Raw genomic sequence first — 72,089 nt, 5'->3', positions numbered from 1 at the left:
CTGGTCCCTATCCATGAAACAATTTTTGCAGGACTATAAAGCAGTTTTTGACAAGTATTATTCATTATTGTCATAAACTCTTTTATATATATGGAAATAGGGTTTTTCAGCAGTACTTTGTCATTGTTGGCAAAGGGGGAGAAGTATATCCGGTTTTTGGTTTTTGGTTTTAAAATTTTGATCTTCTATCATATGGGGGAGAAGTATATCAGGGGGAGATGTATTTGCTTTGAAATTTTGATATATGCTATGATATATGTTAGATGCTCTGATGATTATGCTCTGTATGCAAAATTGCTATACACTGTGTTGATTAAGGGATATTGTATATGCTTAGGGGGAGCAATTTTGTTAATGGCAAAGTTTTTGTTGTAAAACACTTAGATGTCAAAATTTTATTTTCCTAAGTGTTGCCATCAATGCCAAAGGGGGAGATTGTTGGCATTTTTTATGTTTATGTTGTGATTGTCATTGATGGACACACACTTGTATTGAGATCCCCTTTATATGTATGAGATTGTGCTCAACCGGTATTTGTTGCAACCGGTATGTTGTATACTAGTCTCTAGACTAGTGATTTTGCAGAATGTGTTTCCTGGTCTGAAGCGGCATGTCGACCCCAAGTGGTTCATAGATCCCAAGCGGTATGAGGGAGCAAAGCGACACAACACATTCTTACCAATCTTTATTTTTGACAAACCGGCAACTGGTATTTTGTAGGAACCGGTAATACTCTGTGATGAGTTATCAACCGACATTTTGTGATGAGTTACCAATCCACCAATTGTTTGACGGTGATTCTTGTGTTGTGTTACTGAGTATGTCTAGATTCATTGAATCTAAGAAATTGTAATGTAATCCTATTGGACTGACATGAAATCAGATTCCTTTAAAAAGGACATCATGTCTAGGGTTTTAAGTTGTTGCTGAAAGGGTTAATGTTGAGCTAGGGTTTGAGGTGGAAGTTGAGTTGTTGTGAGAACGATCTTATTTGAGAAGATCAAGTTGTAACTATGAGAGAGAGAGAGAAGATTGAAGTAATGCTGGAATGCATTAGCTGTGAGCAATACTGGATCTAACCAAGCAGTTTGTGCTATTAGATAGATCAAACAATTGTTGATTACTCACATCTTTGACAAGTCTGTAACCCTTAACCGGGTAGGCCTCAAAGCCTTTGTAAAATCCTCTAACAAGGTGGTTCACACATGTGAATCAAAAATCCTCTAACAAGGTAGTGTTTAATCGGACTTATCTCCTAACAAAGATTGAGATTCCTAACAGGATCTGTTCTAGTGAAGAACATTGTAAGACCTTAACTGGTCTGACCTTAACCGGTCTGGTTTCTATTCTGCAGATAGTGACTTGTGAGTTCCATCTCACCGTGGTTTTTCCCAGTTGGGTTTCCACGTCAAATATCTTGTGTTATGGTTGTATTTCTTTTGTGGGTGAATGCTTTATTTACATTTTGGTTTGCATGTGTGGTAATCGGTTTGACTGTCAGACTGCTTTATTGGTTTATCTTTAGACTGTGTAAGTGTTTTAGTGCAGTAATTTTTGGCATACTAATTCACCCCCCCCTCTTAGTATTCATCATAGGTTACAACATGAATGAAGCTACGTGAATCAGATCAAAGATTTGATTTCTTGCTTGCTGGAACAGGTCCCCTCTGGTCAAGGACAACAAGAAGGCATTCTATAGTCGATACATGCAAGAGACATCAAAATTCAGGTAGCTCTATCATAAGGATGGTGTCTGATTGTGCTCTGTTAGGATAGGAATTTTTTTATGAGAAACAAATGGGCATGGGCAGCTTGGGCTTGGACAAAGTAATTGAAGTTGTCCTGTATCAATTGGAAGTGGCTGGAGCAAGATAAGATCAAATTTGGGTTGCTGATGAGCTCAAAATTAAATGTTGACCTTCTAGTCGGCAACAACCCTCAGGAATATGTTTGAATTCAAATGTTCAATTTAGGTTTGAATGTGAGCCATTGGATTTGGTCCTTGTGCCCAAATGAGCAGTTAAGATGCACTATGGAAATCTTCATAATGGATGATTAAAAAACCACAATTGATCTGCATCTACTTTACAAAGTGGCAACCAAGATCAAGTGAGGGGCCCACCATTTGCGTAAGCACCTGTCCGCAACTGTGCAAGTGGATTTTCCCTTTTTGTTTTATTACTTGCGAAACTGTGGAGTAACACATCACTTTGCTTTCCCCTTACTCCGCAACTCCTCAGGTTGTCTTTTATTCATTTGTTACCATTTGTAAACTTGCAAAATGCATTGTGTTAAACCTTTTCAATTGTCATTACCATTTGTCACCCACAGCTTCACAGGTTACAAAGTCAATGGTGCAGGAGCACCTAGTACTAGAGATACACCATGTGGTCAATGGGCAATTTCATGAGGTTATGAGTCTTTTTAATGAAATAAGTGTCATTTCAAAGTATTATGATTCATCTTGTAAGGAGATGTAAGCCAATGGTTCAAATAGTTCGTTAAGGTCTTGATTGAGTCAAGAAGGTCCAATTGTGCAAAATACCCAAAGAAGGGTAAAATTGATGTAAAATGTCTATTTGAGTCCATATTAGGATGTTTAGAGTATCCATACAAAGTTTTATTAAGTTTGGAGTTCAAACACAAAAGTTGTCAAATTGTCATCAAAGGTTCTTAAGCTAAAAAAGTGCTTAAAAATGTTATCAAAGTGTTGCAGTTCGGTCATGGAGCCAGTTAGAACAGTTATGAAACTGATGGGAGGCTATAAAATCCCTTTTCTGGTCGAATTCAAGATGGTGACAAAGTTTGGAGGAGAGTTTGTAAAGTTAGAACTTTTATATCCTCTAACTGTCACACAATTCTGCAGTATTGTTGACAGTTACAGAGTTTGTAAACCACTTCTTTTTTGGATGCAAATATCTCATGTAATAGTGGTAGAAGGAATGACGAAGTAAGTGAATTCTATGTCAATCATTTTTAATGCATTTTGAAGAACTAGTGGATAAATCGAAGTTCTTATTCAACATTTATGACAATCACGTTTTTACTGCTTCCAAGGGATATTTCTATTGCTATTTTGATTGAATTAGTCTAAAAACCAATTGGAAGTTGTATAAGGGAGAGTTAAATTTGTTTTGGAATTTATTTGATGCCTTTTCATTGAGTATTTTTAAAGTTATGACAAATTTTATGAAACTTACCAGAATTTGTTCCTAGGGTTACCTGTCATACAAAAAATGGCATAACTTTGTGTTTAACCATTGGATCTCCCTCTAAATCAGACTAAAGGTTCTTCATGAAGTTATCTAAAACTCCACTGAAGCGATTGATGAAATAATTTCATTTGAAAAAGTTATTAACGACTGATACAAAACTGTTGAAATCTTCTGACAGCCATAATGAAAAGGATAGTTTCGTTTGAACTTATCAGATCTTCCAGTTGGTTGATGATAGTTATTCTTTGGTAAGATGATTTTTTGTTTGTAACAAGAATGCCTCTATTTTATTGAGTTGTTTTATGAAAAAATTGTGGATTTTGGGATTTAATCTTGTTAGACACCTTAAACCTATCAAATTGAATGATGTTTGGGTCAATGAGTACCCTAAGAGTAGTGTTGTTTTAGATGCTCTGCATCAAATTGGTATCAGAGCTTAGCAAAAGGTCTGGGCTGAGCAAGTGATTGGTATTTTGGTTTGCTAATGGTTGTAGTTGTAGATGTATATCCACTAGCTGCAAGTAGACAGACATGAAGGTCTGACATGGGGCCATAGGATATGGTCCAAGGGGCCTGAGAAGGAGGTCCAATGGGTTGCCAAAAGACCTGGGGAGAGAGGAAAGGAAAGGACTCCTGGGTGAGGAAAATTAGTTGGTGAGTTTGGTGCAGCATTAAGGGTGGACTTATGTTTGGAACAACATCTTGAGGAGCAGCCAGTATGAACTCCATTAATGGGAGTTTTGATTGAAGTAGAAGACAAAAAAAGAAGCAAAGGAATCAAGAGAATCTAAAGAGACAAAGATTAATGAAGACAAAGGCATCAAGGCAAGAATGTTTTGCTATCCTATGTTTCCAAGAGACTTGGAAAGCTTTCAAGGTCAGCAGTATGGTGCAGGAGCACCTATTACTAGAGATACACCATGTGGTCAATGGGCAATTTCATGAGGTTATGAGTCTTTTTAATGAAATAAGTGTCATTTCAAAGTATTATGATTCATCTTGTAAGGAGATGTAAGCCAATGGTTCAAATAATCTGTTAAGCACCTGATTGAGTCAAGAAGGTCCAATTGTGCAAAATACCCAAAGAAGGGTAAAATTGATGTAAAATGTCTATTTGAGTCCATATTAGGATGTTTAGAGTATCCATACAAACTGTTATTAAGTTTGGAGTTCAAACACAAAAGTTGTCAAATTGTCATCAAAGGTTGTTAAGCTAAAAAAGTGCTTAAAATGTTATCAAAGTGTTGCAGTTCCGTCATGGAGCCAGTTAGAATAGTTATGAAACTGATGGGAGGCTATAAAATCCCTTTTCTGGTTGAATTCAAGATGGTGACAAAGTTTGGAGGAGAGTTTGTAAAGTTAGAACTTTTATATCCTTTAACTGTCACACAATTCCGCAGTATTGTTGACAGTTACAGAGTTTGTAAACCACTTCTTTTTTGGATGCAAATATCTCATGTAATAGTGGTAGAAGGAATGAAGAAGGAAGTCAATTCTATGTGAATCATTTGCAATGCATTTTGAAGAACTAGTGGATAAATCGAAGTTCTTTTTCAACATTTATGATAGTCACGTTTTTACTGCTTCCAAGGGATATTTCTATTGCTATTTTGATTGAATGAGTCTAAAAACCAATTTGAAGTTGTATAAGGGAGAGTTAAATTTGTTTTGGAATTTGTTTGATGCCTTTTCATTGAGTATTTTTAAAGTTATGACAAATTTTATGAAACTTACCAGAATCTGTTCCTATGGTTACCCGTCATACAAAAAATGGCATAACTTTGTGTTTAACCGTTGGATCTCCCTCTAAATCGGACTGAAGGTTCTTCATGAAGTTATCTAAAACTCCATTGAAGCGATTAATGAAGAAATATCATTTGAAAAAGTTATTAACGACTGATACAAAACTGTTGAAATCTTATCACAACCATAATGAAAAGAATAGTTTCCTTTGAACTTATCAGATCTTGCAGTTGGTTGATGGTAGTTATTATTTGGTAAGATGATTGTCTGTTTGTAACAAGAATGCCTCTATTTTATTGAGTTGTTTTATGAAAAAATTGTGGATTTTGGGATTTAATCCTTTTAGATGCCTTAAACCTATCAAATTGAATGATGTATGGGTCAATGAGTACTCTAAGAGTAGTGTTGTTTTAGATGCTCTGCATCAAATTGGTATCAGAGCTTAGCAAAAGGTCTGGGCTGAGCAAGTGATTTGTATTTTGGTTTGCTAATGGTTGTAGCTACAGATGTATATCCACTAGTTGCAAGTAGACAGACATGAAGGTCTGACATGGGGCCATAGGAGATGGTCCAAGGGGCCTGAGAAGGAGGTCCAATGGGTTGCCAAAAGACCTGGGGAGTGAGGAAAGGAAAGGACTCCTGGGTGAGGAAAATTAATTGGTGAGTTTGGTGCAGCATTGAGGGTGGACTTATGTTTGGAACAACATCTTGAGGAGCAGCTAGTATGAACTCCATTGATGGGAGTTTTGATTGAAGTAGAGGACAAAAAAAGAAGCAAAGGAATCAAGAGAATCTAAAGAGACAAAGATTAATGAAGACAAAGTCATCAAGGCAATAATGTTTTGCTATTCTATGTTTCCAAGAGACTTGGAAAGCTTTCAAGGTCAGCAGTATATGGTGCAAGAGCACCTATTACAATAGATCCACCATGTGGTCAATGGGCAATTTCATGAGGTTATGAGTCTTTTTAATGAAATAAGCGTCATTTCAAAGTATTATGATTCATCTTGTAAGGAGAAGTAAGCCAATGGTTCAAATAGTCCATTAAGGTCCTGATTGAGTCAAGAAGGTCCAATTGTGCAAAATACCCAAAGAAGGGTAAAATTGATGTAAAATGTCTATTTGAGTCCATATTAGGATGTTTAGAGTATCCATACAAAGTTTTATTAAGTTTGGAGTTCAAACACAAAAGTTGTCAAATTGTCATCAAAGGTTGTTAAGCTAAAAAAGTGCTTAAAATGTTATCAAAGTGTTGCAGTTCGGTCATGGAGCTAGTTAGAACAGTTATGAAATTGATAAGAGGCTATAAAATCCCTTTTCTGGTTGAATTCAAGTTGGTGACAAAGTTTGGAGGAGAGTTTGTAAAGTTAGAGCTTTTATATCCTCTAACTGTCACACAATTCTGCAGTATTGTTGACAGTTACAGAGTTTGTAAACCAATTCTTTTTTGGATGCAAATATCTCATGTAATAGTGGTAGAAGGAATGAAGAAGGAAGTCAATTCTATGTGAATCATTTGCAATGCATTTTGAAGAACTAGTGGATAAATCGAAGTTCTTGTTCAACATTTATGACAGTCACGTTTTTACTGCTTCCAAGGGATATTTCTATTGCTATTTGATTGAATGAGTCTAAAAACCAATTGGAAGTTGTATAAGGGAGAGTTAAATTTTTTTTGGAATTTGTTTGATGCCTTTTCATTGAGTATTTTTAAAGTTATGACAAATTTTATGAAACTTACCAGAATCTGTTCCTAGGGTTACCCGTCATACGAAAAATGGCATAACTTTGTGTTTAACCGTTGGATCTCCCTCTAAATCGGACTGAAGGTTCTTCATGAAGTTATCTAAAACTCCACTGAAGCGATTGATGAAGAAATATCATTTGAAAAAGTTATTAACGACTGATACAAAACTGTTGAAATCTTATGACAGCCATAATGAAAAGAATAGTTTCCTTTGAAGTTATCAGATCTTGCAGTTGGTTGATGATAGTTATTATTTGGTAAGATGATTGTCTATTTGTAACAAGAATGCCTCTATTTTATTGAGTTGTTTTATGAAAAAATTTTGGATTTTGGGATTTAATCTTGTTAGACGCCTTAAACCTATCAAATTGAATGATGTTTGGGTCAATGAGTATGCTAAGAGTAGTGTTGTTTTAGATGCTCTGCATCAAATTGGTATCAGAGCTTAGCAAAAGGTCTGGGCTGAGCAAGTGATTGGTATTTTGGTTTGCTAATGGTTGTAGTTGCAGATGTATATCCACTAGCTGCAAGTAGACAAACATGAAGGTCTGACATGTGGCCATAGGAGATGGTCCAAGGGGACTGAGAAGGAGGTCTAATGGGTTGCCAAAAGACCTACGGAGAGAGGCAAGGAAAGGACTCCTGGGTGAGGAAAATTAGTTGTTAAGTTTGGTGCAGCATTGAGGGTGGACTTATGTTTGGAACAACATCTTGAGGAGCAGCCAGTATGAACTCCATTGATGGGAGTTTTGATTGAAGTAGAAGACAAAAAAAGCAGCAAAGGAATCAAGAGAATCTAAAGAGACAAATATTAATGAAGACAAAGGCATCAAGGCAAGAATGTTTCACTATTCTATGTTTCCAAGAGACTTGGAAAGCTTTCAAGGTCAGCAGTATGGTGTAGGACCACCTATTACCAGAGATACACCATGTGGTCAATGGGCAATTTCATGAGGTTATGAGTCTTTTTAATGAAATAAGTGTCATTTCAAAGTATTATGATTCATCTTGTAAGGAGATGTAAGCCAATGGTTCAAATAGTCTGTTAAGGTCTTGATTGAGTCAAGAAGGTCCAATTGTGCAAAATACCCAAAGAAGGGTAAAATTGATGTAAAATGTCTATTTGAGTCCATATTAGGACGTTTAGAGTATCCATACAAAGTGTTATTAAGTTTGGAGTTCAAACACAAAAGTTGTCAAATTGTCATCAAAGGTTGTTAAGCTAAAAAAGTGCTAAAAATGTTATCAAAGTGTTGCAGTTCGGTCATGGAGCCGGTTAGAACAGCTATGAAACTGATGGGAGGCTATAAAATCCCTTTTTTGGTCGAATTCAAGATGGTGAGAAAGTTTGGAGGAGAGTTTGTAAAGTTAGAACTTTTATATCCTCTAACTGTCACACAATTCTGCAGTATTGTTGACAGTTACAGAGTTTGTAAACCACTTCTTTTTTGGATGCAAATATCTCATGTAATAGTGGTAGAAGGAATGATGAAGGAAGTGAATTCTATGTGAATCATTTTTAATGCATTTTGAAGAACTTGTGGATAAATCGAAGTTCTTATTCAACATTTATGACAGTCACATTTTTATTGCTTCCAAGGGATATTTCTATTGCTATTTTGATTGAATTAGTCTAAAAACCAATTGGAAGTTGTATAAGGGAGAGTTAAATTTGTTTTGGAATTTATGTCATGCCTTTTCATTGAGTATTTTTAAAGTTATGACAAATTTTATGAAACTTACCAGAATCTGTTCCTAGGGTTACTCGTCATACGAAAAATGGCATAACTTTGTGTTTAACCGTTGGATCTCCCTCTAAATCGGATTGAAGGTTCTTCATGAAGTTATCTAAAACTCCACTGAAACAATTGATGAAGAAATATCATTTGAAAAAGTTATTAACGACTGATACAAAACTGTTGAAATCTTATGACAGCCATAATGAAAAGAATAGTTTCCTTTGAAGTTATCAGATCTTGCAGTTGGTTGATTATAGTTATTCTTTGGTAAGATTATTTTTTGTTTGTAACAAGAATGCCTCTATTTTATTGAGTTGTTTAATGAAAAAATTATGGATTTTGGGATTTAATCTTGTTAGAAGCCTTAAACCTAACAAATTGAATGATGTTTGGGTCAATGAGTACTCTAAGAGTAGTGTTGTTTTAAATGCTCTACATCAAATTGGTATCAAAGCTTAGCAAAAGGTCTAGGCCAAGCAAGTGATTGGTATTTTGGTTTGCTAATGGTTGTAGTTGCAGATGTATATCCACTAGCTGGAAGTAGACAGACATGAAGGTCTGACATGGGGCCATAGGAGATGGTCCCCGAGGCCTGAGAAGGAGGTCCAATGGGTTGCCAAAAGACCTGGGGAGAGAGGAAAGGAAAGGACTCCTGGGTGAGGAAAATTAGTTGGTGAGTTTGGTGTACCAATTAGGGTGGACTTATGTTTGGAACAACATCTTGAGGAGCAGCCAGTCTGAACTCCATTGATGGGAGTTTTGATTGAAGTAGAAGACAAAAAAAGCATCAAAGGAATCAAGAGAATCTAAAGAGACAAATATTAATAAAGACAAAGGCATCAAGGGAAGAATGTTTCACTATTCTATGTTTCCACGGGACTTGGAAAGCTTTCAAGGTCAACAGTATGGTGCAGGAGCACCTATTACCAGAGATACACCATGTGGTCGATGGGCAATTTCATGAGGTTATGAGTCCTTTTAATGAAATAAATGTCATTTCAAAGTATTATGATTCATCTTGTAAGGAGAAGTAAGCCAATGGTTCAAATAGTCCGTTAAGGTCCTGATTGAGTCAAGAAGGTCCAATTGTGAAAAATACCCAAAGAAGGGTAAAATTGATGTAAAATGTCTATTTGAGTCCATATTAGGATGTTTAGAGTATCCATACAAAGTTTTATTAAGTTTGGAGTTCAAACACAAAAGTTGTCAAATTGTCATCAAAGGTTATTAAGCTAAAAAAGTGCTTAAAATGTTATCAAAGTGTTGTAGTTCGGTCATGGAGCTAGTTAGAATAGTTATGAAACTGATGGGAGGCTATAAAATCCCTTTTCTGGTCAAATTCAAGATGGTGACAAAGTTTGGAGGAGAGTTTGTAAAGTTAGAACTTTAAATCCTCTAACTGTCACATAATTCTGCAGTATTGTTGATAGTTACAGAGTTTGTAAACCACTTCTTTTTTGGATGCAAATATCTCATGTAATAGTTGTAGAAGGAATGATGAAGGAAGTGAATTCTATGTGAATCATTTGCAATGCATTTTGAAGATTTAGTGGATAAATCAAAGTTCTTGTTCAACATTTATGACAGTCATGTTTTTACTGCTTCCAAGGGATATTTCTATTTCTATTTTGATTGAATGAGTCTAAAAACTAATGGGAAGTTGTATAAGGGAGAGTTAAATTTGTTTTGGAATCTATTTGATGCCTTTTCATTGAGTATTTTTAAAGTTATGACAAATTTTATGAAACTTACCAGAATCTGTTCCTAAGGTTACCCGTCATACAAAAAATGGCATAACTTTGTGTTTAACCGTTGGATCTCCCTCTAAACTGGACTGAAGGTTCATCATGAAGTTATCTAAAACTCCACCGAAGTGATTGATGAAATAATATCATTTGAAAAAGTTATTAATGACTGATACAAAACTGTTGAAATCTTATCATAGCCATAATGAAAAGAATAGTTTCCTTTGAACTTATCAGATCTTGCAGTTGGTTGATGATAGTTATTCTTTGGTAAGATGATTTTTTTTTTGTAACAAGAATGCCTCTATTTTATTGAGTTGTTTTATGAAAAAATTGTGGATTTTGGGATTTAATCTTGTTAGAAGCCTTAAACCTATCAAATTGAATGATGTTTGGGTCAATGAGTACGCTAAGAGTAGTGTTGTTTTAGATGCTCTGCATCAAATTGGTATCAGAGCTCAGCAAAAGGTCTGGGCTGAGCAAGTGATTGGTATTTTGGTTTGCTAATGGTTGTAGTTACAGATGTATATCCACTAGCTACAAGTAGACAGACATGAAGGTCTGACATTGGGCCATAGGAGATGGTCCAAGGGACCTGAGAAGGAGGTCCAATGGATTGCCAAAAGACCTGGGGAGAGAGGCAAGGAAAGGACTCCTGGGTGAGGAAAATTAGTTGGTGAGTTTGGTGAAGCATTGAGGGTGGACCTATGTTTGGGACAACATCTTGAGGAGCAGCCAGTATGAACTCCATTGATGGGAGTTTTGATTGAAGTAGAAGACAAAAAAAGAAGCAAAGGAATCAAGAGAATCTAAAGAGACAAAGATTAATGAAGACAAAAGCATCAAGGCAAGAATGTTTCACTATTCTATGTTTCCAAGAGACTTGGAAAGCTTTCAAGGTCAGTAGTATGGTGCAGGAGCACCTATTACCAGAGATACACCATGTGGTCAATGAGAAATTTCATGAGGTTATGAGTCTTTTTAATGAAATAAGCGTCATTTCAAAGTATTATGATTCATCTTGTAAGGAGAAGTAAGCGAATGGTTCAAATAGTCCGTTAAGGTCCTGATTGAGTCAAGAAGGTCCAATTGTGCAAAATACCCAAAAAAGGGTAAAATTGATGTAAAATGTCTATTTAAGTCCATATTAGGATGTTTAGAGTATCCATACAAAGTTTTATTAAGTTTGGAGTTCAAACACAAAAGTTGTCAAATTGTCATCAAAGGTTATTAAGCTAAAAAATGTGCTTAAAATGTTATCAAAGTGCTGCAATTCGGTCATGGAGTTGGTTAGAACAGTTATGAAACTGATGGGAGGCTATAAAATCCCTTTTCTGGTCGAATTCAAGATGGTGACAAAGTTTGAAGGAGAGTTGTAAAGTTAGAACTTTAAATCCTCTAACTGTCACACAATTCTGCAATATTGTTGACAGTTACAGAGTTTGTAAACCACTTCTTTTTTGGATGCAAATATCTCATGTAATAGTGGTAGAAGGAATGATGAAGGAAGTGAATTCTATGTGGACCATTTGCAATGCATTTTGAAGAACTAGTGGATAAATCGAAGTTCTTGTTCAACATTTATGACAGTCATGTTTTTACTGCTTCCAAGGGATATTTCTATTGCTATTTTGATTAATGAGTCTAAAAACCAATTGGAAGTTGTATAAGGGAGAGTTAAATTTATTTTTGGAATTTATTTGATGCCTTTTCATTGAGTATTTTTAAAGTTATGACAAATTTTATGAAACTTACCAGAATCTGTTCCTAAGGTTACCCGTCATACAAAAAATGGCATAACTTTGTGTTTAACCATTGGATCTCCCTCTAAATCAGACTGAAGGTTCTTCATGAAGTTATCTAAAACTCCACTGAAGTGATTGACGAAATAATTTCATTTGAAAAAGTTATTAACGACTGATACAAAACTGTTGAAATCTTCTGACAGCCATAATGAAAAGGATAGTTTCATTTGAATTGATCAGATCTTGCAGTTGGTTGATGATAGTTATTCTTTGGTAAGATGATTGTTTGTTTGTAACAAGAATGCCTCTATTTTATTGAGTTGGTTGATGAAAAAATTGTGGATTTTGGGATTTAATCTTGTTAGACGCCTTAAACCTATCAAATTGAATGATGTTTGGGTCAATGAGTACTCTAAGAGTAGTGTTGTTTTAGATGCTCTGCATCAGTCAACCAGAAGTATTACTTTCCGAGTTGCGAAATGTATTAAAGCTTTACAAATCACCTCATTCATATCTTCACGGGTTCATTTTGAAGCTTATTTTTTACTTGCGGATCTGCGGAGTAATATTTGCATGATGAAAAAACAAGACAAGGCAGTCTATAATAGGGAACTAGGAGGCAGTTCTGAGAATGACTAAGTGACCCTCCAGTCAATTGACTTAAGTAATATAACTAGTTGAGTAGCTCAATAAGAAAAAATAACTAGGCTGAAGGTCAAGGCATGAAGCTTAGGGGATTTCGGGTTTTAGACCTTAGGTCAAATGCAAAAGGGTTTAAGCCATTTTTGACATCTCAGACCAGTTATGGACGATGGCTTAAGGGTTACAAAATATCGTTTTTGGTCTCCGAGGGGATGCATGCTTTGTTGCATATGACTAGAAGCCTGAAGAATCTATTGGGCAAAGAGTCATGAATGCAACAAACTAAAACAACTTTCCATTGTAAATTACAAAAAGTCAAAATCCTGCCATTCTAGGGAGGAATAGCTTGTGCTCATGAACTTCTTGGAAAGAAAAGAATATCTAATCTATTATGTACAATATCCTTGTTAGAATTACATTATGTGTTGTCATTGATGTCAAATGCTTTGGTTCAGATTAAGTCTGGATGTGGTATGATGAGCAAGAGTGTTTGACTTAGGTATATTGTGCGCTTGGAGGTTTCTCGGTTTCATCAAATGAGTTTGGTATCTCAAAAGTTGTTTCTCAGTATTATCTTTGGGTCCGGATTATTTCAGAGCTTGAGGCCTTGGAGTAGACATTAAGTTTGTATAACATGCAGATGCATTTTGGGTCCGGTTTTGGTAATGTATGTAGCGTGTTGATATGTTCGGTGAGGAACGATGTGATATGGTCCACTTCTCATTCATTACCACCACCAAAATGTTTAGTGGAGACCTATTTTAGATATTTGTCTTAGCCAACATTAAGAAGTATGATTTCTTGGAGACAATATATATAGGAGTTTGATTTGATGAATTGATATATGACTTTTTGTATTGAAGACACCCAGGATTAAAAGAATCCAATAGTTGTGTGAGTATAGTGTTGTGGATTATTACCAAAAGCAGTTCTGACAATGCAGATTGTATTTTGTGGTGGATTCTCTTTATCTTTCTTTCTGCATTGGCAGTGAGCCTTTCAAGGAAATGAGCCCACCTATAGTGAGAAAATTGACAGTGAGCCTTTCAGGGAAGTGATCCCACCAACAATAAGCACCTTGGCAGTGAGCCACCCTTTATAAAAATCACCTTAATTGGTGTTTATATATTGAGAATTAGCATTCTTCGTGGTTTTTCCCTTCTTGGGTTTTCCACGTAAAATTTGTTGTTTCTTGTGTCTGTTCTAATTATTGCATGCGCTTTCAAGTTCTGTTAATTCTAGTTATTATTCTGGATTTGTGCTTTAAGGTTAAAATATTTTTTTTATAGTCAATTGATTCACCCTCCCTCTTAGTTGCTCAGATATTCAACAATTGGTATCATAGTTGTGGTTCCTTGACATAAAGCTTAACCACTTGAGGTAGATCCTGATCCAATGGCACACAAGCTATCCATTCCTATCTTTGAAGGATCTGATTATAGCTTCTAGAAAGTGAAGATGAGAGGGGTTGAACTCACAATAATGGTTCCCACTTTTTTGCCACTTTTGACACTGAGATGAACATTTTTAAAATAATCTTCAACTTCCGAGAACTATAACTTTTAAACTATTAAAAATTTGAAGATGATGTAAATTAGTGATTTGTAGCATTTTGTCTGTAATTTCTATTTATTTTTTTTCAATTTTTTTGAAGGATTTTTATTTAATTTTTCCATCTCCCTCGAAAAGTAGTTTTTTACAACAAACTACATTTTTTAAGAGCGATGTGCCTCTCGAAACGCATAATTTTTTTTCTATAAATGATAAAAGCTCAATTATTTCAAATTTTGGTTTGTAACATCAATATTCAGGGCTTGCAGTTGGTTTGATAGTGGTATGTTGAATATTTTTCATTTTATTAAGTTTTGAAGTCCGACTAGTCATAATTCAGACATAGGTTTAAGTTTGAACACATAACTTGTTCTATATATATCAAAATTCAATTTTATTTATTTTTGTTAGAAAGAAGACACCAATACCTGGGGCTTAGATATTTTTCAGATTTTTTTGAATTAGTTTCCTATTTTTCCCAATGCGTTGAATAGAGAAGTTCATGTTCGGTGAAAAACCAATATTCCTTAAAATTAAAAAAACAAGAACATAATAAATTCGCAATGTAATAAAATTACACTCGTTGGAAAGCTTTCTCCAAGTAGTACCATCTAATATTTTTGGGTTATCAAGATTATTTCATTTGTGCCTTGAACCAGAAGTCTGAAAACAAAAATTCCTCAAAACTCTAATTTTTTTTGGGAGATACCTCTAACAAGAGGGTTCGCATGAACACTGGTTCAAGCGAATGGGGGTTCACTCGAACTCTAAGGGGTTCGATCGTACCCCCCTTCAATTGAACCCACATGCAAAATTATGATGAACACATTTATGTAACAGCCGGGTTCAAACAAACCTAACCTTTTCTAACTGTCGGCGTTCGTTCAAACCTTGACCGACTCAATTTTTTTTTTTAACATTTTAGTAGAGTCGTATAAATATACATAATTTTTTTCATTTTTTAACACACAAATGATTAAAACAATTCACATTTTTGGATGAAAGAAGACATTTGAAAATTATTTTGAGGGCAATAATTTGAAGATATTTGAAGGCTTTTTGAAAAGCATGGGGAACAAGAAGAGAAGGCAAAATAAGAGTTTAAGGAATTATTCTCCTGAAACAGAACAAAGATATCGAGAATAAAGAAGGAAAAGATATCATGATGCAAGTATGTATTTTTTTTTAATTTCTATTTAATTTTATATGTATTACGTACCAAAAATTGTGTTTATTTGTTAGTATTAGTTAAATATTTTTAATCTAATATTTTTAATGAAAATTAATTTAATTAATTTAATGTATATAATAATTCTATCTTAATTAATTCTAAATGATGTTATTTTTATTAAATTAATTGGAAATTTAGTAGGATTAAAAATAATCTCATTTTAATTAAAATTAATTATGCTTTAATTTTCAAAATAATATGTGTATTTGTAAATTTCAAATTCCATTAACTTGCTTGTTGTGTAATTGAATTTTTCTCCTATATAATTAAGTCCATTTATAATAGATCATGGCTTTAATTTAAAATTTAGATCTTTAGGACCCCTCTCTTTCCCATTTATTATAATTTATAATTTAATTTAGATAGTCCATAAATATATAATTTAAGCTAGATTTTGAAACCATGTGTCTTTATAGTTTAGCAAACACTTCAATTGGTGCTCTAAAATTAGCAAACTTGTCTTTTGTGTCTTCAACAATAGGCTCTTTTTGTTTTATCCTTAGAAAGGGGCCTACCTCTTGAGTAGCCCTTAAGGCTTGGTGAAAGGGAACGACCCAAAGTGGTAACAAGCTAAAGCCAAGCTCTTCCAAGCCACTATAAATAAATGTGTTTGTGACGAAAGTTGCAAGCAATGGGTGTTACATGCTGCTATAACGACGTTATGACTACCCATAAACCCTATAGAGTGCAACCTCTATAGGCTTGGAGGCCTTCCATTTAATAGAGCATAACACACTGTTGATTATAGCCACTTGAACAGATGCCCTTACTAGACACCTTTTGTGTTAAAATCCAAAAACCTTCTAGTTGTTGGCGTAGGAGGTTGGACCTCTAAAGCGACTCACATTCTTACGGTTCTTAGTAGAGATACAAAGTTCACCAAGGGGAGTTTTCGTGGGGACTGGTGCTTGGCTACCCCGAAGAAGTGAGTATCGTGGAGGGGAGCCAGTGGGGTCAAGCACCTAAGTATCCGCTCTAAATTGCATAGCTCAGGGTAACCCTCTAAGTGAGATTCAACAACTACTGTCTCATCTAGCCCTAGGATTTGTGTTTGAATGATCAAAACAATCAAACACTTTCAAACAAACAAACATTGTGTCTTCTTTGTTTTCAAGTGACATGCAAAAATATTTCACATTATACTTGAGTCCCCTTAAAACCTATATTATGTGATACTAGGACCTATTAAATGTGATATTAAGACCTATTATCTATGATAATACCTATCTTAAATATGACATAATAGAACCTATTATGACATAATAGGTCTTATTGTGTCTTAATAACATGATCACGTATGCAAAAACATTTCACATTAAATACTTGAGTCTGGGCCTTAAGAGGTCTATATTTATGATATATTAGGGCCTATTATGTACATGTGATAAATTAATGACCTATTATCACATAATTTACGTCCTAATATCACATACATAATAGGTCCTAATATTTGCATAATATAGGTCTTAAGGGGAGTCAAGTATTTAATGTAAAATGTTTTTGCATATGTGGTCTTGTATTAAGTCATAAAATTAATAAGACCTATTATGTCATAATTTAGGTTCTAACTTATATCATATTTAAGACAGGTACTTAATTTCATGTGATAGGTCCTTTAATATCACATAATATATCTTTCTTAAGGGGAGTCAAGTATATTAACGTGAAATGTTTTTGCATAGTGGTCATATTAATTAATAATAAGGTCTATTATGTGATATTAGGACTTATTATGTGATTATAGGTCTTAAATGTGACATAAATTTAGAACCTATTATTTTTATTTATATGACTTGACATACATGCAAAAACATTTCACATTATACTCAAGAGTCCCCTTAAGACTTATATTATGTAGATCATATTAGGAACTATTACATGTGATATTAGGAGGTCTATTATGCAATAATAGGTCTTAAATACATGACATTATAGTCCACCTGTTATGACATAATTTTTAAACGTCTTACTAAATGTCTTAAAAATTTGGTTTCAAATTAAACTTGGAATTTCGTTGCTTTAAAAATATTCTCTATCATCTTAAATTATGTGCAAAACAGGCTTGAGAAGAAGGGAGTTCTGAAGCGGGAGTCGAGGCAAATGAACCTGTTGAAGAACACAATATAATTGATGAACATAGGGAGGAGCTTGCCCAAGTTGAGCCAATGGAGGTCGAAGGAGAGGGGTCAGGCTCCTTACCTCCTACCACTGGTATGAATGAGCATATTGTGGATCTAGCTAATCAAGTGAAGAGAAATATTTCTTATAAAAATTTAGATCATTTACTTGAAATGGATGTGGTGAGTTGAAATGTCTCAGTGAAGAACCTAGACATACTAAAAGGAGGTCAATGAATAAAAGTGCAAAAGAAATAATGTCTCATTTCTACAATCTTGATACTACACTAGAGAAAACTCAATTGTTATCAATTATACTTACTCGTAAAGACTTAATAGATCCACTGAAATTGTTGGGTATAGATATAAAAAGTCAAAAGAGGAAAACTTCTCAGCTACAAAAATCTATTGTTGATAATGTTAATAAAGGTTTGGTGAACATTGGTAAATATCGAACAATAGATAAGACCATTTCAAGAAGAGTGATGTTGACATCTTTAGTAAATGAAAGATTGCCTCAAAAAAGACAAATCTCTTCACTGTCATCTGAGTTTGGTTTTAGTAGAAGGACAATATCAAAATATGTTAAAAGGAGAAAGAGTTTGGATGATAGTACCTCAGATGGGAATTGGGCAATTATGTGTAGAGCTCCTCGTTCTGATATAATTGAAGATGTTGTTAGGAACTTCGTGACACATTTTTGGAATGATAATACTCGTCCTTCATCAAATAGTAGAGATGTTATCAAGTAAAGGATTGGCCCTGATTGTCATGATCTCCATGTAAAACATTGGATAGACACAACAAAACATGAATTGTATGTGTTGTTTACTAAAAAAAACCCTCATATAAAGATTGGATAAACCATGTTTGAACGGTTAAGGCCATATTATGTGAAGGTAAACAAAGGTTTTGAAACTTGTTGTTGTCATTATCACATCGAATTTGATCTATACTATCTGGTGTTTTGAAATATTAGAGAAGATAGCGATGGTTATGAAAAAACTCCTCCTAAGCGAACAAGTCATTTCATAACATCCATCATATGTGATAAATCATATGATAATGCAACTGGTCAAATAAATTGCATAAAAGCAATTTGTGGAACATGCAGGGACTTGGCTAAATTGCCTTTGAGAGATGAAGATACTGACATGAGGAAGATGGTAAATTGCAAGAGTTACAAGTAACAAAAAATTGAAACAAAATTTGGAAAGGAATCTACAAGGTTAGATTATGTAGAAGAGGAAATACCTATTGGAACATTTATGGAAAATTTTCATAAGTTGATAAAACCATACATATGCTATGGTTTTTTTTCCAAGTGGCAAGAAGAACAATTTAAAAGATTAAGAGACACTTTCCCACTTGGAACTATTCTATCTGTAGTGGACTTCACAGAAAATTACTCTTCTGCACATCAAAAAGAGATTCAATCAAAGTATTACTTTTCAAAGCAAATCACTATTTTGGTGCATGCGCGTTATCGCATGCACAGATGGATTTGGACGATGTTGATAGTACATTTGAAAATCATGTCTTTAAGAAAGAGTACCACTTCTATATCAATGATGATAAGGAGCATGACACACTTTTTGTACAACATTGCTTTAAGAAGTTTTTTGAATATTTGAAAGAGAGAGGCATAACAATAGTTAAACATTTTGTTTGGTCTGATGGATGTGCAACACAATTCAAATCTTCAAGGCCATTTTATGCACTATGTAGATATCATCGAAATGACAAAATACCACATGTTTGGATTTTTTTTGAGATTGGTCATGGAATGGGTGAACATGATGGTGCAGGAGCTTGTATAAAACGTGCTCTAAGAAAGCATCAAATAAATTACACAGGAGATCTATAGACAGTGCACATGATGTTGTTGAATGGTGTAAGAAACACTTTGAGAAATCTAATTATCCTAGTGAATCATCATCGAGAACATACATGCCCATTCCATATAGAGTGTTTTGGGAGATAACCAATACATGCTCTCTTTTAGTGTTTTATTTAATTTTTTAATTTGTTTTTTTAAATGTTCCTAGTTCAAATGTTTTAATTTAACAACTTGATCTACATTTATGTTCATGTACACATTACATTAAATGCAGACGTGGATAGAAAATCAATGCATGGGTGCAAGAGTGTGGAGAGGACAAGATCTTTGCATTGTGTCATGAGTACAAATAATCGCCCATGGACATTATACACTAGGGATTATTCATGTTTTTGTTTTGATTGAATTTTGGAAAACTATGTTGATTGCAAGAACTAAGAGCTTGGATATGTTAGTGAATGGAAATTGGTGCCACTAGATGTTTCTGACACATACGAGGATTCAAATGAGGACAAAATCTTTGAAGACATTCCTTTGATTTCTGGTGATTATGATCATATTTCAGGATTGATTAAAAAAGGTATATGACGTACACATATATATTTAAATTATATTGTAGACATCTAAAAATGGTCAACGCTTGTGGAGTCATACTTTAACATTTGCGCATTGCCTTATTTTAGGGTTCTTGCGTCGCATTAACATTTCTTCTATGTTGCGCACTTGGTCTTTATCATCTGTGAGCATCGAGTCCTTCTTCTACATTCCTCATTTTTATCTCTTTCGAATTAGGTCTTGTCGATAACAATCTTCAGTCATGATTTTGGTTGATCTTATCCTGTTGCATCAACGTGTGTGCACATGTATCATTATTTTGGACATCGTCAATCCTAATCGATGGTAGAATTAGGGTTTTGTCCTCTTGTCAATCTTGTCATTTTGCGATCGATTCATCATCAATCCTTGTCCTTGTCAATCTTGTCATTTTGTGATCGATTCGTCATCGATCCTTGTCCTTGTCAATCTTGTCATTTTGCAATCTATTCGTCATCAATCCTTGTCCTTGTCAATCTTGTCATTTTGCGATCGATTTGTCATCGATCCTTGTCCTTGTCAATCTTGTCATTTTGCGATCGATTCATCATCGATCTTTGTCCTTTTCAATCATGTCAATTTGGATCAATTAGTCATTGTTCCTCATCGATTGGTGCTTATCAATTGGTCTGCTTGTCAATATTGGTCAATTTGTCATTGATTTTTGTCAAACCAATCTCAATCATTTATCAACATTGCATATCACTTTGATAGTTTTCACCAAGATGAGTAGCCCAAGTATGAACCTCAAATCTTACAAGCCATGACGATCCACTTGTACTAGAGGAGCATATACTTGCATCTTGGGAGCTTATTAGGAGTTTGCCTTGAATTTGGGAAATACACATAGAGGAGATAGAATATTGATCAATATACATTACCTAGCCTCATCAAGCATAGATACAAGAGGTATAGACTATAGAAAGCACATATCATGAGCCAAAGGATCATATTCGAGAGTTGCTTCATCTCCAATCCTCTACATTTTTAAGATCCACAAATAGGATTGAGGATAAGTCTTGGTTACTTAGCTTGGACTTATGCTTTGGGTTGCATCTATATGTGAGAAACTTAAAGGCATAATTTTCAATGCAATTTTTGAGAGGACTTGATTCCACCTTGTGGTACTGGGAGGATAAAATGCACCAACTCACATTGGAAACCCTCTCTAGATACCATTTTGGAGTGCTTCAAAGTGTGTTCTATTTCAAAATATTTTTGACAGAGATGCATAGATGAGTTTCACAATTTACATAATAAGGTTTCATAGTGGCTCAACATGAGATTTAGTTTTTGGAGTTCTTGTAGTTTGTAGATTACATTCAAGACAAGTTACTTGTCAATTATTTCATTAGGGGTGGAAAGCCCAAAATTTCAGTTTTCGTACACATGACCAATCCAAATGACTTTAGGGTTGCTATGGCAAAGTCTCTTATGGAAAAGGAGGTACATGGGAGGACACAAGAGGCATGAGAGAAGTTTGTAACCAGCTATGGCAAAGTCTGTCATTTTAGGTATGAGAGACTATAGGGCTATCAAGCTAGGCCTTCCATGACTCAACAACCTTTTAGGGGAGAATCTAGTGTTTTTAGTAATTAGGATCTTCTAATTATGGTGGGGCCTAGCCAACATAGGGTTATATGAGAGGCACATGTTATGTATATGTTAGTATCAGACATAGAGTGCCCACAAGGTTTTAGAGTAGGTGGACACCATCCTAGGATGTCAAAGTAGATAGTTGATATGTGGGTCTTTACCCTCCCAACCACTCAACATATACAACCATGGGTCTTTACCCTCCCAAACACACAAAGGTCAAAGGAAGATTCACTGCTACAACACTCACTTTTTGTGATAGTCTCAAGCACTTAGGATAGTCACTCCTTTTGTGGCCATTCTTCTTCACACAACACTCTCTAACATTAATTATGATGATAGAGTACCTCCTTAAACCTTCCACCAACACCTAACTCAATACCAAACTCTTTCCCAGTCTCGCTAATGGACTAATTAACTCAACTCACTATGAAATTGTGATGGTCAATGCAAGGTTTAGGATAGTAGTAATTAGGATCTTCTAATTATTGTGGGGCCTAGCCAACATAGGGTTATATGAGATAGGGGTAAGTTCAATAGTGATTTCTCCTTCAATTCTTGATGAATGCTTCATTGCCTATTCACTTGGAATTGAATTGATTTTATAATTAAGAGATCACTTGAATTGTAGGTAAACCCCTTCAAATGACAGGGTAGGCTTCCTTTTATACCTAATATATATGTCTTGAAAGAATTTTATCCTGATGGCTTTAAATTAAAGTACTTTCTCTTCTATCTGGTATTGGTGGAGTAGAGGTTGCATTGCATCGACCTGACCTGCCACCTATCAAGGGAGTAGAGGTATTGCATTGCATTGCATTGCAGAGGTTGTTTGACATGTTTGGAAAATGTGGAAGTATAGACAAAGGGCATGAACTATTTGGTCAGATGCCTCAAAGAAATGTGGTCTAATGAGATGCTATGATTATAGGATATGCACAAACAATATTTGTTGAAATGGATTTACAAAATTCCAATGAAATCTGATCGGTGGGTATAAAGTCAGACCCTACAATGGCCATCAGCCTTTACCCTCTACAACCTTTGCCAACATTTTTCCAGTCTGTGAAAAAATGAGAGCTTGACAACATTCTTTCACTTTTAGCTAGCTAAATTTTTCAAGAATTTTATCTCTAGATTTAATATTTCTTTTCTTGCATGTATCTATTAATTTTGAGATAACAGATATTGCCTTCATGAATTGATCCTAGTTTATCCCTTTAACCCTAATTAATTTATTTAGAGTGTTTAGTTCCATTTTAATCCTTTCTTTTACAGTTAAATATTATTAAAAAATTGTATTATTGTTCCAAATTTTGTGGATATTTAGGACTACGAAAATTTTACTAGAGCACACATCATGGTACTTCTTACTTTTAGAAGCTCACTTCTCTAATGTTTGATAAGATAGATATGAATGATTGACCTTAAACTACATGTTTTTAAAGATGAAGGTGCATTCGGGGTTTAGATGATCTTCCATGACAAATATTATCCACAACATATCGAAAAGACAAATACCACACACACTGTGTCATCAACCAAAAATAATTTACTTACATATTCAAAGAGTTCAATAATGGAGAAACATCCATGCGGTGTTTTACACATGTCCTCGAAGGTTCAAGAAATACTTATCCTCTATTGGTCCAAACTTTAAATCACTTTCCATGCATGAAAATAATTGCAACCATACACAATTTCCCACCCAATAGATTCTCTCAAACTAGTTTACTATCTTAACATAGGGTCAAGGAAAAGTAGGCCGAAATAGGAATCCAAGTATCTTAAAAGCCTTCAAGACCATAGTGGTAAGGATTGAATTTATTTCTTTAGTGGTATCTTTCTCTAGATTAATTAGTTGGGGATTCTATTAGGACATTTTCCTAATTAAAAAAAAAAAAAAGATTACATCCCTAAATATTGCATTCTAATAGAATAAATTTCTGCAATATTGAGACTAAATTCATAATAGATTTATAGTGATGAATAAAGAAATATTTAAGATTCTAAAAAATTTGATGTTTTCTTTCTCCCAACCATCATTGAATATTGGGTGATCTTTGAGGCATTATGTCAAACAGTTCATGTGCCTTATCTAAGCTTACACATTTTGCATGCATGTGTACCTGGGCAATTGCACTACAACATATATACTCACTAATCACATTTGGTTGGAAGTTTCTAAATCTATTTCAAACACTTTTTGTGCATATCCTGGAATCATAGCATTCCATTAGATTGTGTTTCTTTGATGCATCTCACCAAATAGTTCATGCCCTTTCATGTCTATACTTCCACATTTTCCAAACATGTCAAACAAAGCATTTCCAACTGTAAGCATCTGATATTAATTACCCTTACCTTCTGCTTTGATGGAAGCCCATGACAACTGTGAGGTAGATGAGAGTTTCTTATGCCATTTGCTTTGCTCTATGCAGTCAAACGCGGGACCACTATTTGAATTCAAATGCTAACAGTGATTGTCTTTTTAATAGAAACGGATGGGAAGGGACGTCAAGGGAAGGAATGGGCCCACAACACACCTACGCAGTCAAAGCTTAGTGTATGTTGTTTAAGGCTGCCCCCTTAAGACATCATAATTGATTGGATCTTCACTCCTAAGACCTTCAAAATTCTTTAATAGCTTCATTGAGTCCTTTGGTCTTCCAAATGCACCTGCACCAACTTGAATTCTCCTTCAATGCTTGATTGCCTATTCACTTGGAATTGAATTGATTTTATAATTAAGAGATCACTTGAATTGTAGGTAGACCCCTTCAAATGATAGGGTAGGCTTCCTTTTATACCTAATATATGTCTTGAAAGCATTTTATCTTGATGGCTTTAAATTAAAGCACTTTCTCTTCTATCTGGTATTGGTGGGGCAGAGGTTGCATTGCATCGTCCTAGGATACATATTTCTACAGATACAACACAAGCTAAATGTATCCCAGGTCAATGCAAAGCAACCTCTGCTCTAGAGATCCCCAAAAAATAGAGAAAGAACTTTAATTTAATGCCATCAGGATAAAAGTCTTTAATCAAGATAGATAAATGGTATGCAATTGGATCTATTTGTAATGCATTGCCCAAGCACCACAATCGATCAGTCACCTTTGAAAAGAAAGTGGTATGATGAAATATTTAGGCATACAATAGATGAAATGCACTCCATGCACAATATTTTGGTCAATGATATTTTTAAAATAGTAAAGGAAGGTGTATGGAACAACCAAATCATTATCATTATAAACAATGAATATTTTAAGATCCTTTTATGATGTGTAATATTGTATCTATTTGGAATGCATTACCCAAACACCGCAATCAATCACTCGCACACAAAGTTCCACGAGTGTGATCTTTTTCAAATCCTAATATGATTTCTATCTCGTCAACCTCTAGAGGAGCCACCTGACTTGGCCCCACCCAAACCAAGATCCATTCTTCCCACTTTTCAAGATTGTATTTCTCTTCACTATCTTGCAGTTTCCCTCGTGAATTTTCAATTATAGTACAGAGTTCTTCACGAAGGACACCACCACATCGTCTAGAGTCTATGCTTCAATTTTTTTCTTTGATCCCATGGAGGCCAATAGTCTTTTGTTTGAGGAAGTTCTTCCTGAATAGTCATGGGGGGGAGAGGTAATGCTTGAAATCGCTCTTCTATTAGGTGATTGTGTACATAACCTCTTGGTCTTCTAAAAGCTGAAAATTACTTCGAGTCCACCAACTCTGGTTCCACACCATAGAAATTTTTGGATATTGACTTCCAAATATCCTTCGGTGCAAAAGCATTATTCTCATAATAGGAAAAAGGTGCTCCTTGCATGAACACATTGATTTCCTCCAAAGTGTGGCCCAATAGGTTTCGCAGGAACTCCAAAACTAGTTAGTCCCTCCAGACATAAATTAGAGACGTCACATCAGACACTCCAGACATTGTTTATTTGTATTGCATACTCTCTATCTATTTATCACCCTTTAACACTTTCCTCTGCTTTTCTCCAATTGCTCTCTTCTAGGCAGCTGATGAGCTTGTTTCCATGTCATTCAAGATAATGCCTGCTTGCGTTCTTTTATGAAATTTGCTTTCACATGACTCTTCAGCTTGTATATTCTACTTTCATACAGATATAAATTTTAATTCATGCTTAGATAATAATTAAATAAAATAAGCATTTGTAATGAAAATATTTAGTCATTCGATGTTACATATTATCTGACAGAAAGATCCTAGACAATTCTTGGAGAAAGGAAACATCATTGATAATCATTTTTTGCAAATAATACTGAATCAAATAAATAATAAATTTTTAATGCAATTTTTAAAAATAGAACTCGTTCAATGCTTTCATTCACCGACGACAAATCCGTTTGACCCACATCATCTCTCATCATCAGAATTTTGATGACAACTAATGAAACATCCGACAAGGATGCTGTATATCCGATGTCACTTCCATGTTGGATGGTCATCAAGGAGCAATCAAAACATCCGTTGGAAATTCGATGGAAATCCATCGATATTTGTGGTGAGGGGTGCAAATATAGATGTCGTCGGAGGAGTTCACAACATCATCGGACTACTGACGCCAATGGCATCGTCGGGAAGCCCGGTGACAAGTTTTCGACGGTAAAGTTGGTTGGAAGTCCGACGTTTGGTCGTCACAAATCCGATAATTAGCCATCAAAATTTAGGCTCAAATGTACTAGTGGGGGCATTACATTTGGTATTAGAGCCCAAGTTTCAATGTTGGGTACTCTGGGTTTGTAGTGAGCCCATTGAACTTGACCTTTTTACGTAGGTCTTAATGTTTGTGTTTCCCTTGTTTTATCCTTGCCATAGATCACCTAGGAGGAGGGAGATCCCAGTTGACCGAGATCTAGCTTCCTTGGGTCACATAAAGGACTTGATGAGGTCCAACCCTCCCTTCTTTGATGGTAAGGGTACTTGTCTCAAGGTAGAGACCTGGCTTATCAAACTGGATTAGTGTTTTTCTATGTTCCCATACAGTAGCAACAACAAGGCGAGATGTGCTATTATGCATCTCGATAGTTTTGCTTCGATCTGGTGGAGATTAAAGGAGGAGAAGATTGGTGTGTGCATTAACACCATAACATGGGAGTTATTTCTGGAGAGATTTAGGGCACGATTTCCCTCACCCTTATGGAAGCAGACTCGGGCTGATGAGTTCTACACTCTGTGTCAGTATGGCTTGTCAGTGGATCAGTTTGAGCACAATTTCTATGAGCTTAAATAATATGTTGAAATCGGTAATGATGAGGCTATGCTTGTCCAACACTTCTTGAGGGGTTTGAATGACTGCATCAGTGGAGGAGTGAGGGTGTTTGAGCCAGCTACAGTTGAGATAGCCATGGCGAAAGCCAGACTAGTTAAGCATAACCTTAGTCGTGCACTAGGTGGTCAGTCAAGTGTGTAGATAGGGAGTGCACCTTTCAGTGGGAATAAAGGTCGTGGGAATCAGTCCCAGTCAGCTACACCATTTGGAACTCCTCAGGTAACCACTAAGGGTAAACAACAGCAACAACAACAACCATTGAGACCGAAATAGTTCTAGGGCCAACAGGGTGGCAACTCTTAGTATAGGAAGAATAGGAACTGGCAGAGGAGTAGCCAGGGCCCTTCAGGGCAGTCCTCACAGAGTGCATCTCATGCTCCTAGCTGGGGAAGTTTCCAGAAGTCTAGTGGGTCGTTAGGTAGTAGAGGACTAGGTAGGGGAGCTTGCTTCTCTTGTGGGTAGTTTGGTCACATAGCCATGCAGTGCCCTCAATGTTCCCACCATACAGGTTGTCAGAGGTCAGCAGCATCAGAGCCTACAGTGGGAGATGTAGGTAGATCCCATAGAGTGTTTGCAGTGGTGGATGACCACCAAGCTGATCACGAGGGTATAGTTATTGAGGCAGCAAGTGTGTTGTGTCAAATTCCTATCTTTGTACTTTTTGATTCTGGTGCTTCAGATTCTTTCATTTCTTCGTCCATTATGGAGCGGTGCAGACTCGCGTCTGCTAAGTAGGCGGATAGGTGGCAAGTAGAGTTGGCTATAGGTGTTCAAGTTTCTGTAGATTCCTTTATTCCCAGTTGTGAGTTGGACCTAGGATCCCTTGTTACTTCAGTTGACCTTCGAGTCATTCCTTTGGGATCTTATGGAGTTGTGTTGGGGATGGATTGGCTTTCATCTCACAGTGCTCATGTGGACTATTGCAAGAAGATAGTGGAGTGTTTAGATGACCTTGGTAGGGAAGTGGAGATTGTGGGAGTTCAGAGACCGATATCCCTATGCATGATTTCCACTATGCAACTTAAGTGGTGCATGCGTAGAGGGTGTCAGCCTTTTGCTCTTCCAAGAAATCACTCTTGATGGTCACCCTATTCTTTGAGAGTATGCTGATGTGTTTTCATTGGATATTCTTGGTATGCCTCCAAAGCGAGACATAGACTTTCACATAGACTTGGTTCCTGGTGCAGAACCTATTTCGAGAGCTCCATATCAGATGACTACTCAAGATTTGAGTGAGTTGAAGTTGTAGATAGAGGAATTGTTGGCCAAGGGATTCATTCGTCCTAGTGTTTCCCGTTGGGGTGCACCTGTTATCTTCGTTAAGAAGAAGGATGGTTCTCTTCGGTTATGCATTGATTATTGACAACTAAATAAGGTAGCCATCCAGAATCGATATCCATTTCCTCGTATACATGATCTTTTTGATCAGGTAAAGGGAGCCAAGGTGATCTCTAAGATTGACCTGAAATATGGGTACCATCAGTTATGCATTCAGGATGCAGATATTCATAAGACAAAGTTTCGTACTCGATATGGACACTATGAGTTCACAGTGGTGCCATTTGGGTTGACGAACGTGCCTTCAGTTTTCATGAGCCTCATGAATGGGGTTTTTTGCACCTAACTTGATCATTTTGTACTTGTGTTCTTGGATGACATATTGATTTATTCTATAACTATGGAAGAGCATGAGGATCACTTATGTCAGGTATTGCAGTGCTTGAGGGAGAATCATCTTTATGCCAATTTGGTGAAGTGTGACTTATTCCAGTCAGAGGTGAACTATCTTGGTGATGTCATTTTGGGAGAAGGTGTATCTAGTGGATCCTTCAAATATCCAAGCCATTGGTGATTGGCCAGTTCCGACCAATGTTTTAGAAGTTTGGAGCTTTATGGGTTTGGCCAGATATTACCGTCGCTTTGTTTAGGGCTTTTCCTAGATAGGACACCCAATTACTTCTCTTCAGAGGAAAGGGAAGAAGTTTGTTTGGTCAGAGCAATGTGAGTTAGCTTTTCATACCTTGAAGGAACTCCTTGTTAGTGCTCCGATTTTGGCAGTTCTTGATCCATCTAGAGATTTTATGGTATGCACAGATGCCTCTTTGGAAGGTATAGGTGTAGTGCTTATGCAGGATGGACGTGTGGTTGCTTAGGAGTCTTGAAAACTCAAGAACCATGAGTTGAACTATCCAGTTCATGATCTAGAGTTGACAGCTATAGTTCATGCTTTGGTCAGATGGTGACATTTTCTATTAGGGCATCGGTTTGAGCTGCATAGTGATCACCACAGTTTGTAGTATATCTTCATGCAACTGAACTTGAATGCTCAACAGTAGAAATGGATGGAATTCCTCTGCGAGTATGATTTTGAGGTTCGTTATGTTTAGGGGAAAGAGAACATAGTGGTAGATGCTTTGAGTCGTAGGTGGCATGAAGTTTCAACATTGTCCCTTGGAGGAGACTTGAGAGGGAGGATTCTTGGAGTTTTTCCTTAGGATTCTTGGTATCAGGATGTTATAGTCATGATAGAGTCCGGAAGGCCTTTAGAGGGTAGATTTTTTGGATATAACCTTGAGGCAGATGGACTCCTTCATCACCTTGGACAAATCTATGTACCTCCTTTGGAGGGTCTTCATGTTTTGATCATGACTAAGGCCCATCGTGCACCTTATTCGGCACATCTAGGTGTCAAGAAGATGCACATAGACCTTAGACAAATTTATCATTGGGCTGGTATGAAACGCAACATTGCTATTTTTGTATCAAGATGTTTAGAATGTTAGCAAGTGAAGGTAGAGCATCAGCACCGGACAGGGCTTTTACAGCCTAATTTGGTACCGGATTGGAAATGGGATATCATTTCCATGGATTTTATTGTTGGGTTGCATGTCTCTTCGCATCATCATGATGCTATCATGGTCATTGTTGATAGATTAACAAAGGTTGCTCACTTTGTTCCTATTCGAGCTTCCTATATAGCAACAATGGTGGCCCAAGTCTTCTTGGAAGATGTGGTGAGATTGCATGGGATTCCAAGGCGGACCATTTCTGACAGAGATCTTATCTTTACTTCATCATTGTGGACCTCATTTCAGCATGCTTTGGGGACTCAATTGAACTTTAGTTCAACATATCACCCTGAGACAGATGGTCAGATCGAGAGAGTGAATCAGGTTTTGGAGGACATGCTTTGCATGTATGTGATGGACCAACAGTCGTGCTGGGAGGATTATATTTATCTAGTGGAGTTTGCTTATAACAATGGATATCATAGCTCCATAGGTATGTCTCCCTTCCAGGCATTGTATGGTCATCCTTTTCGTACTCCTTTGAGTTGGTATTGGCTAGAGGACAGGGTGCTTATAGGACCAGATATTCTTCGAGAGATGGAGCAACAGGTTGAACGGATTTGTGAACATTTGGTAGCTGCATAGGATAGGCAGAAGAAGTATGCTGATGCTCATAGGGTAGATCATCAGTTTTCTGTTGGTGACTGTGTGTTCTTGAGAGTGCATCCACAGAAGAGTCTGATCCATTATGGAAAGGGTTCTAAGTTGGCACCTTAGTTTGTTGGGCCTTTTGAGATCCTTGAGAGGATAGGACATGTTGCCTACCATCTTTCTTTGCCACCAAGTCTATCCCACATCCACGATGTCTTTCATGTTTGAGTTCTTCGACCTTATCATCTTGATGTGACATGTGTTCTTGATTGGAACTCTTTGTAGGTCGAGGATGGGCAACTTTCTATGGAACCTGTGTGCATTCTTTAGTGTCGGGATTTGGCCCTCAGGGGTCATACCATCGACCAGGTAAGGGTCCTATGGGACCCAAATGATGAGACCTCAGCGACTTGGGAGGATGCAGCGAAGATGAGAGAGCTTTATTCTTATCTATTTTAGGCTTCCACGAGTAAGCCTAGTTTTAAGGGGGAGAATGTAGTACCCCTCCTCAGTTGAACTTATTAGACTCATACTTTACTATTGTTACTTTCAGTGCATACATTACCATTATGTGTTATTCAGACTTATATGACATTATTTCATGCTTTATCTAGATATGAGATGCATAATTTATTTACTGTATTTCATTACTTGTGATTTGTGATATTTTATGGATTAGTGTTATGTACTGACACTTTACTTCATCTATGCAATGTGTAATTGTATGTTGCGTGTCCGCGAGTGTATTGGATGAGAGGGGATGATTTTCCTTCACTCACTCCAGTAAGACAGGGAACATCGTGATTCTCCTCCATCGGTGTGAATGTTGTATTTTCTATATTTTTATATATGCATGTGTGGTTCGGTGATGCAGGATATTGTAGGTACAAGTACTGGGTAGGTACGGGGTATCATCTCCACCTGGTTTCACAGGTCTGAGCATGCCTTATTTTTCTGATGGAAGTGGAGGAGGTAGTAGTTGACCCTATTTTACCCAATTACACTCTTGTGAGTGTTATCAGTTGGTCATCCTGTCAGTTTGTTCGGCCTTCGTGTATTGTTGGTTGACTTTTTCTGAGTCTTTGCTTCGGGTTTGCTCAGTTTGTGTGTTTAGTGGATTTAATTAATTAATTAAATTTATGGAGTTATCTCATAGTTGGTATTTTTGAATTATGTATTTTATGCATTGAGATTATAAATTTAATTAATTAAAAGAATTTATTAAATTAAGTTGCAAGTTGCATTATATTAGAAATATGTCCTTTTCAAATTTTAGTGAAAAATAAAATTGATTTAATTTCATTTATTGTTTCCTAGAATTAAAAAAATAATAATAAGAAATAAAGGAATGAATAAAAGAATAAATTAGAATTAAAGTACTACTTTAATTTCTTTTTAAAGGAATTCATTATTTAGCATGAGAAAAAAAAAAGAAGGAAAGGATTATGATTTTTGCATATTCATTTTAATTATCTTTTAAAAAAATTTCTGGAGGGCTTGTTCTTGGGGAAGGAGGCTCGGACTTCAGGATTGAAAGCTTGTTGAAGGATAGAATCTCTCCATCAAAGTTCTTCTAGGAAAGCTATACAGGCTGGGTGGCAACTTAGAATTTCATTTATGATAGTGTATTATCTTATTTTCTGAAATAACTTTAATTGTAATTTATTTATGCTTTTGACTATTTTATGAAAAGATTGTATGTTTTTAGAATCTTAGTGTTAACGATACTTTCAGTCAAGCGTTATTTCATTGCAATTTTGGTTAAGTTATCGTCATGTCATATATGGATATACCCTTTGGTCAGATGTTGTTGTGTAAACCTATCAATGTGAGCCATAGCGTGTTCTATTCCTTATGGCCAATCCTGGTTTATTGATAGTGTACCTTTCACCTATAATTTGGTCAGGATTAGTTATGGCTATCAGTTTTGCCATAATGTTCTCGTAGAGAGAGACCTTTCCTGTTAAGTGTCCTATGAGAGAGAGTGGATTTTGAGCGGGGGGCGCGCTCAAAGTGGATGGCAGGATAACCCCTCGAAAGTCAGTTTAGAAGAGATAACCTAATAATTGATTAGGGGGTGGGTAGCTAAAATATTAATTAAGATAATGTGCCTCGCACATGGTTGAGTATTTGTATAGGCTTATGATGTGGTGAGAAGGCCTGGAATGGCAAACCTACCACCTTGCTTCGTGAAAGGATTGGTATGGTCTACATAATGCTTAGATGGAGTCAGGGGTTCGGGAGAGGTTACCAGGATAACCCAGGATGGGAGCCGAAACATATGGAGGCCTACCTAGGGTAACCACCTTAAGCCATGCGATGACACTCTCTCCTTAGAGTCACTAGTGTTTATGAGTTGAGTCACATGGATGTTTGTGGAGTCATGTAGTTCTATCGTACTTGTCTTATTTTGCTTGCTTGAGGGTCTTCTACTATTTCCCAGCATGGTGGGGTGGTTCCCTTTCAGAATCACATCGTCAGGTGGTAGTGCCACTTCCCATCAGATGTTCTGGATTGGATTTTTAGGAGAGGAAAGGCTTCATTGGTGTTTCTTAGTTCGTGGTTCATGTACCAGCTCTTGTTCGTAATCATTGTTCAGTTGAGACCATGTGGTCATTATATCAAACAATTATGTAACCTCGACATTGTAACCTTGTAATTCATGGTATTATTGGAAACCATGTATTTATGGATATTGTAATATTTGATCATTGGAATGTATGTTAATTCAATTGGTTTAAATCTTATGTATAAATGAATTATGGATAAATAAATGCATTTGATTACTTTAATTCTTTCATTATGGAATTTAGATGTATGTGTAGATTTTCTCTTAAGCATTTAATTTTCCTAATTGGATGAACAATTGGATTAACCGTGGTGTTAATATAATTTTTGAAGTTATCTTCGTTGGTAACCCTTAGCAAATATTGTGTTAGAATTCTTCTGTGTTATTAAACATGCTATTGTTCTGATTGATTGAAAAATAGGTTTTAAGGACCCAAAACCATTACAAAATAGATAGAAAGCAAGCTGAGAAAATAAGAGTCCACATACAAAGCGACTGGTCAAAAGACCAGCGAACAGAAAGAACAACTAAACAACAAAAAACAACAAAGAAACCAAGGAGACACTACATAGCAATTTTCTTAAGCAGATCCTCTACCTTTATCACCAGCTCATCATAGGTCACCCCGACTGCTTTCAGCTCCTTCAGGTCCTTATTCACTTTCTTTTCCTTCCTCTTCCCACAGGTGCGGGTTCTGGGACCTTGGGCTTCCCCTGTTCCTTCAGCGTACAGGTCAATTTCATGGATATCCTTTTTGTCATCAAGCTTGCTTATGAGGGTATGGGTGTTGTTGGCCGAAATTTTCAGAATGCTGAGGCTCTACTCCGCAATGTTCTTAAAGCACTCCTCTATCTTTTCCACTTTGGCGACTGTGTCCGAGAGTGTTTTTTCACTAGTTTCCACCAGGATTTTTCTATCCTATATCTCCTTTTCAATTTTCTCAAACCTGGGATTAAAGGCATCTCTGATGTCTTCTGCTTTAGCAATAGTGTTCTTTAGATCCTCGATATAATCGGCCATAGTGTTCCCCTCTCGAATGTTAATGGTCTCTAGGATTAGGACTCTATTGCAGAGTTTTTTGTACTCATCTGCAGTTTTCTTATTCCCATCAATAAGCCATTCTATGGTTTTCATAAAACCATTCAAGGCCTCAGGAGGAGGGCCAGAAGAGGGAGTCACTTTTCTAGGGATTATCTATTCATTTTTAGAGATATGGAGGGCGGAAATAGTGTTGGCGGCCCTAAGAGTCTCCTCCATTGTCTCCATAGCCAGGCTGTGCTCAGCTTCCAGGGTCCTTGTTTGCTTGTCATCTTCCGGTTTCTTGCCACTCTCCTCCGGATCTTTGCCAGTCTCCTCTATTTTATTTTGCTTCTTCCTATTCTGGGCTTGGTTCTTACTTTTTTTCTTCAACAACCCCTTAGGGTTCTTCTTCTCTTCAGGGAAATCAGAGTACTCTTCTTCCGAAGGGATACTAATCAAGGGTTTGCTTTGAGGTTTTTTACTCTTAGAAGAAGACGGTCTTGATTTCCTCTTCTTACTATTCTCATACTCTAAGTCATCAGAGCTTTCCTCATTATCAGTTGAGGAATCATTGTCTGATTCCTCCTCCTCCAAGAAATTAAAATCAGACATTTCTTCTTCTGAGTCCACAAAGAGCTACATACGGTTGATTTTACTGGCCTTTAAATGGTCATAAATGAGGACCATAAGTCCCTGGTGCATTGCAGTATCGCCCCGAGGATTTTCTTTGTAGGCTTTTAGGGAGGCATTCATAGAGCAGAGCAAGAAGTAAGGGAAATTTACCTTATCATTATGCCTAAAATGGTTTAACAGGACAAAATGATACCCATAGACTTTCGTAAACCTACCATCTAGAGTTATATACCACATTAAAACAAAGAGAATTTCCTGCCAGGGTTTTGCAAAAGCCCTAGGCGGGTAATAGGTTTTACTCAACTTTACTAGTCTTTTCTTCTCTTTCTCAGTGACCGGGTACCTTTCAATGGCTTCCCTGTTGACCTTCCTATCTCTGTAGAAGTTGTGGCCCTCCCTGTTGAGACCCGTAGCTTTAGCTATTAAATCTTCATCAATTTCCACCAGTTGGTCACCCATTTTAAGCATGCCCTTCTTCCAATTTTTGTAGAAGAAGCTAGTTATAAATCCATCATGGTCGTGGAGTCTCTCTATATGAACCTTGAAAGACCACCCTTCTGCAAAATTTCCCACACCTCTTCTTTCTGTTTCCACTCCTTGCAACTACTTGGCTCATATCGTCTCCTATTTCTGCCCATGGTGTTGTTTCTCACAGCCAAGTTTTGATTACAGAACTGGTAAAACAGAGAGCTTTTCGGAGCTAAAACAAAGACCCAGAAAGCATGTGTGGCATTAATGATCTGATAGATTATAAAACACGTTTTGCTGGCTTTGATGCTATAATGAGTAATTACCTCATTATAGAAGTAACTCGAAGTGCTTACTTCAGTACTTATCATAATTGCCCTGTCAATCAAGAGTCTTTGGGGTACTTCTATATCTTTCATCAATTTTGATTTGTCTGACATCTTCGGGGAGGCCGCTCTCACCTATCCACATGGTGATAGTCTCATTCTTGACCTCCACATTTGCAGCCCAATCAGCAGAACAATTGGCCTCTCGATAGATATGGGATATATGGCATTTTTTGAAGGTTCTAATGATTTCAATAGCAGAAAAAATTATATTGTGAATCAACCAAGAGGGCTTTGAAGTCCCCTTGAGGTACTTTATTATATTATTAGAGTCCCCTTCTATCCAAAGATAGGGACAGTTCCAATTTTTGGCTAGAATAATGCCTTGAAGGGCTGCCATAGCTTCCACTTTATGATTGGTTTTTGTACCAATAGGGACATCAATCATACCTTTGCAAATGCCTATGTAGTCTCTAAGAATAGCTCCATAGCCTGAGGGACCTGGGTTTCCTTTGGCTGCACCATCAAAATTGATTTTGAGCCAACCTTGGGGAGGGGTTTGCCATTTAGCTTCAAGCCTTTTATTGTAGCTGAGATTAGGACCATCAGTGATCTTCATATTCCAAGCTTTTAAGATATTTGACTCCAGGGAGTTATTTGAGTAACAAGAGACCTCCATGGTTCCCATATTTTCCTAGATAGCCCTTTGAATTTTTTGAAAAATAATGTCTTGATTTAGGGACACATCCCTGAATATTCAGTTGTTTCTTTCCTTCCAAAGACCCCACAAAATGTGTGGAAGAGAGAGCTGCCACATACATCTCAGAAAAGAGTTAGTCCAATGAATTTTCCAGGAGGAGAACAAATCTCTGATGTTACTGGGAAACACCCAAGCTACACTAAAGCTCTTGAGGAAGCTTTCCCAAATAGAGTTTGAGAAAGAACAATGGAGGGAAAGATGGCCCATTGACTCATTCTCTTGAAAGCACAACACACACCTGTTTGGAAGGGCAAAACCTCTGCATTTTAGGTTGTCAACAGTAAGGATCTTATTTTGGAGAATGGTCCAGAAGAACAAATTGATTTTAGGAGTGAGACCTTTTAACCAAGCTTTAGACCTGAAGGGATTCATAGGAGGGGAGGGGGAAAGGATACAATACATCAAAGACATAGTAAAAATGCCTTTGGGGTCATGTTTCCAGATCAGGGAATCCTCTTCCTTATTTAGCCAAATAGCAGACAATTGGGTTTTGAGCTTAAAGAGATTGGGATGAATACTATCAATGTTCTGCCAGTTGTTCCCATCATAGTAATCTACCACTAAGGTACCAAAAGAGCCAATATAGGAGGGGATATGGGAAGCCCACTCATAGGAATCCATAAGGGTTTTGTCAAAAAGCCAGGGATCCTCCCAGAATCTGACTTTTATGTCATTTCCAAGTTTCCGTATCACTCCTTTAGCAATCACATCTTTACATTTAGAAACATGGTTCCAGACATGGGATCCATTTATGCTGAGATCCGAATTAAGAAAAGAAGAAAGAGAAGAGGACAAAAGAGAATACTTACTTCTCCAAATTTTGCACCATTCAGAATCAGAGTGAAACCATCTCCAAGCTTGTTTAGACAAGAGAGCTTCATTTAAAGTGCGAATCCTCCTTAGCCCCAGACCACCTTTACTTTTCGGCTTACAGACCTGATCCCATGCCACCAAGGACATTCTTTGCTTTTCCTCAACCCCAGACCATAGGAATCTTCTTTGAATTTTCTCAATAGCTTCAGTGTACTTGACTAGAATTCTGAATAGGTTAAGAACATAAATGGGGATGCTTTAAAGAGTAGCCTTAAGGAGAAGGAGCTTACCAGCTTGACTTAAGAGAGCCCCTTTCCAACCTACAAGTTTTTTGTGAAATTTATCAACTAGAGAACTCCAAAAGGAGTCAAGAGGGGCAATCCCCATGGAGAGACCAAGGTAGGTAGCAGGAAGGTCAACAATCTTACACTCCAGAATTCTACTAATCCTTTGTTGTCTTCTCTCAGGGGTATTAATGAAAAAGACATCAGAAGCATATTTACACAAGGTACTCTTCAGAACTTTAGCTTCTGAGATGCTTGATTCCCTCGTAATTATTGTATCATCAACAAACTGCTAGTGTGAACAAATAAGGTCAACAGAAGAAGGTTGGAGGCCCTTAAAGGATCCTTGTTGCACCAAGTTTTCCATGGTCCGACCAAAGAATTCTACCATAATAATGAAAAGGATGGGGGAGATAGGATCTCCTTGCCTAAGACCTCTCGAAGCTTGGAAAAAAGTTGAAGGAGAACCATTGACAAGAACAACAAAGGATGCAGAAGTGGTCAGTTGGGAGAAAAGATCCACAACTCTTGGGGCAAACCCAAAGGAAGTGAGAACTTTCTGAAGAAGAGACCAGTCAACCCTATCATAGGCTTTGGAGAGATCGAGCTTAAGGATGAGACCCTACTTCTTCGCTTTAACAAGAGAGTGAATATTCTCGTGAACAGTAATAATGGAATCGAGAATTTGTCTTCCAAGAACAAACCCATTCTGCTGGTGTTTAATTAAGGCAAGGAGGATAGACAAGAGTCTAGAAGTCAGGACCTTAGATATGATCTTGTAAAAGGAGTTGCAGAGGCTAATAGGTCTGAACTTGTCCAAAGAATCAGCACCTTGAATCTTGGGGATGAGAGCAATAAAAGTACCATTGATTTCCCTCAAGATTTTTCTAGCCCCAAAGAATTCCTTAACCCCATTAGCAACATTAGTCCCGATAATGTCCCAAAACTCTTGAAAAAAGAGCATTGGGAAACCATCAGGACCAGGAGCTTTGTTTCCATGAAAGGAGAAAACAACATTTTTAATTTCTAAGATGGAAGGAATGGAAGAGAGAAAGGCATTATTTTGGGCATCAATGAGATGAGGAATGTTCTGAAGAAAAGAGGACTGAACTTCAACATCCAGATTTTGATCCCTCTTTAGGAGGTCTGAGAAATACCTCTTAGCTTCATTCCTTATTTCATCCTCCTTGACCAGGTCCCCACTATCCACAACTAACTTGTTCATCCTGTTGGCTGCTTTATGCTTGATGGTTGACATATGGAAGAATCTTGTATTCCTATCCCCTTCCTTGAGCCAAATGCATCTCGATCTCTGCTTCCAGAACATTTCCTCTTTAGCAATAATATCATGTTATTTCTTAAGAATCTCATTCTCCTTAGCAATAGAAACAGTACTGAAACCATCCTTCTAGATCTGGTCCTGTATTTCATTAAGGTTTTCCTGAATTTTACTCTTAGCCTCAAATATATTCCCAAAGCTGTTCTTATTCTAGATTCAAATGTTGTCCTTCACACTTTTGAGCTTCTTAACAACTTTGAACATAGTCATTCCCTCAACTTGGATACTCCACCATTTTTGAATATATTTTTTAATGTCAGGGTGAAGGGTCCACATTTTTTCAAATCTAAAGGGATAGTTTCTCGTTCTATTGATTAGATCAGCATTGAAGGTGATTGGAAAGTGATTGGAACCAACCCGAATATGTGCAGACAAAGAACATAAGTACTAACTGTACCAATCATCAAAAATGAGAGTTTGGTCAAGGTGCACTTGAATAAGGTCATTACCATTTCTTCTATTTGTCCAAGTGAAATTACAACCCTGTATCTCCAAGTCATTAAGAGCTTGGGAATAAATAAAATCCATGAGGTCCATCCTACTTTCCAGCTGAGAGGACTACCTCCAAATTTTTCCTCCTCTCTCAAAGGCGTATTGAAATTCCTCATAACCATCCAACTAAGATTTTTGAAGCTTTCCCTAGCCCATCTAATCCTTTTCCAAAAAGAGTTTCTAGCCTTTAAGGTATTAGGAGCATAAATGTTTGTGAGAACCCATGAAAAACCATCTTTAAGATGCTCAAATTTAATACAAGAAAAATTACTTTCCTGAATAATGACCTGGCCTTTAACAGTGTTAAGATTCCAGATGGTTGCAATGCCTCTAGAAGCACCCTCAAAACTTCCCCCACTAATATTACCATTTTTGAAGAACTTCAAAGATTCAACTTTTTCTCTACTCATTTTGGTTTCTTGAATAAGAAAAATGTTAGGATTGCTATCTCTTATCATATTCCTAATAATATCATGTTTGTGGGGGTTGTTTAGAGCCCTTATGTTCCAAGAAATTATCTTCATAGCTACTTACCAATTCCTAGCTCCTTGAGAGTTTTTTGAGTTCCATCTGCTATGTTCTTGCTAGCCCCCATATCTCTAACTTTGTGGTTAGAGGGTCATCCTGGGGAAGAGGAGATCTATCCCACATCAACTTGAGCTATTCTGCTGGATTTCCTTATCAGAGATGTCAAGGGAGTTGCTGCTTTCTTATTCTTGTGTTTAGGTTGCTTCCATTCCGTTTCTGACACAGGAGTCACTTTCGAAATGATGAGGATTTTGGAAATTTCTTCTTCAATACCCCATTTAGGAGTTCTAGACTCAGTTGAAATATTGTTTGTTGTTCTTGAATTCTGATATGAATCTGAAAGACTTATTCCCAAAATTGCACACTTTTGGGCTTCTTGAATTTCAAAACTAGGTATTGCTACAGAAGAGTTAGTCCTTTCAACTTGGGGATCTGGGATCTCACCTTCCTCAGGTTGATAGTCTCTAGCTTCCACTACCTTGTTTTCATATGTGTCATCAACCACTTCTTCTTTCCCTTTTGGAGGATCATTCTGATCGTTCAAATTCTGTTTCTGAGTTGTTCTTATAGGACCGGCTTTGGTTGTTTCATTTCTATCTGCTTCTTGTACAGTGGGACTGAAGATAGGGTTTGAGGCTTCCTTCTATTCCCCCAAAGGAGAAAAGTGATTGGAATTTTCCTCCTTATTTTCTGTGTTTTTAACTTGCCACACTCATTTCTCTGGCATATTCTGGCTTTCAATATGAGGTTTTAACTGTTTAGGCTCCACCTTTTTCTTTTTTGGGAAAGATTTTGCCCAATGACCTACTTTTTTACAGTGGAAACATGCAAAAGGAATAGTTTCATATTCTATATGTTGCTTCCAGGTTCCCAGTTTTGAAACTAGGTCAATCTATTCTGGCATATCTGCCTTAGGGGCTACTCCAACATAGAACCTTGCATGGGTTAATCTTCTTTTTGAAGCAGTGACTGGGTCTATAGAGAGCAACTCACCAAAAGAACTTGCTATTCCAGAGAAGATACTTTCTGCCCAATACTCAAGAGGCAATCGTGAGAGCTTTATCCAAACTAGAACCTATGCCAGAAGAGAATCATTCATGTTTAATTTCGGATGGCATTTTCTTAGAACCAGGGTTGTCTTTCCCACCATCCAGGGACTCCCGCACAAGATCTTAACCTTATCTTCTTCACATGAAAAGGAAAAAGACAAAAGACCTTTGGGTAATGCCGAGACCTCAACGTTTCCTTTAGGGGCCCATTTTTGTTTGGCAAAGGCCCTAACAACTTCAATGTTTGGGCGCGAACCCATAAATTTCCCTACCAAGGAGTTCGACATACTATTGATATTATGGTCCAGAACCTGGTCAGGGATGGAGATAGAAAACTTACCACCAGAAGGGTCAGAAATGTTCTTAACAGGAGGAAGGGAGGATTTACTAGTTGGTCTAGTTCCAAAAAGGGAAGACCATTTTTTCCCCTCCCTCCCACTATCCATGGGGTCATCTAGTGTTATGGGCCCCCCATTGGACCCTTCCCCCAGATGCCCAAAAGAGTCCGCTGTCATGGCAATACCATCGAACTGTGAGTCAGCAACAAGAACTGAGAAGTCCGGGGGCTTGTCCTTATCGCCAATAGGACCAACACCATTGATCTGGCCGCTCTCACCATTGGAACCAGGGTTCCCGCCTTGCTGAAAATTTGAAATTTGAGCTCTCGCTCCCTCTCCTCCCATGTTAGAGTAGATGAATATATTAAACATGCTATTGTTATAATTAATGCACTTAAACTTTAAAAAAAAAAATATTTCACCCTTTAGTTGCATAGTTGTGTTGTTTTCCTTAAGGGTTTCTGGCGGGGCATTACGCACTCTACAACAATCTTGCTTCAAGATCTTCAATTAGCTCCTGGACTGATGTCTTCCACATCTTCTCAATTGACCTCATGTAGGTACACAACCCCTAGCTGACCTCTAAGATACTCAAAAGTAGTCTTAGGCAGAGGTTTAGTAAAGATATTCGATAGTTGTTCCTTAGTGGATACATGATCCAGTAACACATCTTTACTCTGCACTTTCTCTCTCAAGAAATGATATTTCAGCTCAATATGCTTGGTTCTAGCATGCAACACTGGGTTCTTTGAAATATTTATTGCATTGCTGTTATTACATAAAATATTACTGGTTCAGTGATCTCCAACTTGAATCCTTCCAGAATGTGTTTCATCCAGATTGTTTGGGTAGAATTTATATACGTTGCAACATATTCATCTTCAATAGTAGACTGTGATATACAACTTTTCTTCTTGCTACTCCAAGATATAAGCTGCCTTCCTCCAAGAAAGAATGCACCTCTGGTTGTCCTCTTCCTATCATCAATATTTCCTTCCCAGTCTGCAGCTATATAGACTTTCAAATCAAAGTTACCTGCATATGGATACCATAATCCATAACCAATAGTACCTTTCAAATATTTGAATATCCTTTAAGTAGCTACTATGTGTTTTTCCTTCATCTTCTTCTAAAATCTAGCAACTAATCCAACTGCATGAGCAATATCCTATTTATCTATAATTATTTATTAGGAAAATAATGCTTTTTTTATTTTATTTATGAAATTGAAATGAAATGGAAATGGATTTTTTAATGAAATAAGATGGGAGATCAAATGAAATGAATTGATTTACATGCAATTGAATGATCAGTATTATTGTTATTAAGAAATTGGGATCATCATTGCTAATGAGCAATTGAGTGCAAGTGAATGCAAGAACAGGTGAACATGAATGAAGGCCATGTTAGGTCCCGGAGACAACTGAGAGGGGGAGGGTGAATCAGTTGTCAAATAAATTCAAACCAAAAACAACTTAACCAACTTAATGCTTAATACCAATAAACCAATTCAATATGTCGGTAGATAGTTTTAATAGTTAATTGCTTATACCGGTAAGGAATAGTGCATGAAACATAAAGACAAAGTCATCCACAACACATAACACCAATATTTGTACGTGGAAACCCTGTAAGGGGAAAAACCATGATGGGAAACCTTACCCACAATCAGATGATACTACTATAGATAGTAAGTGTACATAAATGGGTTCTGCACATGCAGAAAGGCCAAGTGCCTAGAGCTCACTGCTCAATCACAATATGGGAGTCACACTCACTACAATTGGATGGTTAAATCCAATAAGAATGTACTACTAAAATTAGCATCTTCATATGCTGGATTTAGTACCGGTGTAGTTCTTATTGTCTTCACAAAAACCCTCCTTCAATCTTCAAATGATGTCTACGTGTATATCTCTTCTTATTCTCACATATACCTTCACACAATCCTTTTTCACATTCCACACTTGATCTTACAAATAAGATCTTACATTTATACCATAACCTAAGACCAATCTTAGTAGGTCAACTCTACAAGATATTACAATAAAATTAATTTACATATCAATTAATACTCGATGCAATAACTGATTCAATATGTCAGCTTAATGCATTTACAACAATAATAAGTCATCTCCATAGCGTGTCATGTTGATCTCGAAAAGATAAACCTACCGATGTAACCTGGACCTATTTGCCGGTAACAACAAATATGAAAATGCTAATGTACCAATAAACACAGCTCCAAGACAAAGTGTCCACACAATATCTTCAACATAACCAAGTGTTTTCCATATCATTTCAAGTGTCGGTGATCATTATATCTTGCTGGTGTACCAGATACCGGTGAATGTGCATGAGTCACTTGCTTGCCAATGAATGTTGTTGATTCTCCAAATTGCTAGAGTTGATAAGTGTTTAGTAGGTGTTGACATCAATGAAAAAACCATACCAAAATACCAACAATCTCCCCCTTTGGCATTGATGGCAACACAAGATGGAAAAACCATCAAAGTGCCATAACAGAAATGCCAAATACCCAAAAACCAACAAACTCCGAAATCAAAATACAGAGAGTAATAATCTCTCTTAAACATCAATCTCTCCCCCTGGGAGCAACATGTGTTTTCCTTGAATTTTTCCATACCAATCTCTCCCCCTTTGACATCAAATACCAAAGTTATTACCAAGCCAAGTTCATATACAAAATACCAACCAATTTAGTATACCAACTACTCCCCCTGAGAAGTAGCTTCCTCATCAAAGCCAGAGTAAAATATTTCTCTGTTAATTCTTACCAGTTGATGACAAACATCAACTTCCTAAGTCTCTACCAGTGTGGGTATGACCCCAAGCTGATCTCTGAGATATTCAAAAGTCTCCTTAGGCAAAGGTTTAGTAAAGATATTTGCAATTTGTTCTTTAGTATTCACATAAACCAATTTTATTTCCTTCGCTTCAACATTTTCCCTTAGAAAATTCAGTTTGATAGAAACATGTTTGGTTTTAGAATGTAATACCGGATTCTTAGATATATCAATTACTGCAGTGTTATCACAATAGATAGTAATAGGTTACTTGCATTTTACCTTTATGTCTTTCAACATTTGCTTGAGCCATAGTACCTGTGTACAGTTAGTTGTTGCTGCAACATATTCTGATTCTGTTGTTGATAAAGATGTACAACTTTGCTTCTTACTCAACCAAGAAACTAGTCTGTTTCCAAGAAAGAATGCTTTGTCAGTGGTGCTTTTTCTATCATCCACATCTCCTGCCCAATTTGCATCTGTGTATACACATAATTCAAAGTTTTCATCTCCAAGATACCATAATCTAAGATTTACAGTACCTTGTAAGTACCAGAAAATCCTTTTTACTTTTGATTCATGATTTTCTCTAAGATTACTTTGAATCTTGAAATAATACATACTGCATTCATAATATCAGGTCTGGTTTGTGTCAAATACAGTAAACCTCCTATCATAGATTTGTATCTAGTTGGATTAATAGGTGTAGATTCATCCCTTAGTGATAATTTGTCATTTGTGGTCATAGGTGTGCTTACCGGTTTAGAGTTCTCCATCCCAAAATTTTTTAGTAACACTTTTAAGTACTTGGATTGACTCAAGAATATAGCTTTATCAGTTTGTGAAATCTGCAATCCTAAAAAGAATTTTATTTCTCCAATCACAGACATTTCAAATTCTTGCTGCATTTTAATAGAAAATTCTTTACATAGTCCATCTTCTCCTCCAAAGATTATATCATCAACAAATACTTCTATAACTAGGATGTTATCATTAGTCACTTTATAGTATAAATTGTTGTCTGCATTTCCTTTAGAAAAACCAATCTTCAAAAGATACTTATCCAATCTTGCATACCAAGCTCTTGGAGCTTGCTTCAATCCATTAAAAGTTTTTCTTAACCTGCAAACCATACCTTTGTTATCTGTCAAAGAAAATCCATCAGGTTGTTCAATGTAAACTTCTTCTTCAAGATCTCCATTCAAAAATGCACATTTAATATCCATTTGATATACTTTATAGTTCTTATGTGCTACAAAAGCCAAAAATAATCTGACTGCCTCAATTCTAGCTACTGGTGCAAAGGTTTCATTATAATCAATTCCTTCTTTCTGAGAATGTCCCTTACACACTAGTCTTGCTTTATTTCTGATAACCTTACCATCTTCATAAAGTTTGTTTCTGAATACCCATTTGGTTCCAATTACATTTTTATCTTTAGGATGAGGAACTAATGTCCAAGTGTTATTTTTCTCAATTTGTTCTAATTCTTCTTCCATAGCTTTAATCCGAAATTTATCTTCACATGCCTCATTAACTAATGATGGTTCAATTTGAGAAATAAGACATACCTCTTCATTTGTCAATCTTCCTCTTTTCATAACTCTTTTAAACTTGTTTCCAATTATCTGATCTTCAAAATGATTCAGTCTTACATACCGGGGTGTTTTTGTTTGTTGTTGTTCCTTAGTTCCTGTGGAATCTACCGGTGTAACTAGACCTTCATTCTATACTAGTGGATTCAGTGTAGGTTCATTTGTGAAAATTTATGTTATCAGTTCAAAGTCTATATACCTTGAAGTTCCTCTGAATTGTTCATCAATCTTTACATTTGTACTTTCAACAATTTTCTACAATCTTTTGTTAAAACATCTACATGCCTTGCTCTTAGATGAATAACCAAGAAATATTCCTTCATCACTTCTAGGATCAAATTTTCCAATATACTCATCTCTTCTGATATAACATTTACTTCCAAAAAATTTTAAATATTTAAGAGTAGGAGTAATACCAAACCATAGTTCATGAGGGGTCTTATCGGTTTCACCTTTGATGTGAACTTTTTTGAATGTATAGACCGCTATACTGACTACCTCTCTCCAATATACATGTGGTAGATTTTCTTTTGATAACATACTTCTTGTTGCATCCAAGATAGTTCTATTTTTCCTTTCAACAACTCCTTTCTGCTGTGGATAATAGTCATCAATGATTAGCATGAAATATCTATCTCCTTGTAAGCTTTTAGTTCTAGCTGGACCACATAAATCAGTGTGAATTAAGTCAAGAGAATTATTGGATTTTTCTGGAATACTTTTGAAACTATCTCTAACTTGTTTTCCAAATTGACATTCCTTACATACTGTATTGTGAGGTTTGACAATTTTAGGTAAATCTCTAACTGCCTTAATAGTACTAATTTTCACCATGCAATAAAAGGTTACATGACAGAGTCTCTTATGCCATAACCAACTTTCATCAATATGTGCTATTAAGCACGTCTTTTCACTATTATTCAAATGAAAGATATTACATCTAGTCTAATTACCAGTTGCAATTTCCAAACCAGTTCTATTCATGATTTTGCATTTTCCATTTTTGAATTGTAACTGAAATCCTTTCTCAACTAATTGACCAACACTCAAAAGATTATGCTTTAATCCTTCAACATAGTAAACATTGTCATTGTTATGCTTACCATCAAGAGATACTTTACCCCTATCTTTGATCAAACAAGCTTTGCCATCTCCAAATCTCACTAAGCCTCCATTGTATTCTTGAAAGTTCAAGAATTTACCTTTGTCTCCTGTCATATGACGTGAGCATCCTGAGTCAATGATCCATTCATCCTTTACTTAAACTTTAGCTACCAAGGCCTGTTCTACCGGTTGAGCAGTAGGTGTTGGTTGATCTTCTGTTATAGCAACAAAAACCCATCCATTGTCTATCGGATCCTCATTAGAATCATCAGTCACACCTTCATCAACAATGTAACAAGATTTGTCTTTATTCTTCTTAAATCTGTATCTCTGGTATTCAGGGTTAGGCTTGTATGTTCTTCTAGCTTCTTCTCTTAGTCTAGCATGTCTATCAGTGCATCTTGAAGCCATATGACCAATCTTATTGCAGTTAAAACATTTAAAGGGTGCTTTACCATCATACTTACTTCCAACTGGACCTTTAGGCATTTTCCTTGCAAATAGTACTTCAAGTTCTTCAAGTTCTTCATTTTCTTTCTTGCTTTCTTCAAGTTCTCTTGCATAAAAGGCTTTCTAATCAAATTTGTCAAATGATGGAGCAGATGATGTTGATGCTTTAAAGGCCAAATCTATCTTTATGGTAGCAACAAGACCAAATTCTTCAATTTCAAAAGCTGAAAGTTTCCCAATCAATGTATCCCTAGTTACTGATGTATTAGGCATTGTTCTTAACTCATTTATAGCAGTGATTTTCATTTTATATGCCGGTGGCAATCCTCTTAAGACTTTTGAAACAATTTCATCCTCACTTAAGGTTCCTCCACAACATTTAATACCCAAAACAATCTCATTTACTCTTTCCATAAAAGTAGAAATCCTTTGATAGTCTTCCATTTTAAGATGTTCATACCTGACCTGGAAGCTTTCAAGTTTTGCAATTTTGACTGTGGAATCTCCTTCATTTAGTGTTTCCAAATGATCCCAAATAGCTTTAGCAGTAGACCTATCTGATAATCGCATGATTTGTTGATCAGATAATGCGCTCAAAAGAGCTTCTCTTGCTTTGCAATCATTTTCTTCATCCTTTCCCAAGGTAGGTGGATTAGGTTGACCTGGAGTAGGAGCAGTATAACCATTCTTTGTAACATCCCAGATATCCTTTCCAATGCAATTTATATGTGTCTCCATTCTGATCTTCCATATGCCATAGTTGGTTCCATCAAGTTTAGGACTGCCCTTCCTGAAATAGTTAGTAGACATAGGATCTCCTCAAGCTGTTAAACTTCTACAAAAGAGGACTAGGCTCTGATACCAATTGTTAGGTCCCGGAGACAACTGAGAGGGGGGGAGGGTGAATCAGTTGTCAAATAAATTCAAACCAAAGAAACCTTAACCAACTTAATGCTTAATATAGGTAAACCAGTTCAATATGTCGGTAGACAGTTTTGACAATTAATTGCTTATACTGGTAAGGATTAGTGCATGAAACATAAAGACAAAGTCACCCACAACACATAACAATAATATTTGTATGTGGAAACCCTGTAAGGGAAAAAACCATGGTGGGAAACCTTACCCACAATCAGATGATACTACTGCAGATAGTAAGTGTACATAAATGGGGTCTGCACATGTAGAAAGGCCAAGCACCTAGAGCTCACTGCTCAATCACAATATTGGAGTCACACTGACTACAATTGGATGGTTAAATCCAATAAGAATGTACTGCTTAAATTAGCATCTTTATATGCTGGATTCAGTACTGATGTAGTTCTGATTGTCTTCACAAAAAACCTCCTTCAATCTTCAAATGATGTCTGCGTGTATAGCTCTTCTTATTCTCGCATAAGCCTTCACACAATCCTTTTTCGCATTCCACACTTGATCTTACAAATAAGATCTTACATTTATACCATAACCTAAGACCAATTTTAGTAGGTTAGCTCTACAAGATATTACATTAAAATTAATTTACATATCAATTAATACCCAATGCAACAACCGATTCAATATGTCGGCTTAATGCATTTACAACAATAATAAGTCATCTCCATAGCGTGTCAAGCTAATCTGGAAAAGATAAACCTGCCGGTGTAAACTGGACCTATTTTCCGGTAACAACAAATATACAAATGCTAATGTACCAATAAACAAAACTCCAAGACAAAGTGTCCACACAATGTCTTCGACATAGCCAAGTGTTTTCCATATCATTCCAAGTGTCGGTGATCATTATATCTTGCCAGTGTACCAGATACTGGTGACTGTGCATGAGTCACATGCTTGCCGGTGAATGTTGTTGATTCTCCAAAGTGCCAGAATTGATAAGTGTTTAGTAGGTGTTGACATCAATGACAAAACCATACCAAAATACCAATAGGTGAGAACATGGTTTAGGTAGAGTTGTTTTAGCTCATGGACTTCGCTAGGATAGATGGGAATCTCACACACCACTTAAGAATATATATGTATCTATTGCATCTGTAGCTAGGAATTCGGAAATCATCAAAGCAATATAAACATTTGCCTAGCTCAATCACGAAAATGAAAATGCAGTGATAACAATCCTAAAAACATTCAATGAAAACATGAAAACAAGACATTCAAAATGAAATCTAAGCAAACCAAATGCAAATGTCTCCTTCATGTGGCTCCATTGTCCTTCTTTCTCCTTCAAATTGCTTTTGTTTGTGGATCTCACCTACAAGTGCATACGCATGAGATGAAAGCAAGATTGACAAGATAGCATGACAACATAAGGGTACTAGAAGCGTGATTGATTCGACCCTTTTGATAGAAGAAATTCATCCAATTTATAGATAAATTGGAGAAAAGACAAGATTAGCATGAAATTGGTATTAGAGGCAATTGATTTCAAAATGGCAAAATTGAGTGGAAAGAAGAAGGTTATGACACGTTCTATGTCATGAATTATGACATATTGCCAATGCAAAGGTTAGAGGACTAAAATCTTATGACATCTTACTATGCCAATAGTATGACGCATGAGAAATTCATGCTTCCACCGAAGCACAAAAATAGGGAAAGACTAGAGAGAAATTAATTAGGTGGAAATTGAAATTAGGAAATTAGAAAATGAGGAAATTAGAAAATTAGAAATTGATGAAATTAGAAAATTAGGTGAATTAATTAATAATTTTTCATTCATTAATTAATTCACAAAAAGAGGGGGAATTAATTAGCCAATTAAATAAATAAATATTTAATTGTGACAAGAAGACTTAGGATAAATAAATAAATTATTTAACCTAGAGGGAAAAATGCCAAACAAGATTAAATGAATAAATCATAAAACCTTAGAAGATGAATTAGAAATGCAAGGACGACAATTAGGTCTTGAAAAAAGATAATTAATGTCGATTCGATTTGATCATGGTTTTGAATTGATAAATGATTTGATTGATAAATACGCCAATTAACGAGGAACAATGACGATTGATGTCAAATTGATCACAAAATGACAAAAACGACAACGATCGATGACAAAATAGATTGCAAAATGACAAGATTGAAAATGACCACGATCAATGACAAATCGATCACAAGATGACAAGATTTGAAAATGACAACAATCGATGACAAATCGATTGCAAGATGACAAGATTGATAAGAGGACAAAACCCTAATTCCATCATCGATTAGGATTGACGATGTCCAAAATATGACAAATGAACATGCACATTGATGCGACAGGATAAGATTGACCAAAATCATGATTGAAGATTGTTGTCGACAAGACCAAATTCGAAAGCAAGATAAATGAAGAATGCAGAAGAAGGACTCAATGCTCGCAAATGATAAAAACCAAGTGTGTGACATAGGAGAAATGTTAATGTGACACAAGAACCCTAAAATAAGGCAATGCGCAAATGTTAAAGTATGACTCCGCAAGCGTTGACCATTTTTAGACGTCTACATTTTGCCCCTCTTTGAGACAATGCGATTTTAAGCGTTGTTTCAAAGAACAATAATGAAAATGCCCTAGACAATAACGATGACATATGCATGCCCCCTCGAGGAATTGGCCGGAAATATCCAAAAAAGATGCCAATTGATTGATAAGAGTGATAGAAAATGATAGGAGCAAACACACTGAAAATCAAAGATCGGATGCACGAATGACAAGCAAAGGAAGATGCAAAAGACCATGACCAACATAAGATGGAAAGAGTGCATGTCCATCTATGCACTGACAAAGATCTATAAATGAGACAAAGAGAGTGAAAAGAGCTCATTTGCACTAGCCAAAGAGGAGAATTTGTTGCTCTAGAAAAGGACACGTGCAGAGAGATGGCGAATATTCCAATGGTAGATCACTTTAGAGAATGTGTATGCACCTACATACAATTGGACAACACGAGAGCAGCAGTATGTATCTCAAAAACTCATTGTCAATTTTATGAATTTTGATTGCTTGCGGGACATTGCGGGGCCCACAGGGGATGCAGAAAGTGACTTCTGCGCCTGTGTGAGTGCATCTTGCACTTGTGTAGGGTATCTTGCACTTGTGTAGGGAACACAGGCACAAGTTGATGCAACACAGGCACAGGATACAACACACAGGCGCAGTTGTTCACTGGGAACTCAATTTTGGTCAAAAACAGCATGCGAATGATCTGAAAAGGGGGGATAAGGATAGGATAGGTCAAAATAGATTAGAAACACCCTGATTTGGACATGAAACAAAGAAATCCAGCCCATAGGAGCAAACCCTAAAACTGACAAAATGTGCCCCAATTGTGATGCAGAGTCGATAGTATCCATTGATCACGCGGGAGAACCGACCAGACTGCTTCATGTTATGACATAGACTTAGGAGCATGGATAGAGATACACTAGCAGGACTTGGAATATACTATATCACATTCATGCCTGAAATTAGGGCAAACATAGGACTGCTTACCGCATTGGCAAAGCGATGGCATTCAAAGACTTCCTCTTTCCATCTAGCGACTGGAGAGGTGACGGTGACACTAGAGGATGTATGGCGTATCCTCCACATTCTAATTCATTGGGAGATGATAGAATATGACCCAGTGACAAGGAGAGACATGTTGTGTAGATTATTTGAGTGTGATGCAGATGATTTGGACATCGTAGAGAGGGAGATTGGCTGGGAGACCATGGCATCAGAGTATGATCGGTGATACGTGGTGATAGCATGCCTACTATCAGGAGACAGACAAGGACATGGATTCCCTATTGGATGGGGAAGAGTGCTAGAGCGGATGGTGACAGAGGGTACAATGTACGCATGGGGACCATGTGTACTGGCTATGCTATATTTTTAGTTGCATCAGATAGCATATCAGGGAGTTCAGACTTTGAGCTGTGGAGTCACATTGTTACAGGTATGGGCATTTGAGCACATAGCCATATGTCGACCGATTGCAAAGAGACAGGTAGTATCACACCGACCATATGTGTACTGCTATGGGGGAGCACTGAGACAGGGTCCTTTTGGATACATATTGTATTGGCGACACAAGCTAGACAGATTGAGAGAGTTCACATGGAGGCCATATCTTGATTGCCTGGATGGTCAAATGATAGTGATGAGCTATCGTATTGTAGACAGGAGAGGTACCTGATTGGGCAACCAGTGAATCACCAAAGAGTGATTGAGATGTACCTACCAGAGAGAGTCAGACGACAATTTGGAGAGAGACAGGATGTACCAAGAGGGACTACACACTTTGCTCGATCTCACAGAGAGATGAGTCAGTGGGGGAGGATGATTTAGCCACACATAGCATATGTCGACTTCACACAGCTACAGTAGAGATAGTGGGATTGGAGGTTAGAGATGGTGGATGTCAGGATGATAGAGGAGTATGAGCGATGGTTTGTATGACGATGGCCAGTGCCATTGACAGATCCTGACATTCCGATACTGAGGAGACAGGAGGATTTTCCACTCGCTGGAGAGGAGGGAGATGATGAGGACGAGGAGGATGAGGGTGGTGATGAGGATGAGGGGGATGATGAGGATGAAGATGATGAGGGGGATGACAATTATGAGCCAGATTCAATGGATGAGGAGTCATTACAGGATATACCCATAGAGCTGAAGATAGCTAGCATAGAGGAGATGGAGATGTGCAGGGCTACCATAGCGAGTTAGCATGATCACATTGCCACATTAGAGAGACAAAATGCTATCTTGAGGATAGAGCATGATTAGTTCAGAGCAGAGATAGCTAGACTTACAGTGGCTTGAGATACAACAATAGCTCAGGCACAATGAGAAGAACAAAGAGTCACCGAGTATATTGGGTCAATCAGGGATGCCAGTGCACGTGAGATGGTACAGATGTTGGTAGAGACCAGAGAGGAGATACGCCATTGGAGGACACTAGATGAGAGTGCAGTTGCACCAGAGCAGAGAGCAGTGTCATATCAAGCACGATCGAGGACAGAGAGCAGGGCATGCTCTCGGAGGTCAGTGAGTAGCATGGGGGTGAGTGGACCTATGAGACCACCACAGCTAGGACCAAGGGCAGGAGGGACATCATCCTTGAGACATGGAAGGGATGAGGAGGACAAAGGGAGCACCCAGTGACAGAGGCACATGCTCCTTATGATAGACAGTTGACATTATGTAGTGTGATATTATATAGTCAGCCTGCGGGCCATACTTAGGACAGACAGTCCAATTTTGTACTCTGATATTATTGTGATATATGCATCGATATGATGGGATGCAATGTGTTATGACTTATAGTTGTTTTCCATGTATGGATATCTTATGCACTATTTGTTGTGGAACATGTATGGATACATTTTGATGTGAAATGGATAAAATGCGTGATGTGATGCTTGATGTAATGCAAATGTACTAACCAAATAGATGCAAGATGCAACATATGTATGTGGAGATCGAAGAACAAGACCAAACTAACTACCCAAACTGACGGAAGAAATGTTAGTAAGAAGAAATGAGATAGAGGACAGTTAGAGATGCAGAAAAACTTGCTTTCACTAATGCACAGAAGTAGGTGAGAACCTTTATTTAATGTAGCAAAGCGGATGTAGAGCATTGTGGCATTGAAGGCCAGAGCTGAAATGCAACCCTTTTTGCAAAAGACAGACACATCGCACACAAGGAATGAGTGAAGCATCAAGGGTCGAGGTATGTGCGGTGTTCACAAAGTGAACGTACTTATCATAGACACCCAATGATATAGTTGCCCCAGTTTGGGACAAACATTCCACAAACAACAAACACAACAAAAAAAGGGACCATGAACCATCCCGGTTACTCTAAATCACTCAGTGACATCCTCGAGCAACATAGGAACATGATCAAAGCCAAAGATAAATCAGTAAAAAGATAAGACAATACTAATTCGACCAAGTCAAACAAACAGTCTAATTGTCATTGTCAAAAGTGGAAAACAAGAATGATTATGCTGTCTGGTTTCAAAGAATGCGGTAACCCATCTAAGACAAGACACAGTCTAGTTTCGAGTATACCACACCTTGTATAAGACCCATGATAGTGTGCCAAGGATGAGTGATATTGATGTCGATGTTCGATTGATAAGATAATATTAATCAGTTTGAATGTCTAGTTTGATTGAAAAAGTTCATCTGTTTATGCATGATTTCATTAAAGCACGATGTTGTGATTAATTGTTGTTGGATGCATGCTCAGCGATCTATCTATGCACAAAGGGGATATATTGTGTTTTGCTTGTCATGTGTTTACAATATTTTTTTTGTTCATTCTTTTCAGTACTTTTTTTTCAGGACATTTTTCAATTTTTTTGGACTATTTCAGGACATTTTTCAATTTTTTTTGGATTATTTCAGGACATTTTTCAAATTTTTTTGGATTATTTCAGGACATTTTTCAATTTTTATGATTTTGCCTCCAGTGTCTAGCAAGGCAAGGAATATGACAGGTGAAGAAATAGGCTTTCTGAAATGATGGTGGATAGAGGGAAGACAAAGTCCTTTTATCATGGAGATAATACGGATGCAATTTTCAAGGGCTATTGCGTGATGGGATGAGAGACTGGATATGATAAAGTAAAGCAGTGACATGGCATGAGGGACATGTCAAGAGGTTTTTGAAACCATGTTTTGCATTTCATTTCCTTATGTCATATCAAGATCAAGGGACATAAAGAGTGTATGGATAGTGACAAGATATTGATAGGATAAGTAAGACCAAGAATGGATAAGGGACATGGACTGAAGGTCGGGGTAGGCTAAGGGATAGTGGCAGAAAGTTGCAATAAGCTAGGGAATATGGATGAAAGGTTATAATAAGTAAATGGATAAAGACCAAAAGCTATGATGGAATAAAAGCTACAAACAAGATGCATGATGTTGATGAAGATCCTTAGCCTTGTCAAGATCAAAGGTGGAAAGGGAAACTGGACATGAGGGACAATAGGATAATGGAGGAGTATGACATGGTATGATAGGATAATGAAGGGAAATAGGATATGAAGGAGGAAACCTGCCCCCAAGTGTGGTGTGCAAGAAGTTCATAAATTATGCATGATGCCTGTTTGCCAGGTTTTCATCACGGTACTTGCCCGAGGCGCCTGTTTGCCAAGTTTTCACCAGTGGATGAATTATTTTTCTTTATTTTTTTTGTTTCTTTTTCTTTTTCACTTTTTTATTTTTTATTTTGACTTTTTCAAGAGAAGATGGACACATGATAGGGGATGGAAGAAGGACTCAAACATCTTTTTGTTTGGATAGTAGCCTTGAAAAAAAAAATGGACCATGACCTTTAAAAGTATGCTCAAAGATGTTGGTAGGATAAGGACATGGAAAATAAGATGAAACTAAGGCAAGGACTTATGCAAAGGATTGGACCAGAGGGATGGAAGGATGGAAAATATGCATTGGATAATGGATAGGATATTGGAAGAACTGTGCTTGAGTGGATAGAAATGTTGGCAAGATTGACATTGGCACACACCTTGAGGGGTGATGGACTGATGGAGGAAAAATATATTTTGGATATTGAGATTTGGATGGAGGAATAGCTTGGTATTTTGGGACATAAGGGCCCAAAATGGACGAAGAAGGTGATGGAGGAACAAATTTCAGAGGGTTGGATGGAGGAATAGCAACTTTGGATGCCAAGTTGGATGTTTCTATAGGATTTTGTGCTTCAAGGAGCCACTTAGAGATCCACATGGTTTTTGATTTTTTATGCTTTTGTGGTTCATTGGAGTGCATTGCTTGCACAAGGGATTTAGGAACCCATATATATTTTGACTTTGCTTTATTTTTCTCAATGGGCCTTTGTGGCCTTTTGGATATATTTTTGTCTTTATAGATCATATTGTTCTTTGTTTTGACATGTCGATTATATTGGACATGTTGATCCTTGAATACATGTGGATTGCTAGACTTATGAATTTTATACTTGGCATCCAAATTGCTCGGAGGGGGAAAGGAATGCATGGATGGATATGAATGAAATGGAGTTCTTTTGGATGGATGAAATTTACTCAAGGATGTGTGCCTTTGCTAACCTTGCATAGAGGATGAAGGAATATAAGGACCTAAGATGGATGGAAAGTATGATGGGGAAGGCACATGTTTTGATTTTGAAGGGATGTTGGATTTAGTAGGGGTACCCACATCTTGAGGAATTTCATTGAGGCCATGACCCTTAATATTTTCTTTAACATGAAGGGATTCTTGCTTATGGAGATCTACTCCTTTGCCTTTATGAATATCTTGACTTGTAGGATACTCTTTTCTTTGGGAAGAAAACGCGAGGCCATTATGAGGTGGATATGATATGAGAGAAATAATGAGATCTTGAAGTGGATCAGATTGCACCAAAGTGGAGGAACCCATTATGCATGTCGAGGGTTCATGAACATCTTGCATGGATACGTTAGAATCATGAGGGGGATTAGGATCATGAGGGGGACTAGGATTGTGTAGTGGACATGGTTCAATGACAGGCTCTTAAAGAGATGGAATGGGAGAAATAATGGGATCATCAAAAGAATTGTGATCTTGGAGTGGATATGCTGGATTAGGATGTGGAGATGGAGGAACAAGTGGATCTTGTGGAGGATCTGAAGGAATAATTTGATCTTGACAAGGAGGAAGATCATTGGAATCCTCTTTAAAGGTGTTTTGCTTTGGACTTTTAATGGGATCATCGGAAAGGATGGAAGGGATATCTTGATCTTTCTTAGGAAGTGGAATGTCAATGGGATTTGAAAGGACATTGTGTTCTTGGAATGGAAGGGGATCGTTTGGGATTGGATGAAGGAACAAAAGGATCTTGTGGAGAATTTAAAGGAATAATTTGATCTTGACAAGGAGGAAGATCATTGGAATCCTCTTTAAAGGTGCTTTGCTCTAGACTTTTAATGGGATCATCGGAAAGAATGGAAGGGATATCTTGATCCTTCTTAGGAAGTGGAATGTCAATGGGATTTGAAAGGACATTGTGTTCTTGGATAGAATTGACAGGAATAAGTGAATCATTGCGAGTGTCTAGGGAAATGGGATCTTGGTCAACAATTGGATGGGATGATAAGGTTTCAAGATCTTGATCTTCATCTATTTCAAGACATGTTCCTTCATGGTCTAAATTATCCTCTTAACATGGGGTTGGACTTTGGATATGCATGGAGGATTCTGACAAGGGATCAATGTTTTGGCATGAAGGAAATGCACATTGAACATTTGTGATGGATTCTGGCAAGGAATCAATGCTTGAACATGAGGAAGAGGGGCTTTGAATGGGGTCCTCTAAAACAGGTAATGGCAATAAAGTGCATGGTGGCATTGGGTCTTGTATTTTTGAAACATGACAAGGATGTGCATCATGAATTGGATTATTTTGGCAATTAATTATGGATAGCCCTTGGATAATTTCATCCTTGGGTGTATTGTTTGATGAGGACAATATGGAAGGTTCTTGTGAAACTTCTAAAGGTGTAGGGATAGATGCCACTGGAGAGTCCATTTGTTTGTGGGGGGATTAGGCATTGCTAGACATAAGTGTATTATTTTGATCTTCCTCAAAGAACTCACTTGGTAATTTCCTTAATATCATTGCAATAAAGCCACCTTTCTTTCAAGGTTTTGACATGGTTGTATCTTGAATTTGAACTTGTTTGGAAAGGAGTTGGTTCTGGTCTAATGTCATGTTTTGATTTTGAACTAGATGTTGATCAAATTGGTTTGACAGGTTCAAAATTTGGCTTGGTGCATGTTGCAAGTTTTCTTTTTGAATGTTTGGTTGTAGTTGTTGACATTGATATGTTGATTGAACTAGTTGATATTCCACCATTGGTTGAACTATTTGTGGACATTGTATAGTTGGTTGGACATATTGTTGAAATTGGACCATTGGTTGAGTTGGTTGTATATGTTGGACCATTGGTTGTGTCTTTTGGAAATGTTGAACAATTGGTTGTGATGGTTGAAAATGTGATTGATAGTAAACACCTTCTTGTTCTTGTTGTGGAGGCACATAATGTTGTTGTCTCTTTTCTTGAAATTGTTTCATCATCTCTATTTGTGAGAGGAGACCTGGTATGTTTGATCATTCGATAAGAGATCTTACATCAATTGGCTCAATCTTTGGATTTCGACCTGGAAATTTTTGAAACATTTTGGACATTTGTGATCTATTCTTCTCAATGTTTTTCACTTTTTGTTCCAATATCTCCTTTTCTTGAGCTAGTTTCTCCTCTAGTTTTTGTATTTGGAGACTTGTTTCATCATAAAAAGTTTGATCCAAGTTCTGAGACATGTAGAGATTGGATTGACATGAATGACTTCTCAATTGTGATGACATGGCTTTGTAAGAAGGTTGAGACCTCATTTCAACAAACATGTCACTATGAAATGCAACTAATGGGATTGACAAATGCAACCTAAAAGGATGACAATGCAACTAAATGTTTTTGGACTTTTTGAATTTTTGGAGACAAACTTTTGAAATGCAAAGCTAAAGACACAACCTTGGGAAATTGAAATGAATTCAGGACCTTAAAGGACAAAGGACCAAATGACAATAGGACAAATTGACAATGTCCCACCTATATGCTTGTATACTAAGCTAGGTTTGACAAAAATTATATTAATGAAAGGACAAATTTTAGACAAGGTCAAGACTCCCTAACAAGAACTTAGGGTATCATCAAAGATTTGGATTTTTTTAAGTTTGATAAACCAAAATTTTGAGACTAAATGCAAGAAGGCAATTACTATGAAAATGACCCTAATATGATATGATAATGACCTAAGCTTAATGAAGAGACCTAGGGTATGCAAATGTGACCTAATGTTATGAGGACAAAGATGCAAATGCAAATGTATGACAATGTCAATCTAAGACAAAACCTAAAGTTGAATTATGAAATGGTATTACTCTAATGCAAGAGGACACATGCAAATGGATGAACCTTATTGATATGCAAAGGAGTATGACCTAGGTGAAACCTAACCTTGGTACTTGACAATGACTTTGCAAAATGCAAACCTACGATGAACCTAATGTTGGACATGCAATATGACACCTAAGTGAGGACCTAATAATGACATGCAAGGGGACACCTAAATGAGAACCTAATAAGGACATGCAAATGGACACATAAATGAAATGGACCAAGTGGAATGCAAGAATGATGCTCTAAGTCCTAAGTATGGACAATGGAGGACCTAAATCTAAGTGACATGAATGTTGAGACAAGATTTTGAAAAATGTTTGACAACCATGTTTGAAGGTGTTTTGAACTTTGTTGAATGAAATACTCTTGTGTTTAACCTTGTTTTGAGTCAATTTGTCTTGTTTTTGAAATGAGACCCAACTCAACTTTTGACAAGCAAAGAAGACAAGATATTTTAACTTAGACTCAAGACAATCATGCTCATTCACACATTTCTTATGGTAGGTAAGGACAATAGGTACTTGAGAGTTAGACTCATTATGAGATTCAAGGAGAATACATAGATGCTTGACCCCATGGGCTCCCCTCCACGACACTCACTTCTCAGGGCAGCCAAGCATCAGTCCCCATAGAAATCTCCCCATGGCGAACTTAGTATCTCTTCCAAGTATCTGAACTCTTGCTTCTCAAGCAACTAGAAGGATTTTGGCCTCTAAATACAAGGTGTTTAATAAGGATTTCTGTTAAGCGCTACTCCTTGGTGTCATGCAAGCGTGATTGAGACACAGGCCCACCAAGATACCAAACAAATGTAGCTGTGCAAGCATGATTTAGACCATGAGGCCCTACTTAGATGTCGATATGAGAAAGAGTCCAAGGGTCATCACTTCCCAAGTAACTAAAATTCCCACGTAACCCTTCCTTCAAAGCTTTTGCCCATCAGGTATTTATTTATAGTGAGTTAGAATGCCAAGGTACTCTAGCTATGCTCACTTTGGGTTGTTCCCCTCTCACGATTGTCACTTGCTTGCAAAAGAAAGCAAATGGTTGGGAAGGCAGGCCCTCTAAAGGTAACAAACAATCCAAAACATGAGAATGGTATCGAAGGTCTAGATTTCTGATCACCCTAAGAAGGATGAGAGCATACTCTCCTACTCCAATGTCAAACTCGACAAGCAAAGTGAACACATGTTCATTCCATCCTACTTAGCAAACATACTAGGTGCCTAATTAAAAATCACAAACACAAAGTTTGGTTGGAATATAAGGCAACCTGCAAAATCACTAAGGTAGGAGTTTGATTTGCTTGGTCTTTAACTAGCGAACCTGCAAACAATTCATTAGTAGTTTGTGAAATAATTCTTTGTCAAGCGTTTCGCCACAAAGCTACCAACAATGTTAGAGAATCAAGAGAAATGAATCACCATCAAAATTTATCCATAAAAGTTGTGATTCTTTGTCCTCTTAGATTAATGTATGTGAAATTTATCAAATTTACCACCCTAGATTAATCTAGATAAAATTTGCATGAATGCATGATTAATTTGCCAAGCTAAATTAATCTAGATGAAGGTTGAATGATTTTGTTTTAAAATTTTTTGACCATTTACAGTAGCATAATTACAAATATCATAACTTCCTCAATATTTATCCAAATCACAAACCGTAAGATGATCTGGAAAGGTAAAAACCTGATCTAATATACTCAGAAATCGTTTATTTTAATTCTACATGAAATGTTTTACATGATCAATTGATTATGACTGTTTTTTTCTTAGAAGAAAAATCTGCAATTTCTCCCCAAAAAAATCTACAACTTCACAAAACATTCAAAAAAATATTACATCAGGTTCGCCATTTAATGTAGCTAGGAATTTGGAAATCATCAAAGAAATATAAACATTTGCCTAGCTCAATCACGAAAACTAAAATGCAGTGATAACAATCCTAAAAACATTCAATGAAAACATGAAAACAAGACATTCAAAATGAAATCTAAGCAAACCAAATGCAAATATCTCCTTCATGTGGCTCCATTGTCCTTCTTTCTCCTTCAAATTGCTTTTATTTGTGGATCTCACCTACAAGTGCATATGCATGAGATGAAAGCAAGACTGACAAGATAGCATGACAACATAAGGGTACTAGAAGTGTGATTGACTCAACCCTTTTGATAGAAGAAATTCATCCAATTTATAGATAAATTGGAGAAAAGACAAGATTAGCATGAAATTGATATTAGAGGCTATTGATTTCAAAATGGCAAAATTGAGTGGAAAGAAGAAGGTTGTGACACCTTCTATGTCATGAATTATGACATATTGCCAATGCAAAGGTTAGAGGACTAAAAGCTTATGACATCTTACTATGCCAATAGTATGACGCATGAGAAATTCATGCTTCCACCAAAGCACAAAAATAGGGAAAGACTAGAGAGAAATTAATTAGGTGGAAATTAGAAAATGAGGAAATTAGAAAATTAGAAATTGATGAAATTAGAAAATTAGGTGAATTAATTAATAATTTTTCATTCATTAATTAATTCACAAAAAGAGGGGGAATTAATTAGCCAATTAAATAAATAAATATTTAATTGTGACAAGAAGACTTAGGATAAATAAATAGATTATTTAACCTAGAGGGAAAAATGTCAAACAAGATTAAATGAATAAATCATAAAACCTTAGAAGATGAATTAGAAATGCAAGGACGACAATTAGGTCTTGACAAAAGATAATTAATGTCGATTCAATTTGATCATGATTTTGAATTGATAAATGATTTGATTGATAAATACGCCAATTAATGAGGAACAATGACGATCGATGTAAAATCGATCGCAAAATGACAAAAACGACAACGATCGATGACAAAATAGATTGCAAAATGACAAGATTGAAAATGACCATGATCGATGACAAATCGATCGCAAGATGACAAGATTTGAAAATGACAACGATCGATGACAAATCGATCACAAGATGACAAGATTGATAAGAGGACAAAACCCTAATTCCATCATCGATTAGGATTGACGATGTCCAAAATATGACAAATGAACATGCACATTGATGCGACAGGATAAGATTGACCAAAATCATGACTAAAGATTGTTGTCGACAAGACCGAATTCGAAAGCGAGATAAATGAAGAATGCAGAAGAAGGACTCGATGCTCGCAAATGATAAAAACCAAGTGCGTGACATAGGAGAAATGTTAATGCGACGCAAAAACCCTAAAATAAGGCAATGCACAAATGTTAAAGTACGCCTCCACAAGCGTTGACCATTTTTAGACGTCTACAGCATGATTTAATTTTGTGATTGAATCAAATCCGAATTTGCATAAGTGATTGTGAAATGATAAGTCTTATTTCAAAGAAAGACATATATTCAAATATTAGGTTAAATATGAATATTGATCAGAGATTTATACGTTCTTTGTCTGCAGATATGTGTAGTTGGATGAAAAATTGTACTTATGTGTTCACTTTTGTGTTTTGATAGTAGTACATATGTGTGTGTGTGTGTGCACGCATGAGTTTGAATATCAATTCGATCATGCACATGTATATATGTATGTAATTATAATGTATATATATCTTATTATCATAAAATTTAATTACTTTACTTCATGTATTTTGTTCATATATATATAATCATTTAGATATATGTGTGTAATGTTAAAAGTTAATAGAATGGCATGTATCAAATAACCGAGTTGATGTATATATATATATATACATATACATATACATATACATATACATATATATATATATACATATATATATATGTATATATATATATATATATGTATATATATATGTATATATATATATGTATATATATATGTATATATATATATGTATATATATATGTATATATATATATCAACTTACTTGAGGTATATCGTATCCATTAATGCATCAAGTTAAGCATTGCAGGACATAGTCAACAAAACCATGCATGTTATAAAGGAAGTCGACATAAGTGAAGTCAACTTGGCATAACACTAAGACTTGGAATTTTTTGGCGAAGGGAATGGTATTAATGTTAAACTCATGGAAAGTGATGAGTTAAGAGGGAAAGCCATTGGGTTAATATTGACCATGCCACAGATCAAGAACTTAGTGTTTGAATTGAACACAGACTTTGCAAGGAATACCAACCACAATGTAATGCTTGAAGAGTTTTCAAACTATTAGACATAGTGTTTACCATTGAAACAAGCCCTACATGGCCAAGTAACTATTAGACATGCTACATGGTGGCATGTAAAACTATAGTAGTAGTGGGTGTAAACCCAAAACATAGCAAAAAATATAGCATATGACCTGCATAAATATAGAATAATAGGAGAACAAAATATATATATAGAGAGAGAGAAGGACAGAGAAGACGATATAGGAAAAGATAGAAGAAATATATAGAGAATTGGTGAGGATAGAATAGAGAAAAAGAATAGTGAATAGAGAAGAGAGGTGAAAGAATAGAGAGGAGAGAGTTCAAGGGATTAAAACAACATAGAGGAGGAAAAGCATTGAATATCTAGACGTATTGCAGACAGATTTGGAGAAGAATATCATTGATCATATCAGACTTGGGTCGAATTTCAAAGGTAGGCTCTTAAATGAGCAATAGTTTGTTTTATTATTAGAGAATAAGAATAGAATTATCTTGATATTTGATTGTTTTAGATCTTTGGTGAAGAAAAGAGTTCTATTTCTGAATAGTTTATTGCATTAGAAGTTATAATGATTATATGAAATTTCATTTGAAAAAGCCATATAGGTATGTACAATTAGAATTCTCATTTTAGATCAAGGAAAACATCTATTAGTAAAAAATTTGAGCAAAGAAGTAGATAGACAGAAATATGTGGAAAAATACAGAACTTATGCACTCTAAACTTATAATTTGAAACCATAAGATGCATGATTACGCTATTGGATTTTATGAGAAAAGATAAAAGAATGTGTACTCATAATTTCTATTTCTGAAATTTACTTTTGTCTATATGCTAAATATGCATACATGTGTTACACCTTATTTTAAATTCTTATTCTTGATTTACTTGCAGAGATAGAAGCGAAAGATTATTTTCTTATTAGATGCAATTTGGTTGTAAATGAAAGATTGTTTCTTCTATATCTCTTAAATGAAAGATTTTGTTCCTTAAAGATTGTAATTTTATCACGCCAGAAATGGGAAGCTAGACTTGAGAAAAGAAAGATTGTCTTCTATATACTTCTCCTAATTTCATATGAATATTAGAAAAGCTAGATATGTTTGTGTTTGGGGAAAGTTACCTTCCAGGATGGGTACCAAATGTGGAATCATAGAGAGAATAGTTTGCCTTTCCAAACTATATTTTATTGCTATGCATGGCATTATACTCGATTGAGTAACTTATGGACCATTGAAATAGATGGATATATTTTATACTCTCTACCATATCCTTGACGATCTTGCTCGATTCTTTATGGAATTAGAAAATTGAAAATGCACGTATCATTCTAAGCATGGACCAGATTCCATCTTGCCTATCGAATTCTTTTTGCTAAGCAATTCATGCAGGGTCGAGTATTCTTGATTGATGAGGAATTTTGGGGAAGTGTAAGCTTCAAAATTGGGTGGAAAAAGAACCTAAATCTTGTTCTCATCTTCATTCTAAAGATTGCATTGAGTACGGCTTTAGATTGTAGATAAATGGACACACCTCATCCATTACTTTATATTTTTTTTCCTTTTATATGAACTTAAGGCATTTGAAAGTCCTAAGTATTGTATGCAGATATGAGTGAGATAATACTTACATATTCCTATTGAATAAAGAATCTTTATCTCTTTATAGAAATCTCATGTATGTTATGATATCAATAGAATGATCATTTAGAGCTAAGAATGGAATTATGGAAGAAAATAGACTTATTAAAGGAATTATGAGTTTATTTAAGAATAAAGAGTATTTCATTTTATTATTGAATGTAGCATGTTTTACATCTTTATAGAGTTACCGGTAGACAACATTGAAATTGTACAGGATAAGCTGGATACATCGGAACATGCCCTTCCAGATATAGAGGTTATTGATGTGGAAACAAAAAATAAGCAGGTTGAGGATATTCAACCTCTGACACCAAATGTACATACTAAAGAGGTTAATGTTGAAAAGGTTACTGCACCAAGTGGCCAAGCCATCAGTGCAAGTCATGAGGTTGAATCTTCCCAAAAGATTTTGGATAGTGATTCATTATCAACACTTGACTCATCTAGTCAAATTGATTTTGTGCATAAGAATATTGAGCAGCTGAGCAGTTTGAATTGATGTATGTTGCAACTCAAAAGTTAAGGAAGGAAGGGACTAAAAATAAGACGGTTATTGAGTAGGCCATTTTGGTTTTGCAGTAGCTTGCACCAGAATATAAGGTAGATCGGATTGGAAGTCCATCCGACAAACTAAAAGGTTTGACTGAGCATATTTCCAAAGAGTTTAAAACTCTTCAACAGGTATCAAACTGACAATCGATTGAGCAGTATAATGCAGCCCGAAAGGTGAATTGTGACAACATGATTTCATCTAACAAGGTTAAGCTAACAGATGAGATATCAAAGATTGATGTGGCTCTAAATGAGTGTAGAAATATATGTAGGTCCTATACTAACACCAACAAACTAACAGTGGACCTTGAGGTGAAATTAAAGGCAAAAGAGGCCCGATTAGAACATTTAGCTAATAGTTTTGATGGTACTCAGACACTAACCAGTACCATTGATGGTTAGATTTTGATTACAGGGAGAGATTTATGCATTAGAGAAGGACATGGATAGACTAATCCGACATGAAAGGGGATTAAGAGGTTTGGGGAGTCCCCGATTGAACACTCTGTTACTTCATAAGAGAGAAATCATAGAGTTAATGAATGAACCTACTCCAATAGACCTATCAGAAGAAGAACTTCATGCATATAGTCCTAATGGTTTTCTATCCATTTTGAGCACATTGAAGATAGGTTGGGATGCATACTTAATTTTTTTGAAGAATTCTTACTCGGTTATTTTCAATTATATCTAGATCCGGTAATCACATTTTGGTTTGTACAAAATTTCATTTCTTATTCTTTTTTTTGCCCTAGTCTTTGGTATTTCTCTCAAAGGGGGAGAGGTTGATGTGAAAAATGATTGGGACATGAGAATTAATGTATAGCTCAGGGGGAGCAGTCTTCCAACATTTTTTGAGATCAATTTTGGAGTTTTTGGTAAGGAACCAGAACAACACTTCAACGATCCATTTTTCACATGAGTGTTGCCATCAATGCCAAAGGGGGAGATTGTTGGTAGTTGACACTCATCCGGCATAGTTGTGTTGTCATTGATGGCAACACACACCATTTTGGGATGGTCACTTAACCGGTACTCACTGGTATACACTATTTGGGAACTGGCATTCAAGTCAATTGACACTGGTAGGAAAGAGAAACCAACAAACTAGGAATCAATATATGAGGTTGACATAGGAGATTGATCCAGCAGGTCTACATGAAAACAATCAAGGCATCGGTCTAGAAGTTTAATGAATTTATTTTTGCTTAGGCCGACATATAAATAAATTGTAATATCATTGTAAGCCGACATAAGGCATTTATGTTTGTATTTGGGAAGGGTATTTAAGTCAGTCTGGTTAGGTTATTTCGGTAATGAAAAGAGTATAATGGGATATAGTGATGTGATGTTGTGCAAGCAATATTGATCGACAAAATGCGAATGTAATATTTTGTAGTTGGTCTTGGATATTGGTTTAAAGGTTTGGGAAGTGAAGCAAGATACCAGTAAGGAAGGACACAATGTAAACTGGTACAGACTGTGCTTTAACTAGAAGTCATCCAGCATAGCAGATGCATCTTAGAGTTCAAAATTTTGTTTGTAACTCCATTGTGGTATTTGTAGTCAATGAGGCTCCTTTTGTGATGAGCAGTGTGCTCTAGGATATTGGCCTTCTTGCATGCGTAGGCCCCTATTGTAATATTTATTCATTTGGCAAATGGATAGATATTGTGGGTCCCTAATCCCACCGTGGTTTTTCCTCTTTGAGGTTTTCCATGTATAAATATTTGTGTTACTGTGTATTCTCTTGTGCTTGTTTCATTTCTATTTGTTGTTATATTCTTTTATGGTTATCGTTTAATAAATTGCATTGTTAATAATGTTAAAATTGATTATACTGGCAGAACACTGATTCACCCCCCCCCCCACCTCTCAGTGTTATTAGATTCCAATAGAATCAACTTGTTTAATAGATATAAATAAAATACAAATGCCAATGGGCAATTCTAGTTCTGGGAACATCTCGTTTAAGAGTTTGTTTTCTCTAGTTTTGAGAATGTGTAACCCCGTACAAGGCAGATACATGCCTAGTTTTGAGGACATCCCATGTAAGAGTTTGTTTTCTCTATTTCCAGTGATGTATATCCCATCTAAGACATATATCAAAGGTTGCATCTAGTTTCTAGCATGAAGCATATCATATAAGAGTTTGTTTTCTCTACTTTCAAGTCTAATCACCCTATTTAAGACATGCAAAGATATAATACAATATGATACAAAAGAGGGTGATATGGGTGCCCCCCTTAAGATGTCAACATAGCCCTATGTTTATGTCTTAAGGAAGCTAGAAACAAGGATACCTGCCTTCAACACTGAAGAGATATCCTTTAGGAAATAATGTCATAAATCCAAGCTAAAGAGGGAATACTCTTATAATCAAGGATAAGATAGTTGAAAAATAGATATATTGCAACAAGTCTAAAGAGGGTCTTTGGAGGAGAAGATATATTTTCTCAAAATACATCTACCACCAAGAGGAGTTCTTGAACAAACATAACATCTTCTACCAAAAGAAGGGAAGGAGAACAAGAATGCATACCTTCCCCCTATTTCTAAGTGAAAGAGACTCTTGATAAAGGATAACACACTTTTGACCCAATGTGAAGGGGTAAGTTTATAATAGATGTACATTTCTAAGAGAAGATGAGGTTGTAGCCAAGGACATACACCCCTTGCGTAAGAGATCATCCTTGAGCAAATAAATTCCACACAAGGAATGACATCAAATCATAAGAAAACACCACTCAACAAAGGAAAAGTGGATCCTTAGAAAGGATAAGAGAGAGAGAGATCATTGACCCCCACGCATAGGGAGAATGAGAAGAAATACACAACCTCTAAGGAGATATTAGACATAAGAAAAATTCACAATGTACTCACATTAAGATATGTAAAATGAAACTCTAAAGAAGAGGTAATCTTCAAAGGGAAAGAGAGAGAAAGAAGAAATGAAAGATCACAAATTCCCCCAAGGAGAGATTTATCATTAGAGACATGTCATTTCATGCAAGAAAGGATATAAAAATATGAACAATGCAACCCCTAATGAGAATAGTGACATTTTAGATAGGGAAAAAGAAAAGAATAATATTCTTTAACCCCAAGTATAGAGGCAATAATGAACCATGTTACTTCCCCAAGATGTTTGATATTTGTTGGGTGAATATTTTGTCACCAGCGTACTAATGACAAAATATATGATTCACACATAGCTATGTTGAGAAATTAATCTCTCCTCTCATCAAGGGGAGGTTCCCTTTGAAATTTCTTCTCTAATTAATAGGAAATCAAAACCTATGGGTTGGTGTTGGGCATATAACTCTCTTTTTTCAGAGTCTATGTATTCTCCCTTCACCTTGTTACAATTTCTCTACCTCTTTAGATACTTAAAGAAAAGAACAATGAATCTAACAAACTACTCTAAAACTTACAGTCAAGTAGCACAAATTCTCTCGAATGTAATCTTAACTCAAACTGATTATTACAAAAAGTTAGAAATTTAACTTGCAACTCAAAGTCTTCAAGTGTGTATTCCTAATTCTTTAAACTAAAAGTAACTGCAACAATACAAAGCCTACCACTAATTACTTAATTTATCAGAGGATTTCCCAAATATGCTAGGAGCACATAGTCTACTTGCACGATTCAAGAGCTCTTTAACCCACATAACAATATCTTCAATATCAAAGAAGTAAAGAACATATATAATTAATGGACATAAGAACATTAAATCATATAAACAATTTTCTTGACACAACACAAAGTTTGAGATCAACAAAATTGTTTTCTTTATTTGCTTGATAGAATTTTTACAACAAAATCCCAAAGTCTTAGTTGAGGTAAAAATTCTATAGAGTTTTGCGAAGCATGAAAAGATAAATATTTACTTATCAGGTCCTCCTTATATAGGAAAAGAAGTTGAGAAAAAGGTGGGCACAATTGACTAATTCAACTACACAGTCCCACTTGACTACAACTACTACAAAAAATAAAAATGCAACTGCAAGAAAAATGTAGTAACTAAGAATGCAACTACATGAAAAGATAGTGTCAATGAGGATACTTTATTCTTCATTTTCTTCCCTCTGGATTTAATTGAAGAAAGGTTAGTTATTCACCAAAATATGCAACATTTTCATCATGAAAATCAACATTCACCATCAAATCACCAACTTCAAAAGATGTGGAAAGATGCGTGAAAGATCAAAATTACCCTTAGACAAAAAGGCAGAAAAATCAGCAGATTGGGTTTTAAAACCCAAATTGCACTTGGGTAGGTCAAGGCTACATGTCGGGTTTTAAAACCTGATCTGCAGTTGGGTAAAACCTAGGTTGTAGGTCAGGAAAAATTCCTCAACCAGTATATGGACCTGTAGGTCAGGAAAAATTCCCCAGCTTGCACATAGGCAAACTTGTAGGTCGAGAAAAATTCTCCAACCTGCACTTAGACCTGTAGGTTGGGAAAAATTCCCCAACTTGCATATGAGCAGAGTTGCAGGTCGGGAAAAATTCTCCAACCTACACTTAGACCTGCAGGTCATGAAACATTTCCCAACCTACATATGAGAAGACTTGTAGGTCGGGAAAAATTCTTTGACCTGCACTTAGACCTGTAGGTCGGGAAAAATTCCTCGACCTGCATATGAGTAGACTTGTAGGTCGGAAAAAATTCTCTGACCTGCACTTAGACCTGCAAGTTGGAAAAAATTCCTCGACCTGCATAGAGACCTGTAGGTCGGGAAAAATTCCTGGACCTGTATAGAGATCTGCAGGTCAGGAAAAATTTCCCAACTTGCACATAAAGGTAGACCTGCACTGCACTTAAATCGGCAGGTCGGGGAAAATTTCCCGACCCATACATAAAGGCAGACCTCTAGGTCAGGAAAAACTCCTCGACTTGCACTTAAACCGGTAGGTCAGGAAAATTTTCCCGACCTGCACATAAAGGCAAACTTGTAGGTCGGGAAAAATTTCTCGACCTGCATTACTTGGCAGACCAAAATTGCACTTCGGGTTTTAAAACCCGATGTGCAGGAAAACACAAGAAACACTGCATTTCGGGTTTTAAAACCTGAAGTGTAGAAAAAAGATAAAATAAAAGATGAAGGCAAAAACATGAAAATGACAAGAATGAAGATGCAAACTGACATGACTTACGAGGGAAGTCGATCGAACTTGGAGGACGTAGGCTACGAAATGGACATGTTTTGTAGGGGTTGTACCATGATTTTAGCCGCGTTAAAATCAAGGACAACAATATTGAAAAAACATCACCTCTTATGACAAAGAGCCACCAATTAAGTTAACTACTAGTGTCATAGGGTGAGGAGAAACATGAAGGGTGAGAAGAGTAATAAGACACTACTTTCTCACCAAGAATGAGAGAAATATTAGTGGAAAGATTTATTCAAGCCCTATCAAATAGTTCTTGAACAAATTCCTTAAATTTTTTATACTTTTCAAGAGAATAATAACCACCATGATGAAAAAGACAATGCTCACTACCTTCTTTATGATTTTTGCTAAACTTTATGAAAAGAAAAACAACATTCTTATCATACTTTAATTTTCAAAAGATTTTAGTTGCTAATCCTTCTTTTTCATCAATAGGATTAGGCCTTGTCTCTTGTAATGTAGGACAAGAAGATAGATTGTCATCTATGATTTTAACTGTGCCTCTATCAATGATACCTTGCATTTCATTTTGAAGATTAGGACAATCATCGGTAGTGTGATCATTAGTTTGGTGATATGATCAAAAAGGAGTTTTTTAAGAAGAAGCACTTTTGGATGAGCGATAGGTTTTTTGTCTTGCAAGATGATCTTTGAAGTCTTTAATCCTAATGAGATCATCCATAGGAGAATTATGGTAATGTCCTAGGCCTTCTGTGATAGCTTGTGTAAGAGGGTTTATAGGAACTCTAATTCATTGTTCAAATTTTCCAAGTCATTATCCTCTTAAACCTTGTTTTGATATGATGTTAAATCCATTCCTATAAGAACATCTTAATTGAAAAGGGGGAACATTAGAACAGATTTATTTAAAATTTGTAGTGTAAGTGTGTTTAGAAGAAACAACAGGACAATTAGATGAAGAAGGAACATCTTGTGGTGGAGGCATATCCTCTTTGATAGATTGGGAAGGAAGATCCTTATCATCTAAAGCCTCATCTTTGCTTAATGTTATATGGGGAGATAGATCATAAATAAAATGCATAACATCATCTTCTATATAAATGTTTTAATGAATAAGATAGGCTCTAAGAGAATAAGGAGGATTTAGAGAGATTGAAACACCAATATTTTGATCTTGCCCCCCTTGCACTAGGGTATGTGTATGAGAAGAAGATGGCACCATGTTGATCTTCAATGCTTTCTCTCCATTAGAGAGATCATTGATAGGAGTATTAGCTTGTTCTTCATTCACAATAGATACCCTAGGAGAGTTTCAAGTATTCGGTTTTCCATTAAAATCTCTAAGATTGGGATCTACAAAATCTTTAATGTGATCTATACATGTAGTGTATTTTCCTAAAAATACCATAATACAAAAAAATATACTATAAATGAAAGCTTTTAGATCTATTCGATTGAAAGGAAGAATTTTTGAAATTCTAAAAAATGCATTATGCCAAAGTACTATGGATGAAAATAAATTTGTGAAGTGAAAGAAGTCATTATCCTTGACACATGATTATGATAAATATAAGTGAAAATCAAAGTAATCATATGTGAAATAGAAAATAAATCAGATCTGTTAAGTGTCATTATTAATTTTTTTGAATCGGAACTGAAAATTAAAGTGATAAATTATATATACAAGCCACAAATCCAATTAACCAAAATAAATTAAAGATTTTTATGAATTAAACCTCTAAATTTATGTAACTTGATTAAAAAGTGATCTATGA

Source organism: Cryptomeria japonica, chromosome 6 (assembly GCF_030272615.1).
Source record: "Cryptomeria japonica chromosome 6, Sugi_1.0, whole genome shotgun sequence".
NCBI classification, from domain to species: domain Eukaryota; kingdom Viridiplantae; phylum Streptophyta; class Pinopsida; order Cupressales; family Cupressaceae; genus Cryptomeria; species Cryptomeria japonica.
Note: the sequence above shows the minus strand (reverse complement) of the source record.